This window comes from Capra hircus (genome assembly GCF_001704415.2).
Source record: "Capra hircus breed San Clemente chromosome X unlocalized genomic scaffold, ASM170441v1, whole genome shotgun sequence".
NCBI classification, from domain to species: domain Eukaryota; kingdom Metazoa; phylum Chordata; class Mammalia; order Artiodactyla; family Bovidae; genus Capra; species Capra hircus.
The window spans coordinates 33,730,951-33,803,039 of NW_017189516.1; the positions used below are offsets into that span (position 1 = coordinate 33,730,951).

The 72,089-nt window shown below is 39.5% G+C and overlaps 1 pseudogene; it reads right to left on the reverse strand.

Annotated features, from left to right (window-relative positions):
* Positions 1 to 3,976: 3,976 nt before the first annotated feature.
* On the reverse strand, positions 3,977 to 33,778 carry LOC102186757 (annotated as a pseudogene).
* Between the last annotated feature and the right edge of the window lie 38,311 nt (positions 33,779 to 72,089).

A 72,089-nucleotide genomic window follows, 5' to 3' on the forward strand; every position in this document is an offset into this window, starting at 1 on the left:
AAACACTGAATCAAATGAGCAGATGAAATATGAAGAGAGGACAAAAGAGGGAGAGGGTACTTTGGGGAACACAGATGAGTCAAATTTTGCCTGGCAATAATATTGCTAACGGTGATAATAAACAGAATGTGTCAGGGGACTGAAATGCCAGCCCAATATTGTCAGTCCCCAACAGAGTGTTATAAAATGGATTAACTAAATTAAACAAGCTTTGGGCTCAACAGCTGGCTCAGTGGTAAAGAATCCGCCTTGCCAATGCAGGAGACAGGAAACTGGTTCGATCCCTGGTCTGGAAGATCCCTTGGAGAAGGAAATGGCAACCTACTCCAGTATTCTTGCCTGGAGAATCCCATGGACACGGGAGCCTGGTGGGTTACAGTCCGTGGGGCTGCAGAAGAGTCAGGCATGACTAAGCAAGTGAGGAGCAGCAGCAGTTTTTTTTGTTTGTTTGTTTGTTTTTACTTGTTAATATTTTTAAAAATTGTAATTAAAATATATGTTTAAAGAATAAAATCAATGAGTATTAAAGTGATTATATGGAATAAGGAAATTAGAGGTGCTATTACAAGCCCATTTTTTAAGGAAGAAGGAACATAACAATAAGGGTACACTGTGTGTTGTTTTCAGGTCAATAATTTTATTTTCTAATTTCTTATTTAAAGGGCAGGAACTGCATAAAATACCAGTAGCTGAAATTTTCTGGGGCCATTTTCAAAAGTTACAGCAATAATAAAGTCATTTCTGGTACATTTTGATTGATAGATATAAGAAGAGTTATTTGGAAAAATTGCCAGGTAATTTTGAGATCCTGTTCTTTAAAGCAGAAACCTTGACCTGAAATTCTATGAATTAACTACTTTTCAGCTGCTATGCACCAAGTTACTATGTATTTAAAGCATATTGCAAAATCAGTTTCACTGAAAATCAATCCAATTTATCAATAGTTTTTCTTTATTGATTATTTTGACTGATAATGACTAGAAACAGTGTTAGTATGTGCTAGTATAAAGAAAGATAATATGCATTATTTGATACAAAAACATCAAAAAACATCAATAACTATAATCTCTGAATGAGTTCATGTACTTTCCCCTCCCTCTGGTTCCTGCTGCTGCTGCTGCTGCTGCTGCTGCTAAGTCACTTCAGTTCCTGAAGTGTATGCTATGATAATCAGTTACATGGTTATAGCTTTTTTTATCCTTGATGCCAGTCACTGACAATTTAAAAAGGCAGATCCTAAAAAATGACGAATCACTGATCTGGGACCTGGGATTTTCATTGTCTCAAGATAAATAGTATATAATAGGGCTACTAAAAATTTGTTATTTTGAGGAGTAATCTCTGATCCATCTTTCAGAAATCATTATTAGCATGTAAAGATAAATGGAGGATACAGCTTCTAACCTAATGTAAAGTTTTCTGATGGGAAACGATGAATACATTCAGAGTTACTGACATAAAACCAGTAGTAACTTATGTCTCAGCAGTATAGATGTGAAGTACATTGCTGCGTGCACTCAGATACCAAGTCAACGAATGATTTAGTGTCCCAGCTGCTGAAAATGCTGTGGAAGGAATGTCTTTGGCTATCAGTCCCTTAAGGAATTGCCTCAACTGCAGAGAACAAACGACCTCCTCTAAGGTTACACCCCTTTCCAGATTGATCTACATCAAATATGAAGTCAATATAAGGGTGTGAATTCCTGGCCATATCAGCCCTTCTCCAAATACTCTATAGGCATAGTCTAGCAGCAGAGATCCTCATGAGGTTACTCAAAGTTGTCTTGGGGACCGAGTTGCAGCCTGAGTTCTTCCTCTATCCAATCCTGCTTCCCTCCTTTCCTTACGCGTACCAAGTCTAAGGGTACTCCTTACTAACCTCCTGCACGGTTAACACCATCTCAGTATCTGTTTTCCACAGGACTCAACTCACAGCAATTGTCATCAAAAAATAAGCCATATCTTTCTCAAGAGATAGCTAATTACCCTAATACATCAAGCACAAATTGAAATGCATTTTTCTTCTATATATGAGAACAAATGTATATGATTAAAAGTTTAGACCCAGGGTTATTTTGAGAGTATAATTCACTGAAAGCTTTGAGATGAAAGAATAATCTGGCACTCTAGTTGATTCATAATTTGAGCAAATATTTGGATATGCTGAGCTATCATTTGCTGGAATGTATTTATTTTGTTATGTGTTGAGAACTGCTACCCTGATAGAGTTATAATAGTAATTGGTTTTATCCAGAAATCATAGCCTTAAAATCTCTTGTGTATTAGTTCTCTATTGCTGTGTAACAAATTACCATAATTTTACCAGCTTAACACAAAATACCTATTTTTTCCCAAAATACGTATTGTCTCACAGCTTATGTAGGTTAGGGGTACAAATATATTTTAACTGGGTCCTCTGCTCAGGATTTCACAAGACTGAAATTAAGATGCTATCTGGGATGCAATGTTATCTGGAAATGTGACTCAGGAGGAATCTATCTCCAAACTTATTCAGGCTATTGGCAAATTCACTTCTATGTGGTTGGAGGCCAGAGTCCCTATTTTCTTGCTGATCCTCAGCTGGGGACCATGCTCAGCCAATCACCCTCAGGTCTTTTCCATATGGGCATCTCTGCAGTCTGCTCCCAATATGGTATTTTCTTTTTAAAACCAGCAGAAGAATCTCATTTTGAATCTCTCTTGTTCTGAATTCCTCTCTTAAAGGAAGACCTGGATCCTCTTTTAAATGGCTCTCTGATTAAGTCATGCTCAACCGGGATAACCTCACTTTTGATTAATTTAAAGACAGTTTATTAGGAGCCTTGATTACATCTGCCAAATTGCTTCACTTTTGTTATACCAAGTAACCTAATCAAGGAGAGAAATCTCATCATATTTATAAGTCCTGCACACACACTTGGGCTTCCCTGGTGGCTCAGACAGTAAAGAAGCTGCTTAAAATGCAGGAGACCTGGGTTTGATCCCTGGGTCAGAAGGAGGAAATGGCAACCCACTCTAGTATTCTTGCCTGGAGAACTCCATGGACAGGGGACCCTGGCGGGCTGAAGTCCACGAGGTCATAAAGACTTGGACACACTGACTAACACACTCACACACACTCAAGTACAAGGGATTATAGAGAGCTTATGTTCCTAGTGGATGAGGGGGAATTTCAATTTCAGAGCCCATATTAGAATTCTGCCTACCACAAATTGGTTTTATGTTTGTAAACAGTATATCTTCTTGTTTCAACTCATGCTTTAAAGCGTTGCAAGATACTTGACATACATTTTGTCTGGTCTGTGTGTGTGAATTATCCAAAATTAGAAAAAAAAAGCTGTGTGTTTATGTTTTGGGGGTGGGGTGATTAATGTCCTTTGAATAGGAGTCACAGGTCCACCTAAAGTTTATTTACAGAGTGAACTTTGACTCACTGTTTGCTATTGATTAAGGTTCCCAGACATGATTATGTTACATATTATAGATTTTCTTTTGGTATGTGTTCAAATAATTGGTAGAAAAGATAACCCCCAAATTAGAGTTTATAGCCCTTTAAGTTAGTGACTGGAGAAGGCAATGGCACTCCATTCCAGTACTCTTGCCTGGAAAATCCTATGGACAGAGGAGCCTGGTAGGCTGCAGTCTATGGGGTCGCTAAGAGTTGGACACGACTGAGTGATTTCACTTTCACTTTTCACTTTCATGCACTGGAGAAGGAAATGGCAACCCACTCCAGTGTTCTTGCCTGGAGAATCCCAGGGACGGGGGAGCCTGTTGGGCTGCCATCTCTGGGGTCGCACAGAGTCGGACACGACTGAAGTGACTTAGCAGCAGTAGCAGCAGCAAGTTAGTGACTAATTGTGTATGTTTTTTTTAATTCTTTTTATGTTTAAGTTTTTTATTTTGCTAAAATGTACAAATAGAATACAACTACCCACATTTTATGGTTTCTAAACATATAACCACTGATGGTTTCCAAAAGATGCTGATGTTCCTCATAGTTAAGATGCCTGATCTTCTGTGAAAGCCCAGCGTACCTTCCTCTCTACCCACCGAGCCAGTCTATTTCAGAAGTCTTGCCCGATGTTTTCTTTGTTTGCCTCTCCGTGTTGCTGCTTCATTTGAAAGAGCTCATTTTCTAATTGTACAGTAGTCCTTTCAATCTCATAATTCTTACTGACCAGGGATACCCAGGTTGACTCCATTTCTGTTCATTTAGATCCAGCTGTGAGTTGCATGTTCTTTCGTTGCCAGTTTAAGTCTTGAATATGTTTCCTTAACTTCTGAAGCTCTTTCTGTGCGTGCTCAATCATATGAACTAGATTTTCATTATACACTTTCCAGGCATTGCATCCATGCTGGGACATTAGTTCCAGATTCTCAATTCGAACTGCCTGATGCTCTAACTGCGCCATAGAATTGTTTACGCACTCTTGCCATGCAGTGATGTCATTTTTCTGACCAGAGGAAGGGGCTGGAAGTTCGTATCGTTTCATACTGAGCAATTCAATTGGTTGTCGAGCAGCCAATCTTTCAAATTCATTTCTCATTATGTCTGTCTCAAAAGCAGAATAATCCGGGGCCGTCAGGTAGCTTAGATAGTTCTTCGTAGGTCGGTATCTGCGAGTTTCCTCCTCCACCAATGCGGCAGCTGCTTCGTGAACACCAGGCGCTTCATAACCTTGATCAAAATACAGCAGCACATCCACCACAACCTCCCCGGCCACCAACCAGTGCCCGCCATCCTTAGGTTCACTGGAGTTTTCTAAGTCTCTAATTGTGTATATTATATAGCAATATTATGTATCCCTTTATTATTGCTACATAGCTCCTCAATTTCTCTCTTAAATGTCTCAATTTTGTAGTGGTTTCCTCATTACTAAATTACTTAAATCTTTGACCTCATATGTTTACCTGAAGATCATCAAAATTACAAGAATTATTTATATAACCCAGCTATTCACCTGAGACTTGGATATTTTTTGGACTCTCTCTGCTAAAGTCAACCTAAGTTTGAATGTCATCAATAGTGGGCATTTCTCCATTTCCTCATGCTTCCTTTCAATTTTAAGTTGACACAGAGTCCTTCCTAGAATGAGGGATGATTTTAAAATAAGATGGATTGATGAATAAATGAATGTGGTAAACAACCATGGTGAATGTTAATTACAGAATCAGTGATAGGTGTGTATAGTCTCTGTATAATTATTTCAGTTTTTCCACTTGCTTGAAACAGTAATGTAGAAAAAAATTTAATATGGACCCAAATTCAGATTTCTTATAGTATATAGGTTTCTTTACAAAAATAACAACTATTCCTTACTAAAATTACAGTAGTAAAAGTCTTAGGACACAGTAAAAATATACAGTTTAAAAAGCAATATTTTCAAAGAATCATATATCAGTTTTACCTAATATTAGCCATAGGATTTGTATACTATTTCTTGATAAAAATTTTCATTTATCACACAGTGTAAAGATTTTTGCTTCAAAAGGAGGGGGGAGGGCAACAAAAATTAAATTCGGTGACATAAATGTGGTTACCTATCCAGCTTGTAGAATTTGTTTTATTCAGTCATATAAGTGCTCATTTTATCTGAGATTTAAAAGCAAGTCATACGGTACTGTGATTTTTATTCAAAGTTCTGTTAAGAGTAAGTTTATGGGAAAATATAACATGACTCAATACATACTCAATGAGAAGTTAAGACAGCCCAACCCATGGGTGGTTAACTGTAGCATTCATACTTTTTCCTGAAGTATTTATAGCCTTTTTAAAAATCCCTCAGAGGAGAAAGCTAAATGAAAATAGAAAATTGCTTCCTGCCACTCACTCTGTTGTAATTGTATGAGTAATTTGAAAGTTATTACTGTTGTTCAGCTCTAATCCCATTAGAGGCAAACATATTACTTAACAGTTTCAGCCAAATGTTATTTTTAATGACAACAACCATTAGAATCTATATAGATTTTTATAGCATTTGCCTTTAAGTAAGTGTATAAATCCTAAAGAAGCTATCATATTCAATGTATTATGTTAACTATTTTGATCAACCTGTGAGATATGAAGACAGTTTACTGATGGTTCTTATTTTCATATTTTGCCATCTCAAGGAATCAGTGAGGCAGAAAGCCATGGAGTAGCAAAATGTATTAGCCAAGCATGAAGAAAATCTCTCCCTTTTCCTGTATCATCACTTTTAGACTTTGATGTGGTGGTGACGTTATTACTGATGGTATCCTTGGACACAGGCAGGAGAAAGTAGTCTCAAAGCTATATACACATAAAAATAACTAAATTTTTTAAAGCTGTGTAAATGTTAAGAATAGCTATGATTCTCAAAAATTTATGTGTATCTTAGCACTACTAATATCAAGCTAAAAGCATCTTCATTTTACATTAGGTAGTCAACACTTCATATGTGAATTAATAGCTCATGAATTTTAGCCTTCATTTTTTTTTTTTTTTTTTTGGAATGGCAAAATGGCAAATAAAGGAGAAAGAATAGAGTAAATCCACTGCGGTAATGTTCAGTCACAACAGTTTAAGGAAATAAAACTTAGGAAACTAAGGATGAAATGAGGTCACTGGTTAGCTGTTGAGTTGATGGGGACCAGAATTGCATTTGATCAAAACCTAATATAGCTTAATAATGCATGGTTTAAAAAATCACATTTTACTGTTAGTTATTCTTCTCTGAATGGTTACTTAGGCACTTGATTATGAATAATAAATATGAGGGCAAGTGTAGTTCAAGTACACTTGGAAAAGTATGCTCAGTAACACTGTCAAACCAATAACCAGTAACCAAAAATTCTGAAAAAGATTGTGCAGATCCTGCTGTAGGCCCAGAACTATGCAGTCGTAAGAACTATGCAAAAAATCATTAAAGACTCTGCCTTCCTGAAAGAAATTGGAAGTGATCATTCTTAAGACACTTTGTTGATACAGCTACAGTAGAATTTGTTTGATTTTTTCAAAATAGCCCCTTAATTAAGTGAACTCTTAAACACACTGTTGTTTAGTCGCTAAGTCATGTCTGACTCTTTGTGACCCTATGGACTGTAGCCCACCAGGCTCCTCTGTCCATGGGATTTCCCAGGCAAGAATACTGGAGTGGGTTGCCATTTTCTTCTCCAGGGGATCTCCTGGACCCAGGGATTGAACCCGCATCTCCTGCATTGGCTGGCAGATTCTTTACTGCTGAGCCACCAGCATGATATGAATAATAAAGTTTCTGTTTTTCAATTACTTTGAAATTTTTTGTTTTCTGTTATTTAAATAAAGCTATAATATTTTCTATAAGGTTGAGTCTATGACTTAATAATTCACTAGAACAAATAGATGTCAGAATAAGAAGGCAAGGGGAGCTCTGAAGCAACCTTTAAAAATACACATTCATATTACTTGCATGGTATTTGTGAAGCAATAACACTAGTTGGATCTACCAGACATTCTAACACTTGATCTTAGGTTGATAAATATCCTGTATATTTTAATAAACTGTGAATTAACAGTCTTATAAACCTCAGTTAAAACCCTTGCTCTGCCACTTGCAAGCTATCTGATCAGGAAAACCTGCTCTATGTCTTTGAGCTAGCTCTTTCCCTCAGGGAAAATCACATCTATTTTTCAGGGTGAATAAATAAGGAAATATGTCTATCATAGAGCAATTCAAGTATTCATTATATGGTAGTTCTTTTCCTTACACCTGCTTCATCAGAAGTAGGTTTAAAAGACATTTAATTTTTTCCAACAGTATAGCAGTGTAGATACTCTGGAAAAAGAAAAAAAAAAAGGAAAATTGTTATCTAAGCATCTAGCAACACTTGGTTTAAAAAAAGTATAACAAATGCAGAGATGAACATTTTAAATAAAAGAGATTTAAAGAATCTCATAGGATATGTCAGAAATAAACACACAAATGAATGTTAGGAAAAAACAGTTGTAAACTGGGACAAATGCTAAGGCTATCTTGGGGGCTATTTGCTGGACCAGATTTTAACAGCCGTTTCGGTACAGAAGCAAGTCTCCACACAATGAGGAATCAAAGCTAAAGCTCTAATATAAAGCCGCCAAGGGCCTTGAAGGGCTATACCCTCAGTGAATGGGTGGACTAGGTACAATCTATATGCCAGAAAACTGCGATTAGGAAATTGAGAATTTATCACTGGCATGCAAATCCTTACACTGTGCTGTTGTTTGAATGTACAATATAACTAGTTTTGTCCTCAAACTAAGATAGTACCATAGATTTGACTCAGGTTAATGATGTTAAAAGCAAATTCTTTCTAACAGGACACACCATCAAACAAGGTCATGCAGTTTTCCCACAGCTAGAGCCCCACTAAACATCAGATCACAAACAAAAATTATAAACTCATGATAAAATAAGCCATAAGCATGGAAGTTATAAAATGTTTCAAGCGCTACAAGTAATTGAATATAGACAGAATTTAAGATATGGCATAGAAGTCACCCAGTCATCAGCTGGGGATGTGGAATTATGTTTATTTTTGTCATAAACAGGGCATGAACAAAGCTCAGAGGAGATAAACAGGATGTTCCGTTTTGCCAAAAATAAAAGGTATAATGTGTGTCAGTTATCATCAACATCACCCTGCTGGTGTTCTGTAAGATAATGAGTATTGGGATGCATTGTGAAATCTTGGCTGTGTCAAACACTAATTCTGTGGCCTTAGGAGAGCTACTCTTACTATCTGTGTCATCGTTTCCTCACTTGTATAATGAGGATATTAGCAATAGCTGAGATTAATGTTTTTATGAGAGAAGAATGAGATTATGAAAGTACGCAATTAACTATTCAAATATCCAAAAGGGATATTTAAGTGTATTCATATTGTTCAAGTATGCATTCAAACTATTTTACTCTGTGGTAAATAATGTAAGCTAAAACAAGATTGATATGACCTTGTATGTGAATTTTAGGAGACTGGAACCAATATGAAATGTTAGGGGATGGGGGATTTTCATTCTTTTTTATTTCTCATATAGACTTTTTAGAGTTGACAGCAAAATTCAATGGAAAATATAGAAACTTCCCATATATCCCCTGCCCCCTACACATGCACAACCCGCCGCCCCCCCCGTCCCGCATTAACATTCTGTATCAAGGCGGTATGTTTGTTACAATCAATGAATTAACATTGATACATCATTATCTCCCAAAGTCCACAGTTTACATTAGCATTCACTCTTGGTATTCTACATTCTATGGCTTTGGGCAAATGTTGAATGATATATATCCACCATTGAAGTATCAAACAGGATAGTTTCATTGCCCTAAAAATTCTCTGTACTCTACCTGGTCTTTCCCCCCTCTCTTTCTAACCCCTGGTAAACATTGACCTTTTTACTGTCTTCTTATTTTTGCTTATTTTCAGAATGCCATAGAAGTAGAACCAATTATTTTAGATTGGCCTGTTTTACTTAGTAATAGGCATTTAAGGTTCTTTTATATCTTTTCTAGGCTTGATAGCTGATTTCTTTTAAGTATTTAATAATCCATTCTCTTACTGTACCACAGTTTATTTATCCATTCACCTCCTGAAGGACAACTCGGTTGCTTCCAAGCTCTGGCAATTATGAATAAAGCTACTTTAAACATACATGTGCAGGTTTTTGTGTGGACATAAGTTTTCACCTCCTTTGAGTAATTATAAAGGAGCACAATTGGTGGATCGTATGGTGAGAGTAGGGGCTCACACGATAGTGGTAAAGAACCCACATGCCAATGCAGGAGACATAAGAGATGTGGGTTCAATCCCTGGGTCAGGAAGATCCCCTGGAGGAGGGCATAGCAACCCACTCCAGTATTCTTGCCTGGAGAATCCCATTGACAGAGGAGCCTGGCGGGCTTCAGTCCATAGGTTTGCATAGCGTTGGACCCAACTGAAGTGACTTACCATGCATGCACACATGATAAGAATATGTTTAGTATTGTGAGAAACTGCCGACTGTATTCCAAAGTGGCTGTGTCATTTTGCATTCCCACCAGCAGTGAATGAGAGTTCCTGATGCCCCACATCCTGGCCAGCATTTGGTGTTAGCCTTCTGAATTTTGTCCATTCTACCTGATACATAGTGATACCTCATTGTTGCTTTATTTTTCCCCAGATTTATTGAGATATAATAGTAATATAACATGTGTAGGTTATAGTTTATATGTGTATGTGGTGATTTGATATATATATATATTAAAATGATTACCACACATAATTACCTTGTTGTTGTTGTTTGATGGAGTGATAACATTTAAGATTAATTCCTTTAATAGATTTTGAGTATTGACGTATAATTCAATATTGTTTACTATACTCACCATCCTGTACATTAGATCCCTACAATGTAGTCATCTTATAACTGAAACTTTGTACCCTTTGATCAACATGTCCCTATTAACCCTAGCCTCTGACAACCACTATACTACTATTTCAATGTTTGACTTTTATAGATTCCTCATTAAAACTGAGATCATACCCTATTTGTCTGTCTCTATCTAATGTATTTTTCTTAGCATGACTCAAGGACTGCCCATGTTGTCACAAATGGTAAAATATTGTTTTATTGCTGAATAAAATTTCATTATATTATTATGTTATTATATATATGCTATATTTTCTTTCTTCATTCATATATCAATTAACACTTAGGTTATCTCCACATCTTCACTATTGTGAATAATGATGCAGTGTAAATGAGAGTGCAGGTATCTGTTCAAGATAGTGATTTTAATTCCTTTAAAATCCTATATGAACAAAACTCATTACTTCTTTACTGATTACTGTCCAACCCCAAACTTTGCTTAAATTCTTTACCATTCCCTTCTCAGGGTATCTTCCTGACCCAGGGATTAAACCCAGTCTCCTACCTTGCAGGCAGATTCTTTACCATCTGAACCACCAAGGAAGCCCACTAATGAAGCATCCAAACCTGAATTTCTTGGTCCTGTCAAAGCTGCCTGGCTTTGGTCCCTTCTTGGGTTCCATTTCTGTAAGACCTCCATGCCCACAAATTAAATTGTTTTTTTTTTTCTCCTGTTAATCTATTTTGTGTCAGTTTAATTATTAGACCTGCTAAGAGAACTCAAGTAGAGTCAGAAGGGAAATTTCCCCCTCCTTGACATTTGCATGACCCATAATAGTTTATTGGAAACTTGACATTTCAGTTCTATATTATAGCAACTCTGGGTAATGGTCTCTTGTCCCCAGCCCCGGACATTTTATTATTATTTACTTGTTTAGTAGCTGGCTGTATTCCTGAAGTCTGCAAGTCTGTTCCATAAGCTTTGATATGAAGTTTTTTATTTTGTTACTCAGGGGTTGCTGCCTTGGGTATTCCCACAGTCACCAGTAGCATGAAAATGGTTTTGGTAGGGCTGTCTTTGACTGTCTTTTTCCCTGACCACATCCAGCTGTCAAGCACCACTAATTGCTGCCTGATTGCTTTATTATTTTTCAATAATTCCCTATAAGGCCAAACTGCTTCACAAACTAGTCCAATCAAATTTTTCCCCCATTGAAAGGATAGTATTGGAGGTCAGTGTTGGAGATATTTTCTGACCAAAGGAAGGCTCTCTCCAAATGTCTCTTTCCAAATTTCTCTCCAGAAGACCAGCCAGCCTCCAGTTTAGCCTATATTTCCGGTGACTATCAATTCTGCCTTTCATTACAACATCCACCACTTTTTTTTGAGAGTGCCCATTGGCATGAATTTCTTCTAACTCTGTTTCAATTAAAGTCAGTTACTTCCTTGGAGAGAGAGTTTGGAGCTCTCTGTTCTATGACTAAGATCATGGCATCCAGAAGGGGAAAAAGTGGAAGCAGTGACAGATTTTCTTTTCTTGGACTCCAAAATCACTATAGATGGTGACTGCAGCCATGGAATTAAAAGACACTTAACTCCTTGGAAGGAAAGCTATGACAAACCTAGACAGCGTATTTAAAAGCAGAGACCTTACTTTGCCAACAAAAGTCCATATAGTCAATGCTGCGGTTTTTCCAGTAGTCATGTATTGATGTGAGTGTTGGACCATAAAGAAGGCTGAGCACCAAAGAATTGATGCTTTTGAATTATGGCGCTGGAGAAGTCTCTTGAGAGTCCTTTGGATAGCAAGGAGATTAAATCAGTCAATCCTAAAAGAAATCAACCTTGAATATTCACTGGAAGGACTGATGCTGAAATTCCAATACTTTGGCCATCTTATGTGAAGAGCCAATTCATTGTGAAAGACCCTGATGCTGGTAAAGATTGAAGGCAATAGGAGAAAGGGGTGGCAGAGGATAAGATGGTTAAATAGCACCACTAACTCAGTGGACATGAGTTTGAGCACACTCTGGGAGATAGTGGAGAACAGAGAAACCTGGCGTGCAGCAGTGAATGGGGTCACAAAGAGTCAGACGTGACTTAGTGACTGAACAACAACAGCAACGATTCTGACTTGCTTATCTACCCCAGGGGGGGAAATGTCTCCAAGCCCAGGGGGGGAAATGTCTCCAAGCCCGGGGGGGGAAATGTCTCCAAGCCCAGGTTGGGAATAGCCCCGGAGAAGGATATGGCAACCCACTCCAGTATTCTTGCCTGACAAATCCCTTGGATAGAAGAGGCTACAGTCCATGGTGTTGCAAAGATAGACATGACTTAGAATTTAATAATATAATAATAATAAATATATTTTATGTCATAATCCATTAAACACAAACACACGAATCCAGATTTTAGAGAGCAATACTTTTCATTACTGAGTGTGAATCTCAGTATTTTTCTGTTCTATTTTGCTTAATTAAAAAATGTACTAGTTGGAAATATCTAGATTGATTTTTACGCACTAATAGATCATGACTAACATTGAAAAACACTGTTCAAGTTGATTTGCAGTCTTTGTTAATTTGTCCACTCATTTATTCTTTTAATTCAGTCTATACTAATTTACAACACTAGCTCAATTTTCATTTTCAAAAATACCAATATGAATGAAATATAATTATGTATTCGGAGAAGCTTAAAATCTACTCGATAAATGTGAAAATGCTATTGAGAGGAGATACACTGTTGGAAGTTTTTAACCAGGGGACTAATGTAATCATAGTTATGTTTCAATAAGTTAAATCTAGATGTTAGATGGAGATGGGTAATGGGGAGAAACTGCAATCTGGTACATTAGTTTGGAGGCTTTTGTGTTAAGTCAGTAAACATGCTATGAGGACCCCCTGGTGGTCCAGTGATTAAGACTCCAGGCTTCTGCTTCATGGGGCATGGGTTCAATTCCTGGTTGGGGAACTAGTATCCCACATGACACATGATGGGACTGAAAGGAAAAAAGTAAACATGTTGTAAACCTGGATTTAGATATTATGGTTGACTCAGATAAGAGAAAGTTGAGGGATGGGAATCTAAGATATATGTAGCAGATAGAGCCAATAAAATGCAGTCATAGGTGGATTTTAGGATAAAGATATTTTCTTGTACAGTGGAGGGTACACAAGATGCTATTAACTAGAGGTGGGAATAGTAGGAAGGAGGAATATGTTTAGGGGGAAGTGGAGGTAAAACTTTCTTTTTTCAAGTGGTGTTAATTTCTTTGTAAATGAGAACATGTGAACTGTAAGGAAAGCATTTACTAAAAAGTCCAGTAGAAATTGTGGAAATTTAACAGAAAGTGATCTGCCATTGAGTGAAAATAAAAATTATTCACCAACCCTGATATTTATGAAATTAAAGAATTTTGACTTAATTATATAGGTGTTTGGCAGTATTGTTTTCATGTCTTTTAGTGTAGTATCTATTGTCACTTTCATTTTAGTGAAAAGTAACAATTTATTTAATAAAGCATTAATCTAAAGAGTTAAGGTAAATTAAAGTACAGTGGTTGCATTTGAAGTCATTTATGCAAAAATATTTTGCAAGAAAAGATCATGATATCAATATATTTTGAATTTAGAATAATAACAATGAACTATTTTAAAGTGAAGAAAATGACTGAGTTTAGACATTTGTCACAGTGAACTTGACACTTCTGGGTTCATTCATTATAAACAGCAAAGAAAAATAATACTCATTTGTACTTGTTTAGTGCAGCTGAAATAACATCTTTTCTTGATCACATAGATAAGAACTTGTTTCAAATTCTGCACAGTCACTTACTATGTGATAATGAAGAGTAATTTTTTCTTTAAACCTAGTTTCTTCATCTAAAAGTGAAAAGTAATACCAGCTCCCTCTTAATGTTGTGAGGATTTAATGCAGGAGTTCAATAAACGGACTAGCACTCACACCTAGCATTTTGTGGGTACAAATGAATGAGATACAGAGAAAGACCTGCATCCACACCTCAAAGTTAGTACAGATTAGTGAGCTGTGACATCTGACAACCACAGTGTTTCTGGAAGTTCTTTAATAGCTATATTATCATGGTACAGAGGGACTACTGTGTTATCTTTGATGTGAATAATACTATTGCTCAGGTCATGTCATTTTTAGTTAACAGTAATGGCTGTAATGCCCCAAATTATTCTTGGCTGGAGAATCCCATGAACAGGGGGCCTGCCTGGCTACAGTCCGTAGGGTTGCAAAGACTCAGACAAAACTAAAGTGACTTAGCATAACTACATTAGAAACTACAGCCCAGTTGAATGTTTATCCATTGGTTTATATATTCCTATAATTTAAGTAATTCTAAGCACTCCAAATAGGTCATATCATTAGGAACTGTTTTGTAATTAGCAGTTACCAAAAAATGTCATTTTTTCTTAAATGATTACATGTGATGATACTAATATGTATAGAACAAATTCTCAGATACAAATTTCTATTCAATTAATTGTGGATAATTTAAAAGTGAGAACATTATGTGTATGGATTTGTGGATGCCAAAATATTTAATAGATTAGTATCTTAACATAAACCATGTTACTGTTACTGCCTAGAACGATTCCTGATAAATTTGAATAATATACTTCTGGGGATTAATATATGACAATATTAATAATTATCTGCAAGGGCTCATTGGAAATAACAACCTATCAGTTTGGTTCAGTTCGATCACTCAGTCATGTCTGACTCTTTGTGACCCCATGGACTGCAGCATGCCAGGTTTCCCTGTCCATCACCAACTCCCAGAGCCTACTCAAACTCATGTCCATAGCATCAGTGATGCCATCCAACCATCTCATCCTCTGCATTCCCCTCTCCTCCCGCCTTCAATCTTTCCCAGCATCAGGGTCTTTTCCAGTGAGTCAGTTCTTCACATCAGGTGGCCAAAGTATTGGAGTTTCAGCTTCAGCATCAGTCCTTCCAATGAATATTCAGGACTGATTTCCTTTAGGATGGACTGGTTTTAAAGCCCTAATTGTGTACATTTTAATTAAGTTGCAACTGATTTTGTAATAAGAGCATGATAATATATTTTATATCTCTGTATTTGTCTATTTGTCTATCCAATACGATGTGCCAGTTATGGTAGTGAGTGATGCTAAGCATAAGATAGAGTTCAAAATAAATAAGGAGTATTTCATTTTCCCATATTACTAGAAGGAATGACTTACAGTGGGATAGTTAGTAGAAAGTCAGTCATGTCATTAATATAATACACTATGGGTTTACTTTATAAAAAGAAAAAAAGTAAAAAAATAAATAAATAAACATCTTATATGCTTTTTAGCTAGTTATCAGAGAGATACAAGTGCCCCACCGCTTTACATTTTAGGTTTTAAAAGTAACCCCATTACTCATAAATACTTCTCCAAGCCCTCTGAGATATCAATTGGACAGACTGTCGTGGTCCAGGTATGGATTGAAAAAGAATTTCTGAACATGAGACAGAACAAGAGAAAAATATGGTTTATTAGAGTGGGAGATGCTGTTAGAACAGCAGGCCAACTCAAGGGAGAAGCGACGTTGAATGGGAATCCTTAGTCCACTTTTATACCCAGGGTACAAGGAGTGGGATAGGGTCTTGCAGGTCATTTGCTGATTGAATGAGGCATGTGCTCCCTCTGGGGTAGAAGGGGAGGCAGGTTATACTGTTCCATTAATAGTTACAACATGGGGGAGGGAAGGATGATAAGGGTCTGGTTTTTCCATTTCTGCATTCCAAGACCCTCCTTGGTTTTATCTGCTCTTTTGTCCTTGCGTCACCACAGTCTTCCCTCTCTTTATTTTTAGGGCCAATTGTTTGGCCCCTTTTGATACCCTGCTCATGTCTAACTGTCTATCTATTTCCCTTCTCAGGCATTTGGGAACCCAGTCTCAGGGAAAAAGGGGCAGTGACCACTCTGGATTCTTCAGGCTTTACAGGGGCTTCATGGGGCTCTGGGTTTCCTTTGCCTGCTCTCTGTCAGGGTGCATTTATGGAGGAAGATGAGAGTCCATGGAATGATAAGGTGTGACTTGTTTCAGCATTGTATAGGTGTTGGTCAGGGAATATTCTTGTCATACTACCACTTGGAGATTTGTTGTATTCTAGAAGAAACAAATTTAACAAGAAATTAAAGGTACATGGCCCAAAGATTAATAGAAGTAGAAAAGCTGCTCAGGGGCTAGCCAGGAGAACCAGGAGCAGACATTGATTCGTGACATTACTGTTTCTCTAGGCATGAGAAGATGCAAGAATTTGGGCTCATAAAATCTTTACCTGAAAACATCTGACTGTCTGAAGGCTGATTCTTCTGGGTTTTCCCCCAGATCACTGCTGCTGCTAAGTCACTTCAGTCGTGTCCAACTCTGTGTGACCCCATAGACGGCAGCCCACCAGACTCCTCTGTCCCTGGGATTCTCCAGGCAAGAATACTGGAGTGGGTTGCCATTTCCTTCTTCCTTCCCAGAGCATAGAGTACCTTATTTCTGATTTCCACCCTTAACTCCTTTCAGGGGGTGTTTGAAGGTCAGCAGCTTGCAGTGCTCATGATGTAATTTTTGTATTGGCAGCTGCTGCTGCTAAGTCACTTCAGTCATGTCCAACTCTGTGTGACCCCATAGATGGCAGCCCACCAGACTCCCCTGTCCTTGGGACTCTCCAGGCAAGAACACTGGAGTGGGTTGCCATTTCCTTCTCCAATGTGTGAAAGTGAAAAGTGAAAGTGAAGTCACTCAGTCATGTCCGACTCTTAGCGACCCCATGGACTGCAGCCTCCAGGCTCCTCCATCTGTGGGAGTTTCTAGGCAAGAGTACTGGAGTAGCTTGCCATTGCCTTCTCTGCTATAGGCAGCTGGCAAGTGCCGACTTCTATTCAGCAGGGTCCCTTCATAGCCACATATTTGACCATGTTTTGGGGGCATTTCATGACCATAGTGTCCCCTGGTGCTGGGAAAGCTCATTCCCAGGTCTACCGAAGATTCCTTTGACAGGCCACTCAATGCACTAGACCAGGCCTTGCAAGTAGCAAAAGTCTCTGGACCATACCTGTCTTTCTAGCCTCTTGGTCCAGGAAAATATTTCCTTTTGTTGCTTCTTCCCATGTCTAGAGTTACATTATTACAATCAATCATTGATCTCATGTGGAACTGCATATCAGCATTGTATCACAGGCTCAGTCATACCTTTGGTAATGTAAGAAGCAATCTTCTGAAGCAAGTAACATAGAAAATAATATAGCTATAGCTAGCAATTATTAGTAAGGTCATAAGTAAGAATGAGGAGTCAAGAACTTTCATTAGGTAGAGCCCAGTATACCCTAAGTCATCTAACTTCATTTGTTAAATGACTGTAGCCTGGTGTTAATCTCCTGGTTGTACATCATGGAGTGTACATTTATCTGAAGATTGGTTACTGAGATAAGCTTAGGGTCATTTTTAATAACTTAATTAAATCTTTCAGCAATATAGTATAACAACAAGGAACTATCTCAGAAGTGTCTTAGTAAACTATAGACTTTAATTAACAAAACTAGAAACTTGGTTTAACAATTAACAAAACTTAATATTTAGTGAAACATGATTTATTCATTATGAGGGAATTAACCCTGTAACCAGGGAAGGCTTTAACTCATCAAATAAAAATGAGGTTTGTCAGGAAGCTGGGAAAAGCTAAGTGGCCGTCTTAGATTTCCCATAGCCCTGACTGTTTGATTTACAGCTATTGTTCACCCATTTTTAATTGCCTGATTTAGGAATAGACTGTTGCCATGTTTTAGGACATCAGAATAGCAAAAGTCTAACAGTGAGGGGTTATTTTTTTTGTAGAAGCAGAATGAGCTTTTGCATGTACCATAATCTTAAAAAATGTTTATTTACTTTACCAAAGTAGCAAAAGATTTATATTTTTTTTACTTTTTTTTGTTTGTTTTGTTTTTCTTAATTTTTATTTTTACTTTATTTTACTTTACAATACTGTATTGGTTTTGCCATACATTGACATGAATCCACCACGGGTGTACATGTGTTCCCAAACGTGAACCCCCCTCCCACCTCCCTCCCCATAACATCTCTCTGGGTCATCCCTGTGCACCAGCCCCAAGTATGCTGTATCCTGCATCAGTGTGGGATGATTTGGGAGAATGGCAAAAGATTTTTAAAATAAATATAAGTCACTTAAAGGCAAAGAAGTTCATAATCTGTTATTGAGAGCTTCATTCTAAGAAAACTTTGTTCTCTTAACATAGAAAGTGAAAGTGAAGTTGCTCGGTCGCGTCTGACTCTTTGCAACCCCATGAACTGGGGCCTACCAGGCTCCTCCGTCCATGGGATTTTCCAGGCAAGAGTACTGGAGTGGGTTGCCATTTCCTTCTTCAAGGGATCTTCCTGACCCAGGGATCGAACTCAGGTCTCCCGCATTGTAGGCAGATGCTTTATCATCTGAGCCAACAGGGAAGTCCCTCTTAACAGAGAGAGTAGACTAAATTCCAGTCTGTTACCAGTTTACCAGATAACAAACAAAGAAAATTTGTTTATTGCTTAATCTTAGAAAAGTCTTTTCCATAAATCTTGACGTAGTAATATTCTTGCAAAGGCATCAGAAGGAAACCATAGAAGGCATGTTTAAAATCTGATTAAACTACAGTTGACAAAGTAACCTGGTCATTGCTGTGACTTGTAACATGATAACTAAAATTATAAGTGACAACATTTTACCAGGACACATCAGATTTTCATGAATTTCACATGATTTCTAGGATATCTGTATTAGTAACATCAACCATACAATATATATAACCTGAGAAGATTAATCACTCCTCTAACTATATTTCCCATGTAACTTAACATGTCAAATGAACTCAGGTAGTTTAATAGCTCTTTGGGATGTCTCAGGGGCCCTCTGAGGCATCCCAAAGTCAGTTAGAAGTCAAGTTATTTAGGAAGTTTTGTCAATAAATATCAATAAATATCAGATAGAATCATATAGATCACTGTGAAACAATATACTAACTTAGCCACAGTAACAAAGAAGATTTCAAAGGTAAACATAAAATAGATCACTTCAGAGGTAAAGAAGCTTAAAATCCATTACCAAAGGCAGTTTGACATCTCAAAATTTGTATTTATGCACAAATCTCTTCCCTTGGGGTCCATTTTCCATAAAACCTTCTTATCACTTTCTGTACCCATTACTTTGTTCTCCCATCTTGAAACAGCCACCTGTAAGTCAGACTTACTTCCTTTTCCCTTCATAAAATGTAATTTCATTCCTCATACCTTCTTTACTGAAAACACACATCATACTTTCCTTAAGCAACCAAGAACTGACCTTTGTATTAACATTCTATAGATTGGTGAGCATAAATACCTGTGACAATTAAAAAAAAATTCTATAGAACATCTCAGGATGGCATCAAACATTATTCATTAATAGTCCAGAATGTTAGTTTCTCTGTAAGAGGAAGTTAGTGTTCAGTAATGAATGTTTCAGAATCTTATTTTATTTGGAAATGACCTAGCTATTCAATAAACTTCTGTAACTTAGTTTGGCACAACCCTAGAAATTCAGGTTACCAAAATCTAGAGAGACTATTTTAAACAGACATTTCTAACATATAATTATTCTTAATAGAGTTTACCTAAAAGCTCATATCTCATTTACAATTTTTTGAAGTTTCTTCACTCGAGGTACTTTCCTTGCTGACAAACTTGTAACAGATATAACAATATAACAGTGTTTAACTTATAATAAACCTCGGCACAATGAAAATATTATGCTTAATGTTAATGACTCTTAGACATGTCTATATTAGATTAGCAAACAAACATTAATACTAGATATTTAATATTGACTATTTCCCCAGTCCATGTGAATCTTAAATTCATTTAGGTTAATTTCTCTTATATTTAGAATTGTCTGATTTGTAAGCACTTACTTTTCTTTAGGCCAATTAAATTAGAACTCATTTTTAACTTCAGCAATATTATTTAAAAAAAGACACATACATACTGAGACATACATAAGGAAATTCTGAGTCCTTTCCCTGCTTTTGGCAAAAGCTAGTGTGCCACTCAGAAGCCATTTTTTGGGGGTCCTCCATTTGTATTGGGGCCAGGCCTTTGGCAGGGTCAAAATTTTCCAGTTTCTGAGAATATAGCCAAGGGATGAGTCTGAGAGAGGCTCCTGTGATGTACCAGAACCCACTCTTAGCCTACCTGCCATAGAATGGGGGTACTAAGAGTCACCGGCTGACGGAAAGGCGTCCCTTTTGTCCCTGTGATCTGTCTGTGTGACTAATGGCACAAATATGGTCTACTGTCCCAACAGTCACATCCGACAGTGAGAGGTGATCCCTGAGAACTGTGTGGCTGAGGCACATGTAACCCAGGCAAAGAAAGACAGAGCTAAGGCACCATGTGACCCAGGCAGAGAAAGACAGAGTTCCTGGGAGCAACCAGGTGTCTTACCGTTTGGCAATTCCCTGAAACGTGGAAGGCACTCTTGGGATGCCTCAGAGGCTACACCTGTAAGTCAGTCTGTACTGAAAGGGAAAGAAGTGAAAGTGACAGGGAAGAAGGCTGAGTAATCTGCCTTACAATCCTATTGGGGAGGTGGTGGCCAGGGGACAATGGTCTCTGTTTTGCTTTAACCGCTATGTGCCTGACACAGTGCATGGAAGTTGTCTTACTGGGGGTGGATGCTTTTGTGGCCTAATTCATTCCGTGTCCCCCTTATCCTCACATGGGAGTCTTCATGTGGCAGGCGCCCTAATGGCTTTTAAGTGCCTGACCCATGCCCACACAATGTTGGTTGGACGAGTCCTCAGTTGGAAAGAAGACAAAGGAGAGACCCTCAGCCATTCAAGTGGCAGCTACTGGGGCTCAGTGAACAGTGGAGCCTTTGGAACACACCAGAGGGTAACCCTCGCCAGAGTTCCTCAGTTGCTTCCACTGCACTTGTCTCTTCACAGAGGGTCCCTATGAAAAAGGTGAAGCGAGGGGGTGGGGGAAGAGACCCCAAGTTCCCTGTACAGGCTACCAAAAATCTCATGGTCCAGGTGTGGGTTGGAAAAGAATTTCCAGACATGAGACAGAATGATATGGAAATAAAGTTTATTAGAGTGGGAGGCGTTGTTAGAACAGTGGGCCAGCTCAAGGGAGAACTGACATTGAATGAGGGTCATTAGTCCACTTTTATACCCAGGGTACGAGGAGTGGGATAGGGTCTTGCAGGTCATTTGCTGATTGGATGAGGCATGTGCTCCCTCTGGGGTAGGAGGGGAGACAGGTTATACTGTTCCATTAATAGTTACAACATGGGGGAGGGAAGGATGATAAGTGAAGTCACTCAGTCATGTCCGACTCTTGGCGACACCATGGACTGTAGCCTACCAGGCTCCTCTGTCCACGGGATTTTCCAGGCAAGAGTACTGGAGTGGATTGCCATTTCCTTCTCCAGGGGATCTTCCCGACCCAGGGTTCGAACTCAGGTATCCCACATTGTAGACAGACACTTTACTGTCTGGATAATACCATACCGAAAGATGATAAGGGTCTGGTTTTTCCATTCCTGCATTCCAAGACCCTCCTTGGTTTTATCTGCTCTTTCATCCTTGGGTCACCATACAAACAATGGCAGGAAGTGATGGGCAGGCAACCTGTTGCCAGAGAGGAGTGGGCAGAATGGTACTCCTTCTCTAGGTGTTCCCGATGTAGTGCCCTTGGAACACTATCATTGTATAATTTCCATTGGCATTAGCCCTGGTCTTGGAGCAAAAGGCCTATGGGAGAGGAAAAGAGATATGAGATACATAAATAAATTCTGTGATCTAAAAGTGTGGTAAATACATATACTTGACCTTTATTGTGCTCTATTTCAGTCTCCTTATGAACGAGGCTTTGGGACAGAAGGTAAAGATATATCACTTGGGATTTTCCGACACATAAATGGCAGCAGGCAAGGCTTCAGCCAGCCTTCAGGTCCTCTAGGCAATCCAATTCTCTGAGGCCTAGCCAGTCATACTGTGAATCACACACACACACACAGGAACAATGCCAGCTACTACCTACTTTTGTTAACACCTCCAAATTATAGTTCTTATACTGATATTTAACATTCTTTAATCACATTATAAATAATCACTCCCAGTCATGTATTTTCAAGAAGAAAATGTTTTCCTCTACGATGTTTGTCACAGATAGTTGGGGGTCTGAGAATAAACAGAGTAGAGAGATTAACAGGAGAAAAGACAAGGTTCATAAAGTTTATTTACACGTGCACAAGGGGATTTCTCAGTAATGAGTAATTTTGATGAACAACCAGAGGTAAAGGTACATATGCCACTTTAACAAATGTTTGGGGTAGGGCTGTTGGACTTTTTGATGCTAATGCACAGCTCAATTCCCATTTCCCAGTGATAAAAGATAGTCTTGCCCTGTTCAGGAAACTGCCTGGGAGTGGGCGGAGAGGTATGGCAATAGCAGCTGTATTTTGGGGAGACTCTGCTAAAGTTTAAATGATGCTCCTTTAAGGAGTGATGGTTATTAAGATTTTCAGTTTAAAGTAATTTCCATAGCACTTCAGTTCAGTTCAGTCACTCAATCGTGTCCAACTCTTTGCGGACCCCATGAATCGCAGCACGCCAGGCCTCCCTGTCCATCACTAGCTCCCGGAGTTCACTCAGACTCACGTCCATCGAGTCGGTGATGCCATCCAGCCATCTCATGCTCTGTCATCCCCTCTTCTTCCTGCCCCCAATCCCTCCCAACATCAGAGTATTTTCCAGTGAGTCAACTCTTCGCATGAGGTGGCCAAAGTACTGGAGTTTCAGCTTTAGCATCATTCCTTCCAAAGAAATCCCAGGGCTGATCTCCTTCAGAATAGACTGGTTGGATCTCCTTGCAGTCCAAGGGATTCTCAAGAGTCTTCTCCAACACCACAGTTCAAAAACATCAATTCTTTGGCGCTCAGCTTTCTTCACAGTCCAACTCTCACATCCATACATGACCACAGGAAAAACCATAGCTTTGACTAGATGGACCTTAGTCAGCAAAGTAATGTCTCTGCTTTTGAATATGCTATCTAGGTTGGTCATAACTTTTCTTCCAAGGAGCGTCTTTTAATTTCATGGCTGCAGTCACCATCTGCAGTGATTTTGGAGCCCCCAAAAATAAAGTCTGACACTGTTTCCACTGTTTCCGTATCTATTTCCCATGAAGTGATGGGACCGGATGCCATGATCTTCATTTTCTGAATGTTGAGCTTTAAGCCAACTTTTTCACTCTCCTCTTTCACTTTCATCAAGAGGCTTTTTAGGTCCTCTTCACTTTCTGCCCTAAGGGTGGTGTCATCAGCATATCTGAGGTTATTGATATTTCTCCCAGCAATCTTGATTCCAGCTTAGTGGACTATTAATCCCCCATATTTCCTGCATCTGAAACTTCTCTAAATGTTTCACAAACTGCCAGATGAAATGCTGTGGAGAAAAGACTTGAGTTAGAAGTCTGGAAGCAAGAGATCTGTAAAGGGCAAGATGCATAAAATTGAATGAATTTGGTCAAAAGATACAAACTTCTGTTCCCGAGTCCAAGCTCACTCTACTCGCCACATGATAAGCCAATGAATCTAAGAGACAAGATGTTGAGGCAAGGAAGAGACTTTAATTGGGGAGCCTGCAGACTGAGAAGATGGCAGGCTAGTGCCTCAAAATCACCATCTTATTGTGGTCAGGATGCCAGGTTCTTTTATATATCAGAAGAAAGAAGCAATGAGAAGCTAAAGTCAAAAGGCAGACTAGAGAGGGAGAGGCAGTGGGGAATTAAAGTGAAAGGGTCTTCAGTCTTGCAAAACATCTCCAAGAGAATGGCAAGCCTTTGGAAGGGGTATGTTTATCTCTCCTGTTCACAAGTGGGTGGGAACAAATTATTGCTCCCTGAGCTGAACAAAGGCACTTTAGTTTCCAGTCACACAGAGGGCAAGGTCCTCCAGGCAAGCCATTGAGTATGATTGTAATAATAAAGGCGACCAAAAGCAAGTCAAAGAAACAGTTTCCAACATGGAGTCAGAATTGGCTTTCTCCCTACAACACTTCTAGCTATAAGATAAATAAATACTAGGGATGAACAACATGATACATATAATGGACACTGCTGAATGTTATGTGTGAAAGTTGTTCAGTGAAAGTGAAAGTGTGAAAGTGTTAGTCGCTCAGTCATGTCTAACTCTTTACAACCCCATGAACGGTAGCCCACCAGGCTCTTCTGTCCATGGAATTTTCCAGGTAAGAATACTGGAGTGGGTTGCCATTTCCTTCTTCAGGGAATCTTCTCAATCTAGGGATCAAACCCAGTCTCCTGCATTGCAGGCAGACTCTTTACTGTCTGAGCCACCCAGGGAAACCCTTACAGTGATGAAAAAAACTTATCTTTTTTTAGCTTTATTATATATCTATATGAGATCATGAATGTTCACTAAACTTATTGTGATAATCATTTCATGATATATGTGTGTCAAGTCATTATGCTGTACACCTTGAATGTATACAGTGCTGTATGTCAATGACAATCTCAAGAAAATTGGAAGAAAAAATAAGGATTATAATATATACAATAATATTAATTAGATAATGATTTAATTTTTAAAGGTGTGTTCTTATTTGTTTTGTGAAGAAGCATGGTATTGTTGTTAATAGGCTTTATAGTCAGACAAAGTTTGAACCCTACTTTCATGATTCTTACTTTGAGTATGCCTAATAATGCAAATGAATCTCAAGGGTATTATGTTTAGTTGTAAAAAGCCAATATCAAAAGTTTACATAGTGTATGATTCCATTTATATTACCTTCTCAAAAATACAATAACATAGAGATGAAGAACAGATTAATGGTTTCCATTGATACACAGGGAGTTATTGGGTTGAATTGGGCTATAAAGAGATAGCACACGGGAATTACTCTGTGGTGATGAAACATCGATAGTTCAGTTACTGATCCAAACTTGGGTCTGTTCATCCTCTTGCAGTAAAGCTAATCTACTGACACAGGGTTGTGGTGAAGGAAAGTGCAGTGTTTATTGTAAGGCCCGTACAAGGAATCCAGGAGAGCTAATGCTCAAAAAGCCTTAACTCCCCATTGAGTTTTAAGGAGGCCTTTTTAAAGGCAAGGTGAAAGAGGGAAGTCACTAGTATGCAGTCAACTCATGCACAGTTCTATGATTGGTTGATGGTAAGACAACAGGGTGGTTTCACAGGGGTTAACATCAATCCTCAGACTCCAATAAGTCTGGGGGCTAGATCCTCATGGTCATCAAGTAGTTAACTTCTTCCATTTGGTGGGAGTTTTAGCATCTGTCAAACAACTCAGGAAATGTACATCAGATTATGTAGGTACTCCAGAGAGGAGCTAAAGCAGAGGACATGAAGGGGTGGAGTCTGTCCAGGGATGGCCCCATACAGTTCTGCTCTGTTAGTTCTGTGTGTTCGTTGAGGTTGTCATTAAACTAATCTATATGTGGGTTCATACTGCCTGGAAACACACAGATATACTCATACACAAATGTGTGTAAAAAATGATGTACATGGAAAGTCTGTGGTCCAGTTAATGATATTTTACCAATGTAAATTTCCTTGATTTGGTATTACACTACAGTTATATAACATGTCATCCATTTGGAACAACAGTAGGGTAAGAGCTCACAGGATTGTACTATTTTTGCAATTTGCTTTGAGTCTCTTATGGGCTTCCCTGGTGGCTCAGTGGTAAAGAATCTGCCTGCCAATGCAGGAGACGCAAGAGACGCAGGTTTGATCCCTGGGTTGAGAAAATTCCTTAGAGAAGGAAATGACAACTCAGTCCAGTATTCTTGCTTAGGAAATCTGATGGACAGAGGAGCCTGCTGGGCTATAGTCCATGAGGTCACCAAGAGTCAGACACAACTTAGCAACTACACAAAAGATGAATCTATTGTACTTATTTTAAGTAAAGGTTTAAAAATGTGAGAACTATAAAACTATTGAAAGTTTTAATACTAAATGGATATTTTATGTGTTAATATTAAGTAATTATTGTTAATTTTTAGATATGATAGTGGTTATCATGGTTTTGAGTTTTGACTTTTAGAGATTAATAGGAAATATTTGCAGATGATCGGATGTCTGGGATGTTCTTCAAAATAATATAGAAGATAGGGAAGGGAGTGGGTATCTCAAGTAGGATTGGCCATGAGTGAATATGTATTCATACTGGATGATAAGTGTATGGAGATTAATTATTCTATTTCTGCACATATTTGTAGTTTTCCATAGAAAATAGAATCAACAAAATAGTGATTCCTTAAACATGGGGCTTCCAGGTGGCACTAGTGATAAAAATCCCACCTGCCCATGCAGGAGATATAAGAGACCTGGGTTCAATCCCTGGGTCAGGAAGATCCCCTGGAGAAGTACATGGCAACTCACTCCAGTATTCTTGCCTGGAAATCCTATGGACAGAGGAGCCTGGAAGGCTACAGTCCATAAGGGCCACAAAGACTTGGACACAACTGAAGCAACTTAGCCTGCATGAAAACATGTTTCAGTCTCAATTTTCCCCACATAAGCTTTTATCAAATTGCTTCACTTTAGACTAACTGCAGATATCATGTTTTCAGTCAATACCATATGCCAACTTATTGTCTCAAAGGCAACCTTCAGTTCTGCTGCCAGTGATTTAATTGTCATATCAGTACAGGGAAGCCAGGAACATACTTTGCTAATAAGGCCTCCTAAGTAGCTAATTTTAGAAATGTCCACTGTATATTAGATAAAATAAACATTATCTTAGCTTGCAAATGTATCTTTAAAGAGATTATTTAAGCCCATTAGAAGGCAGGTATATCCTCTTAACCAGCAAGTACAACATGATCATTTAAAATCAAATATCAGTACAGGCAGAGGACTATTTGCAACAAGGCTCCGTACATTTTATATTTTTATTACCTGAGTTGTAAGAACTCTCAAAAAGATGAAAAACAGAAGTTTTTTCTCAAGCTATATTCAACATCTTTCTTTATTTATAACAGTAATAATATATTTTTCTGGCCTTGGCACTGCCTAAATTACTGTCTTAACAGTTTTGTAATCACTTTGGCACTAAGAGTTGTATCTTGAAACATTTCTTTTGTGCCTATGCTACTGAAAATAGACACAGGCAATAGGTATCTTTTCAAAAAGATAACTTTCATCTTTTCATAAAGTTCTTAGTAGAATATATTTAGGAAATTTTATAGAGAAATTTTGCCAACCTGTGGAATCTACAAAACTGTATTTTCCTTTGCTATTAATAAACTGATAGTTTAGCAAACTTTTATCTTCATAGTTCATTTTATATTTATTATTTCAATTTGTTGGGGGAATGTGTAATTTCCTTGATTCTGTCTCGCTGCAGCAAAGATTTGAAACAACACACCAGTGTAACAGCTCAGTTACTAGTCAGAGTTTTGTTTGACAAGCAAAGAATAGTACACCCTTGAGGCATGAGGGCAGGCTGACCCCAACCTCAATTCCTCTTGTCTTCCTCCTTTTATACATTTGTCTCCCCACTCCCCGAGTCTGCCCTGTATCCCCCGAGGTTCTCACTCCTGTCCTCGGATTTTCTTTGTTTCTGTTTTCAAGGACTTTTCCCTTTCTTTGTCTTTTAGCCACCCCCATTTTGGACTCCTTTTTCCTATTCTAACTACCTGGCATTCCCCACTCAAGAGATGGGAGGCCCAATTCTTTGGGAATAGGAGTGTCGAGATCTCTCTGGCTACTTCCTGCTGAACTGGACAGCAAGGGGCGTTGGGCCTCCCCCTCTTGCTAGTCTCAAGCCCATAGTCCTTATAGTGCTGTCCATCTTAGGGTGAGTAGTATTTTCCATGGTTGGCTGTAGTTTTGTATATCCTTGTTGAACTGGCACTGCATGTTGTAACTTGTTGACCTGGGCAGAGACAAAACAGGTTAGACAATTGATAATACATGGAGCAATCATAAGCAGCATCAATATGGTGATAACAAGGATTAGTAGGGGCATTAGTTAACTCCAAATTCCCCCTTGCCAGGAATAGGATCCCCCAAAGAGAGATTGTAGGCACCCCGAGAACTCTCCAGCTCATTCTTTGAGATCCTATAAGATCTGAATGTTTTTAATACTTTCTTTAACTTAGCTGGAGGTATTTACCTAGAAACAACACGTCTCATTCAAGATAACTCAAGTCCCTCCTTGTTCAGGGATCAGGAGATCTGTCTCCCTGAGAAATCTTATTCCCAGAAACTTAATTTTGGGGGTGTTCATTAGAATGGCACTCATTTGTAGTCCTGAATAAGTATCTGAGATCTCCCAGGGGCTCACAGGTGTATTGAGTGTCCTCTTCTGTCTTCTTCCATGGCTTGACTCGTGAGTAGTGAATCCAGGAGTCATGTCCTGGTACCTTGACTGCTGTGGGGGTAGAAACTATTACGGGGTAGGGGCCCTTCCATGTGGGCTGGAGTTGAATCTTTGGAGACCCATCTTTCAGTTATTAGGACTTGAGTCCATGGAGCATATAATGGTGGCTCTTTAGAATCTTTTGGGTCCTGGTTGACCCCCCACAAGCATATATCTTGTTGGAATTGCCCGATGGTCATGTTATAAGATTGGAGGGTCTGAACCTCTGTATCTAGGAAGAGGTCATTGATATAAACAAAAGATCTCCCATATATCATCTCATAAGGACTAAGACCAACCTGTTCCTTAGGGGCAATATGGGTGCAGAGGAGAGCTATTGGTAAAGACCCAGGAGGTCTCCCAGGTTATCTTTTTTATTGCTGATTTTAAGAGTTGGTTGGCTCTTTCTACTATTCCTGAAGACTGAGGCCTCCAGGCCACAATGAAGATAAGTAATGCCCAATGCTTTAGAGACCCCTTGGGTGACTTTAGAAGTAAATGATGTCCTATTGTCACTTTGTAATGACCTGGGCAGACCAAATCTTGGAATAATTTCATGGAGCAGTTTTTTTACGACCTCCTCAGCCTTCTCAGTCCGGGTGGGAAAGCCTTTAATCCATCCTGTGAATGTATATATCATGACTAATAGGAACTTATATCCTTGAGAAACTGGCATCTGGGTGAAGTCCATCTGCCAGTTCTCTCCTGGGTAGGTCCCATGCTTTTGGACAGGCTGGGCTAGCTGGATTCTTCGAGCTCCTTGGGGGTTGTTTAATTGGCACGTGGGACAAGAGGAGACCACTTGCCTTATAGTCGTTTGGAGGCCTGTTCCTCTGAAGGACCTCTCTAGTAATCTTTGGAGGGCCTTTTCCCCTAAATGAGTGGTGGCATGTAAGGAGTTAACCAACTTCCATTGGAGGTTCCCAGGCAGAAAAAGGAGTCACTCATTTTGAAACCACCCCATATGATCTTCTTGAAAGCCCTCACTCTTAGCTTTAAGAGTCTCACTTTCAGTATATGAAGGAGTTTCTGGCAAATTAGTCTTTGGAACTAGGGTAGCAACCCCTATTAGGTCATTGTTCTGTAAAGCTGCTCTCTTAGATGCCTAATCAGCTGCTTGGTTCCTTCATGCCACTTACGTGCTTCCTTTTTGGTGTCCTTTACAATGGGAGACTGAAACCTCAGTGGGCAAATGGACTGCCTCTAAGAACCTAAGGATTTGATCACCGTATTTGATTGGGGACCTTTGGGTGGTCAAGTGGCCTCTTTCTTTCCAAATAGCAGCATGTGCATGTAGCATCAGAAAGGCATACTTGGAGTCAGTGTCAATGACTACTCTCTTTTCTTTTCCCAGCTCTAAAGATCAAGTCAGGGCTATGAGCTCAGCTTATTGGGCTGAAGTACCTGGTGGCAAAGGTTTAGCCTCTATGGTCTCAATATTGGAGACTACTGCATATCCAGTTCCTCTTTTTCTATCCAAGATAAAGCTGCTTCCATCAGTGTACCAGATTTCCTCAGGATTGGTCAGAGGATATTATGACAATCCCTCTTGGGTTTTGTCCAGTATTCCAAGGTTTCTAGGCAAGAGTGAAAGGGGAGAGAGGCCTTGGGGGTAGGCAGGAGGGTAGCTGGGTTAAGAACCTCACAAGAGGATATAGTCAAGCCTGATTTTCCATCAGCACTACTTGATATCTGAGGATCTTTTGATCAGACATCCATAAGTGGCCCCTCCTATTCAGGAGTTGTTTCACCTGGTGTCTGGTAAAAAGTTTGCCCCCAAAAGAGAGTTTTAAAGCAACTTCTATCAGGACTACAATAGCTGCATGATTTCAAAGGCAGGGAAAGATCTCTTCCCAATAAGGGAGTAGGACAGTCAAGGACCACCAGGCACTGGTAGGAAAATATTTGTCCCTCCCAGCAACAAAGAAATACTCAGGTGAATCTTTTGGTAATTGTTTTTCCTGTAGTACCCCAAATGGTACAGGTTTAGAAGGAGAAGGCTCAGGGGTAGGAAGTCATAACAGAGTAGATAGCCCCTCTGTCAACCAAGACATTTTTGGACCTACCTGCCACATCCAGTTGCACCCTTGGCTCCAGCCCCAGGATGGTTATCTGTGACAGGCAGGCTGGCTGGAGTGGGTCACTTAAGTCCTGTTGAACCATCATGAGGAAAGGCTTGGCACTTGACCTTGAGGCTCTTGGGTTCCGAGGGCAGAGTGCCACCCAGTGTTCCAATTGATGGCATTTGTAGCAAGCCGTTTTAGGAGACTTGTCACGGTTTGGACACTCTTTGGCCCAATGTCCCGTCTGTCTACAGATTAGGCATTTGCTTGTCATTCAAGGACTCGGGGTTTGCCATAGGGTTTCCCTGGAGGACGGTCAGCATCTGAGCATGCCTTGTCTCCTTTTCTCCCTTTCCTGGGCCTTGGTCTCCCTCTCCTATTCTCTGTTGTAAAAGGTATTGGTGGCTGTCTAGACCATCTCATCTAAAGAGGCAGGGTCCTGCTGCTGTAGCTGTTGTAACTTTATCCTAATGTCTGATGCACATTGGGACAGGAATTTGTCCTTTAAAATCACCTGTCCCTCATAAGAGTCTAAGTCCAAATTGGTAAACTTTTGGAGGGCCTCTTTTAGACTTTCCAGAAAGGCAGTGGGGTTCTCACTGGGCTCCTGAGTTACTGTTGAGACTGGGCACAGTCCCACAACTAATAGGCTTCCTTCTATTTCCATGGGTGGACTTCCTTAGAGGTGAGACTCTTTGAAGCTTATTCTATCCAGTACTATTGCAACCTGGGAGCCAGGCGTCCCTGGGTCAGGGTACAGATCCCCAGGCAGGCTGAAGCATGACAGCCTCCTGGAGATCAAATCCCTGGGCAGGTCAAGGCAGGTTGGCCTCCCAAAAATTGGATCTCTGGGCAGGTTGAGGGATGTTGACCTCCTGGGACCCCTGGACTGGCAGATCCCTGAGCAGGTTGAGGTGTGACAACCTCCTGAGGAGCAGATCCCTAGGAAGGTTGACCTCCTGGGACCCTGGACTGGAGTTGGGTGTCCCCAAGGTCTCCAGCATGACCAGTGCTGAGCAGGATTAAGGGGCTGTAATCTAAACTCATTGTTGGTTTGTCCACTGCAGATGGGAATATATACCATGATGTAAAGCAACCCAAGCCTGTGCCCTGAGACTGGGAACCTGGTGAAACAGGCATAAGCCTTATCCTCTTATTGTTCTGAGGGAGTGTAAGTCACTGGTTTCCTCCCCTAGTCTTCCATAAAAGCAGTTTAAGGTGTTTCCAATGGTAAACATTTCATTGTCATTGACCCACTTTAGGTAATAACAGAAGTAATGACGAAGGAGTGGGTTATCTGGCCCTGTTAGGGACATTAAGAGTATTTTAATAATAAGCAGGGTGGAGCAATGCTGCCTACAAGGGGACGGGGTCCTGGTTGTAGGAGTTAGTCAGTGGCTTAAGGACAAATTGATAAGAGGCAACAGACCAGATGTTCCATAAAAGTGGAGTGGAAATTTGATCCAGGGGTATGTTTGTAACTTTAGGAGAAGGGTGGTAAAGTTTGGGACCCAAACAGCCTGCAGGGCTAACTCCCAAAGTGGCAACCATTATCCCAGGAAGCCTAATTGCCCTTGAAGGGATGCCATCAACAGATGGACTTCTATCAGGTATTGTGTGCCTATCACTGGCCCTAGGGCATTCAATGAGAGATGCTGTTGATGCACATATTGTAGGAAACATGGAAGATGAAGGCTTGAATATCCAGACAGATTGGATATTATATAGCATTTCTCTCCCAAAGGCCAGCTATTTTCTGGTTATCCCTCCAGAAGATTGTAGAGGCAACATTGTGGGCTCAGGAAAAGAGCATGAGACAGGAGGGAAGGGGGCAGGGCACAACTTTTGAAAGAATGACATAGCCCAAGGGCATAACATAAACCAATTAAAATCAAATGGGTCCAGGATGACAGACAAGTCAAATTCAACGAAACCTTGATCCTTAGTCTGCAAGCTAAATGACACACTCAGAGGCACCATGACAGTTCCAAGGCACTATGAAAAGACCAAGGAGTGGGTGGTTCCCTAATTGTTGGAATGATCCTCCCACTCATTAGCATATGAAATCACAAAGCCCAGGAAAACTAACCACACCACATTCCATGGCCACCACACTCACCCCCTGTGATGGCCCACACCCTGTGGACTGTGCTTCTCTCTGAAACTGAACAAATCTACCTGTTACCTATCGCTGTGTCTCCCACTGAATTTTTTGCAATGAGACATCAAGAGCTTGAGCTTCATTAGGTCCTGAAGCCAGGCAACATGGGTTTTAGCCAGTCTCAAGTCCTGGGAGAGAGAAGCTGAAGGATGGGAGGAAAAAGCAGTGAGAAAAATGTGCTAAGGAATCCCCTTCATAACCTGCTGGAAAATCTGCTAAATACCTGACCTATGCTCACAGTTTTCATTGGCCTGATCCTTGGCACAAAGAAGATTAAGGACAGAATAACCCCCATCCACTTGGGCAACAGCTACTAGAGCACAGAAGATAGTGGAGCCTTCAGGACAGACTGAGGAGTTGCCTTTCCAGAGTTCCTCAATTGCACCCACTGCCACTCACCTGTTCACCGGGGGTATTTGAGGAAACAAGAAATGAGAGATTTAAAGGAATTAAGATCTTGTTAGCCATATGGCCTTCCAGCCATAGGAGCGAGGACCTCCTACCTTAACCGGAGGTCTTCTGGAATCTGAGAATGAGCTGTGTGAACTTTCCACTGAGTTGTTTTTGTTGTCCCAGTTTCCAGCATGGTGGAGCTTTTGTCACTTCCCCTGTGCTGGGTTTTTTCATGGTCAGCTTCCACCATGGGAGCTTTCACCGAGCTGGGCTTCTGCTGTGCTTGGCTTCTGCCTTGTGGGGGCAGAGCCGAGATTGTTTCAGCCAGGTTAAATCCTAGAAACGGCACCATATATGTTGGGGAATTGAGTAATTCCCTTGATTCTGTCTTGCTGCAGCAAAAATTTGAAGTGACAGATGGACCAGTGTTGCAGCTCCATGTTACAGCTCTGTTTTAATTTGGCAAGCAAAGGAAAATACATCCTCAAGGCATGAGGGCAGGCTGACCCAAAAGACTAGAAGAGAACAGAAGCCTCCAGCTCAATTTTGACTCCTCTTTTTATATGTTTTTTCTCCTCCCCCTGAGCCTGCCCTATGTAAATTAGGCTAGCCAGGAGGGCTGTTTGTTTTACCTGAGGTTCTCACTCTTGTCCTAGGACGTTCCTTTGTTCTATTTTCACGGGGCTTTTCCCTTCTTTTTCTTTTAGCCACCACCGTTCTGGACTCCTTTTTCCTATTGTAACTACCTAACAGATTCAAAACAATTTAATCTTATATTTAATTTTTCTCAACTGTTCAGGCTCAGTTTTTTTGTTTATAATACTCTGTGCTTTAAAAAAAGATTCAAAAATATCTATCTCAAATCACCTATACATAATAAAGTTCTTGAAAACTCATTATAGCAAGATAATGTCTTAATATTAAAACTTTTCACCTAGTTTGTTTAATGCTTTTGGTGACATCAAACATCCTTGGCTATTGCCTATATAGAAGGCCCCTGTATTAATAATTTTGCTTTATATTTCCTATTTTACATTCAAGGTTTAAAACCCACATTGATGAGAGTCCCTTCAGTGTCAAATGGAAGAAGTTCTCCAACCTGAGACTACCAAAACTCCAGATTGCTGCCAGGTAGGAAGTTTGTGGTGAATTGCTCAACATGACTAGAAAAAAAGTGTAAATATTGACCTATTAAATTTGATCATTACCCTCTTCTGTTTGTGAGACCTTGATGACTGAAGACTGTATCCTGTTGCAATAGCACAGCCATGCAGCTATTAGCCTGATGCTTCTGACCGATGCCAAAAATTTGGCATCCGTAGATGCTGGTTTGAATCTCAGAGATGGAGTTTAAGGTGAAGTTGAAAAGAATAGCTATATTGCCTTGCCAGGCAAAGAGGGGACACGTGCCTTCAAAACTGTGTGTCCTGAGCCAGGGGGATTTGGTGAGTTTTATAGCAGTGGTTCCAGGGTGGGGTTGTGGATAAAGGATCAGAGTGTGTAAGGTTTACATTTCTTTAATCTAACCTCAAGTGGTCTCCTGATGAGCTTCTGAGGTGCTCAGTGTTATCAAACTGTGACCTTCTTTCTGGAATGAAGAATGCTTCATCAAGTAGTTAATATCTTCCATTTGTTGGGGGTTTTGGTTCTACAGAAGAGCTCAAAGATATTGTTATGTCTATACCTTGAGATGGAACCAGGATCCTTCCCCAAGGCTGCACTATTGTTTCTCCCTTGTGTTACTCCTCTCACATACACTCACTTCCCTGATTAATAACTGTTTGAACCTGCCCTTTGGAACTCAGGGAAGGTCATGGAGACTTGACGCTTATTCTCTGTAAAGAAGAAATGGGAGACACAGAAACAATTCCATGCCCAGTAGCTCCACAGGATCCTGTTCAGTTTCATATGGAATACTCACAGAATAATAATCAGAAGGAATTTTATAAATTACTGAAAAGTTTTATTCCCAAAGTAATAAAATGGAATCCTAAAGATTTTTTTCCCATATTTATAGTGTACAAAGGAAAAACTAGCCATAAAAAAAGGGAAGAGCTCAATGTCCTAAATGAAAATTCAGTCATTTGTAAATTTGTATATCAAATGACTGACCAGAACAGCTGTCATAGCATTGCCAAACACAAGTTCCTGTGCCCAGCACACAGTGAGGCCAAACAATTGGAAACATTCACATTTGGAGTAGAGAAAGGTTTATGGCAGGGTCAAGCAAGGAGAATGGGTGGGTTATGCTCAAAAACCCCCAGCTCCCCAATGGTTCTGAGGGATAAGCTTCCATGGTCAAAATTTGGGATGGGGGCTACAGGGTGTGTGACTTTCTTCTGATTCACTGGTGGTGAGATAACAGGGTGGTGCTCCAGGAATCTTGAAGTCAGCTTGAAGTTACATCCTCCATCAGGGTAGAGGGCTTAGTTTCTGTTCAGTTCAGTTGCTCAGTCATGTCCAACTCTTTGTGACCCCATGAATCACAACTCGCCAGGCCTCCCTGTCCATCACCAACTCGCAGAGTTCATTCAAACTCACGTCCATTGAGATGGCCATCCAGCCATCTCATCCTCTGTCATCCCCTTCTCCTCCTGCCCCCAATCCTTCCCAGCAACAGGGTCTTTTCCAATGAGTCAACTCTTCGCATGAGGTGGCCAAAGTTTTGGAGTTTCAGCTTCAGCATGAGTCCTTCCAATGAACACCCAGGACTGATCTCCTTTAGGATGGACTGATTGGATGTCCTTGCAGTACAAGGGTTGTAGAAGAACTCAAAAATATAATGTTATGTATCAGTATATTCCTTAAGGAAGAACCAAGATCCTGCTTTAATGGCTACACTATAATTTCTCAACTGCTTCTCTTTGTTTCTGCATTCCTTCCCTTCTCTAATTAGCAAATGCTTGAATTTGCCCTTTGGTACTCAGGGAAGGTCTTGAAGGCTAACTGAAGTATCTTTCCTACAAACAAGAAACCTGGGATATGGAAAGGGTTTATATCTAGGAAGTCCCCTAAGGGTTCTTCTTGGTTTCCATAAGATTCTTGTTTATACTACTGTGATATTTAACTTCCTTTCCATTTGCTGACTGAGATGGAAGCATTTTACAAGTTCCTTGAGTATTTTGGGGCCTGAAGATGGGTTTCAGTGATCTGAAATGAACTGAGTGACATTTAAGACTCAAGTAACCATCTTCATGCCAAGGTTCATTCTTTTGGGGATGAAGACTGTGAAAGAAGTTGAGGAACTTCTTGGTGGACTAAAACAAAGGAGGAGTATACTATGTGGGAGGTTGTACACCAAGGAATTTAAATTTCAAAGTGATGGATAGAAAGTCAATTACAGTTTTCTAAAATGGGCACAACAGTAAAACAGAAAAAGAGATGGGAAATTTATGTTGGGATTATTTTATCTACTGAGCAAGTGTATGTTGAGCATTGTGGCAGAGGTTTAAAGAGTGGACTGGATATCTATGGACTAGATTGGGACCCTAGTTCTATCAAGATGTGTGACTTCAGATCATTTACTTAATCTGTACCTCAGTTTTCTCATCTGTTACATAAATTTAATAACCCATGTAAAGTCATCACATCTGTGCTTAACATGTGAAAAGTATTAAGTATTAACCAGTATTACTATGGTCATTATTTTTGTTGTTGCTATTTTAACATTTCATTACCAATGCTAGGCAATGATGCATGATCTAATAAATGAGAGATGAATAAGACAGATTGCCATTCTCAAGAAGGTCAATCTAGTGCAGTATTTTAAATCAGTGAAATAGGTACTAAAAATCAGAGACATCACTTTGCCAACAAAAGTCCATATAGTCAAAGCTATGGTTTTTCCAGTAGTCATGTAGAATCCCCATGAACAAAGGAGCCTGGCAGGCTACAGTCCATGAGGTCACAAAAAGTCAAACACAACTGAGCAGCGAAGCACACACACATAGATGTGAGAGTTGAACCATAAAGAAGGCTGAACACTGAAGAATTGATGCTTTCGAACTGTGGTGCTAGAGAAGCCTCTTGAGAGTCCTTCGGACAGCAAGGAGATCAAACCAGTCAATCCCAAACGAAATCAACCCTGAATATTCATTGGAAGGGCTGGTGCTGAATTCAATTCAATCCAATTCTTTGGCTACCTGATGTGAAGAGCTGACTCATTGGAAAAGACGCTGATGGGATTGAGGTCAATAAGAGAAGGGGGCAACAAAGTGTGAGATGGCTGAATGGCATCCCTGACTCAGTGGATATGAGTTTGAGCAAACTCAGGGAGACAGTAAAAGACAGGGAAGCCTGGCATGTTGCAGTTTATGGGGTTGCAAACAGTCAGACACAACTTGGCAACTGAACAACAACTACAAAAGGCAAATGACCATAAAAATATCTTATATACCTTTCTAAAATATAGTTCAGTTCAGTCGCTCAGTCATGTCCAACTCTTTGTGACCACACGAATCGCAGCACACCAGGCCTCCCTATCCATCACCAACTCCCAGAGTTCACTCAGACTCATGTCCATCAAGTCAGTGATGCCATCCAGCCATCTCATCCTCTGTCATCCCCTTCTCCTCCTGCCCCTAATCCCTCCCAGCATCAGGGTATTTTCCAATGAGTCAACTCTTCGCATGAGGTGGCCAAAGTTTTGGAGTTTCAGCTTCAGCATCAGTCCTTCCAATGAAGACTCAGGACTGATCTCCTTTAGGATGGACTGGTTGGATCTCCTTGCAGTCCAAGGGACTCTCAAGAGTCTTCTCCAACAACACAGTTCAAAAGCATCAATTCTTCGGTGCTCAGCTGTCTTCACAGTCCAACTCTCACATCCATACATGAGCACTAGAAAAACCATAGCTTTGACTAGACGGACCTTTGTTGGCAAAGTAATGTCTCTGCTTTTGAATATGCTATCTAGGTTGGTCATAACTTTCCTTCCAAGGAATAAGTGTCTTTTAATTTCATGGCTGCAATCACCATCTGAAGTGATTTTGGAGCCCCCAAAAATAAAGTCTGACATTGCTTCCACTGTTTCTCCATCTATCTCCCATGAAGTGATGGGACCAGATGCCATGATCTTAGTTTTCTGAATGTTTAGCTTTAGGCCAGCTTTTTCACTCTCCACTTTCACTTTCATCAAGAGGCTCTTTAGTTCTTCTTCACTTTCTGCTGTAAGGGTGATGTCATCTGCATATCTGAGGTTATTGATATTTCTTCCGGCAATCTTGATTCCAGCTTGTGCTTCTTCCAGTCCAGCGTTTCTCATGATGCATAGAAGTTAAATAAGCAGGGTCACAATATGCATCCTTGACGTATTCCTTTTCCTATTTGGAATCAGTCTGTTGTTCCATGTCCAGTTCTCACTGTTGCTTCCTGACCTGCATATAGTTTTCTCAAGAGGCAGGTCAGGTGGTCTGGTATTCCCATCTCTTTCAGAATTTTCCACAGTTTATTGTGATCCACACAGTCAAAGGCTTTGGCATAGTCAATAAAGCAGAAATAGATGTTTTTTTCTGGAACTCTCTTGCTTTTTTGATGATCCAGCGGATGTTGGCAACTTGATCTCTGGTTCCTCTGCCTCTTGTAAAACCAGCTTGAACATCTGGAAGTTCACGGTTCATGTATTGCTGAAGCCTGGCTTGGAGAGTTTTGAGCAGTACTTTACTAGAGTATGACATGAGTGTGATTGTGGGGTAGTTTGAGCATTATTAAGAGATAAATATAAGGTATATAAAATATGAGTTGTTGCTATTAAAGTTGTAATAGAGAACCAATCAGAAGGTGCTATAATGTTTATTATGTGTTTTCTAGTTATCCATTAAGAACTGAGTTTGTGGCTTGGGTAACCCAATCATTTCTAGTATTCTGCTAGGATGTTTTCATAATCAGAGTGTAAGAAGTTTCCTGTCTCTGAACTGATTTCATTATCTGTGATTTCCAAACTTTTTACAGTCCAACAGAAAAATATGCAAAATATCCAAGAAGCTTAAGTAAATAAAATGTTAGCTACACAAAATTGGGAACTAAAAATTTCCATAGATCTAGTACATAAGTATTAGTGACATAAAAATTACAGATATCAGAACTATAATCAGATACCCATGGACTCTATAGCACATCACTATAATAGGCTCATGAATAATATGGCTTTTTTAAAATTAATAGTTTAAAAAATAACATGTTAATTTACATAAGGAAAAATAATTTTCCCTATACTTGTCTAGGTTCTTGGCTGACACACCATGTAATAAAAGATTAAAAAGAGAAAAACAGAAGTTTAATAACATGTATACCCCATATATACATGGGAGAGCCTCAAGCAAACTGATTAACTCTGAAATGGCTGAAGATACCAGCTTAAATACCATTTTTAGCTCCACATAAGAAAATTGGGGGAAGGAGTGGAAAGCCAGTTGTAGGAGGTCACCAGGAAAATCACAATAAACAAGGCTAATGTTGTTATGCAGATTTAAGGCCATGCCTTCTCCTTGGTAAGAGTTTCTAGAGTTTTAGAGTCACCCATTTCTCCCCGGTACAGAGAGGGAGACATGCTCACAAATGGACATTTCCTGGATAAATGTAAATATCACTTAGAAAATTGCAAGTTGTGCTTAGTTTTAGACCTTTTCCTGTATCTGCTGTGTGTGTGTGTGTTTTTAATAACCAAATTACGAGTAATATATTCTCTTCCCCTTCATTAATAAGGAAACTTTGTGTTATTTATAGCAGAAGTTTAAAATTTGGGATGATTCTAAACAGCAACTCTTTTTAGAAAAATGTGACTCATTCTTCTGTATTTCTTACAGAAGTTGAGGCACAGAAACCAAGTCTGGGATCTTGAGGAAAAAGTGTTTATGGTGTTAAAAAATGAAATTCAACTGAGTAAATTTGAAGATCTGACTTGCTTTATTCAATAATACATGAATCAGGAAACATTACATCTACCAAGTAGAAAAGTGCTCCAAGGAGCTCTATAAAATGAAGGTTTTTAGAAGGAGAATGGGAATGAGACAAAAGTAAAAATGAAAGAACTATTTCAAGCAAGGTTGTCTTCCTTTGGGGGAAGCATGAGAGTCTCTCATGCAGATTACCTTTCTAGCATTGATCAGGAAATTCCAGACTGATTGGCTTAAAATTCCTCTGTATAATAACTAAAACTACAATTACATGAAGTATTAAATTGTGATTTGCTGACATAGGGCTTAGCAGCACAAGTGACTCCATTGGAGGCTTGTGTCTTTTTTTTTTTTAAACAACGGACATCAGTGAGCTATGCAGCTAATTCTTGTTCTTCCTTGATACATTCTGAGATGTATATATATATATATTTTAAACAAAATCCAAACAGAACATTAAGGGTATGCCTGGAACTGAGGAAAAAACCATCATTGATGAATGGCTATATGCATGAATAATAAAAGTAATAGCCATCATTTATTAAACTTCTGTCACATCAGATTTCAATCAAGTCTCTTAAATGAACTTGGAGGAAAGCTTTAACTAGAAATAGGGGTGATTTAGACTGATTTCCAAGAGGGAGTAGGGCAGACAGAAACTTGTGGTTGAGAATTGTATTTCCTAGGGAAATAGAAGAAACTGCAGTTACTTCTCTCTTGATATAAGTGAGAGACTGGTAGATTGGTACACTTAGTCTCAGGCCAGATGTGATGGTTGTCTGCCCTTGAAATGCAGTAATATCTGCTGCTTGTGAAAGCAGTCATCACCACGTGGGGAGAAGTCACTAGCAGTGGTAGCACAGTGTTCCATGACTCTCTCCATTATCCAACTGAGGTTAGGCTACTTACTGCTAGAAAGCCAATGCTTAAGAGACAAGTGTTACATGGAAAGGAAAGTTTGCTTTATTTGTTTGCTTTATTTGCTCTATTCAGCAACCTGGGGCAATGTTAGACTTGTGTCCAAAACCCAACTCCAAAGTTTCTGTTCCACCATGGAAGTTTTCTAAAGGGAGAAGGGGGAAATTAATTGCACTTGATCATTGAGGGACATTGTTCAGTCGCTCAGTTGTGTCCTACTCTTTGCGACCCCATGGACTGCAGCACATCAGGTTTCCGTGTCCTTCACCATCTCCCGAAGTTTGCTCAAACTCAAGTCCATTGAGTTGGTGATGCCATCCAACCATCTCATCCTCTGTCGTCCTCTTCTCTTGCCTTCAGTCCTTCCCAGCATCAGAGTCTTTTCCAGTGAGTTGGGTTTTCACATCAGGTGGCCAGAGTTTTGGAGATTCAGCTTCAGCATCTGTCCTCCCAGTGAATATTCAGGACTGATTTTCTTTATAGGATTAACTGGCTTGAACTCTTTGCAGTCCAAGGGACTCTCAAGAGTCTTCTCCTGAATCACAGTTCAAAAGCCTCAGTTCTTCAGCACTCAGGCTTCTTTATGGTCCAACTCTCATATCCATGCATAGCTGCTGGGAGAACCATACCTTTGACTATACGGACCTTTGTTGGCAAAGTAATGTTTCTGCTTTTAAATATGTTGTCTATGTTTGTCATAGCTTTTCTTTCAAGGAGCACACATCTTTTTATTTCATGGCTACAATCACTGTCCGCAAAAGAGTCCAAGAAAATAAAATCTGTCACTGTTTCCATTGTTTCCTCATCTATTTGCCATGAAGTGATGGGACCAGATGCCATGATCTTAGTTTTTTGAATGTTGAGTTTTAAGCCAGCTTTTTCACTCTCCTGTTTTACTTTCATCAAGAGGCTCTTTAGTTCCTCTTCACTTCCTGCCATAAGGGTGGTGTCATCTGCATGTCTGAGGTTATTGATATTTCTCCTGGGAATCTTGATTTCAGCTTGAGCTTCCTCCAGCCCAGCATTTCACATGATGTAATCTACATATAAGTTAAATAAGCAGGGTGAAAATATACAGCCTTGACATACTCCTTTCCCAAATTTGGAACCAGTCTGCTGTTCCCTGTCCATTTCTAACTGTTGCTTTTTGACCTGCGTACAGGTTTCTCAGGAGACAGGTGATATGGTCTGGTATTCCTATTGCTTTAAGAATTTTTCACAGTTTGTTGTATTCCACATAGTGAAAGGCTTTAGGGTAGTCTGCTTAGTTGGTGGTGAGGTAACAGGGTGGTGCTCCAGGGATCTTGTGCTCAGCCTGAAATTCCCATGCTCTGCCTGGCTAAAGGCCTTGTGCTCAAGCTTAGCCACTTCAGTCGCGTCGACTCTGCAACCCCATGGACTGTAGCCTGCCAGGCTCCTCTGTCCATGGGATTCTCCAGGCAAGAAAACTGGAGTGGGTTGCCATTTCCTCCTCCAGGGGATCTTTCCCACCTAGGGATCAAACCAGCTTCTCCTGTCTCTCCTGCACTGCAGGTGAATTCTTTGCCACTGAGCCACTGGGGAAACCCCAGTTCCCCAGAGGCCTTAGGTCCTGCAGAAGAACTCAAATATATTGTTATGTAAATTTCTTGATGAGGAACCAGGACCCCTGCTTTAATCTCTGCACTATTGTTTCTTGATTACTCCTCTCTTCTTTCTGCATCCCCTTCCTTCCTTGATTAGCAACTGTTTGAGCTTTGGGACTCAGGGAAGCTCAGGGAGGCTGAATGAATCCTATTTCCAACAAACAAGAAACAGGGGACATGGAAAGGATTTGTCCCTGGGAGGGCTCCTCAGGGTCCTGCTTGATTTCTTCTCCTCTGTGATTAGGCATGTATGCAAGCTTCTCCAGGCTCCACTGGAATCCTGGGCCCTGGCAAATGAGAAGCAAGCCTGAGTGGCATTGGCCTTGAGGAAGGCAAAAGTAAGAGAGGAAAAAGGACTCTTCAGAATGCTCATGGGGCCTCAAGTAGAACCCTGTGAATCCCACCAAGGCAGCACAGTAAGGGGAAGAGGATAGCAAAAATGCAACACCTCAAACCCCCCCTACCTTTTACAGCCTGAGAGAAGAAACAGGAGAAGCCCAGATTCAGAAAAATAGATGTGCTATAAATGCATAGCCAGCCTGTAATCTTAATTCAGATTTTGCACAGATCCCTATCACACAGACAGCTACAGTATCTTAGCTGTTATTATACTTTTGCTATTATGTTCAGACCTAATTGCTTCATGATAGAATGATCTAGATTTCCTTTGTGAGACAAATCTTTTTTAAATACTTGCTTTTAAACTGACTTCCCATTTTCAAAACGCTTGTTCCCTAGTACTGACAGAGAGGGTTTGTGTAGGCTCAAGGATTCATGAGCAGCACTGACATTGTACTAGCAAAGTGTCTTGAATAGAGACAGGCATTTGAATTGCACAAACTGGGGGAGAAGTAACAAGTCACTGAGCCTGTCCTATCCTTGAGCATCCCTAGCAAAACAGTGTTCTGTCTTGTTTGTTCCATATGCAATAATAAATCAGTGTTTTGTTTTGAAAGTACCTCAGAAATTAAAGATGTCAGCTATTGGCGATGATAAAAATTGAAGCAATTAGTCTAATTTGACTTTTAGAAGAAAAACAAACATGCTGGTCGCATTAGATAATGTAGTGTGGAAACAATAGCTTCAGTTTCTCATACATGATGTCAATGGGCCTCCTACAGGTTATATGAGGAAAAGGAAAAGGTGTGGGGCTTCTAAAATGTCTTTAGTGGATACTCTGGCCTATGCAAAATATGCTCATCCAATTAAAAAGAAAGTATTAAAGACAATTGCAGAGTCATTTTAATTGAAGTTCCGGAAATGTATAGCTTTTCAAGAAAAATACCATTCCAGAGACACTCAGCAGGTATTCCTCTATCATCATTACTTCCACTTCATTACAATCAACTAAGTTCATCTTTAACCTCACTAGAGTTTTAATATACTGTAAGATTGGGTATGAACGTGGCAAAATTCATTTCACTAGATTTACACAAAATGTGTCCTGTATTCATAGAATCATTGAGAGTTTTCAGAGATTAATTTTTGTTTTCCTTACATGTTACCATCCTTTATGGGGGAAATGATATGCTAGAGTTATGGTCACAATATTGGAATTGCAAGAACTTAAGACATCCCCATCTAGAGGAAACTGAGGGTCAGAGAGGCCAAGTAACTCAACCATATTTTCACTGCAGTTGGTGGATCAGATGCTTCCTGGCTGGCTTCCTGCAGATGACTCAGATGGCTGCTTCTAGGGTTGGAGGCAAACCCCGTGCTTCTGTGTGTGTGTGTGTGTGTGTGTGTGTGTGTGTGTGTGTGTGTGTGTGCACCTGTGTGCTCATGTATGGCACACATGGATGGTGTGGGAAGTACAAAGAGAAGGAGGAAAGCTTATCATTCTCAAATTTGTGGACTCTGCCCAAATGTGGTGTCTGCAGAGCAGACTCCACAGATCCTACATTTGGGCAGACACCACATTCAGACTGAAATTGAAGAAAGTAGGGAAAACCGTGGTGGCTCAATGGTAAAGAATCTGCCTGCAGTACAGGAGACCTGGGTTCGATCCCTGGGTCAGGAATATCCCCTAGAGAAGGAAATGGCAACCCACTCCAGTGTTCTTGCCTTGAGAACCCCATGGACACAAGAGACTTGTGGGCTATAGTCCATGGGGCCGCACAGAGTTGGCCACAACCGAGCGACTAAGCAGCAGCAACAGGGAAAACCACTAGGCCACTCAGGTATGACCTAAATCAAATCCCTTATGATTATACAGTGGAGGTGATGAATAGATTCAAGGGATTAGATCTAGTAGACAAAGTGTCTGAAGAACTGTGGACAGAGGTTCATAATATTGTACAAAAGGTGGTGACCAAAACCATTGCCAAGAAAGAGAAATGCAAGAATGCAAAGTGGTTGTCTGAGGAGGCCTTACTAATAGCTGTGAAAAGAGGAGACGGAGACGTGAAAGGCAAAGGAGAAAGGGAAAGATATATCCAATCAAATGCAGAATTCCAGGGAATAACAAAGAGAGATAAGAAAACCTTCTTAAGTGAACAATGCAAAGAGATAGAGGAAAATAATCGAATGAGAAAGATTAGAGATTTCAAGGAAATTGGAGATACCAAGGGAACATTTCATGCAAAGATGGGCACAGTAAAGGACAGAAATGGCAAGGATCTAATAGAAGCAGAAAAGATTAAGAAGAGATGGCAAGAATACAGAAGAAGTATACAAAAAAGATCTTAACAACCCAGATAACCACTATGGTGTGATCACTCACCTAGAGCCAGACGTCCTGGCATCCGAAGTCAAGTGGGCCTTAGGAAGCATCACTATGAACAAAGCTAGTGGAGGTGATGGAATTCCAACTGAACTACTTCAAATCCTAAAAGAATGCTGTTAAATTACTGCACTCAATATGCCACCAAATTTGAAAAACTCAGCAGCGGCTACAGGACTAGAAAAGGTTAGTTTGCTTCCAATCTCAAAGAAGGGCAATGCCACAGAATGTTCAAACTATCACACAACTGTACTCAATTCACACACTAGCACGGTAACACTCAAAATCCTTCAAGCTAGGCTTCAGCAGTATGTGAACTGAGAACTTCCAGATGTACAAGCTGGATTTAGAAAAAGAAGAGGAAACAAATATCAAATTGCTAACATATGATGGATCTTAGAAAAGCAAGAGAATTCCAGGAAAACATCTGCTTTATTGACTATGCTAAAGCCTTTGACTGTGTAGATCACAACAAACAGTGGAAAATTCCTAAAGTGATGGGACCATCTTACCTGCCTCCTGAGAAACCTGTATGCAGGTCAAAAGCAACAGTTAGAACCAGACATGGAACCACGGACTGATTCAAAATTTGGAAAGAAGTATGTCAAGGCTGTATATTGTCACCCTGTTTATTTAATGTATATACAGAGTATATCATGCGAAATGCTGGGCTGGATGAATCACAAGATAGAATCAAGATTGCTGGGAAAAATATCAACAAGCTCAGATATGCAGATGATTCCACTCTAATGGCAGAAAGCAAAGAGGAACTAAAGAGCCTCTTGATGAAGGTGAGAGAGGAGAGTGAGAAAGCTAGCTTAAAACTCAACGTTAAAAAAATTAAGATCATGGCATCTCGCCCCATCACTTCATGGCAAATAGATGGGGAAAAAGGGGAAACGATGCCAGATTTTATTTTCTTGGGCTCCATAATCACTGCAGACAGTGACTGCAGCCATGAAATTAAAAGACTCTTGATTCTTGGAAGAAAAGTTGTGACAAATCTATGTGGTGTATTAAAATAAAGGCATCACTTTGCTGACAAAGGTTCATATAATAAAAGTTATATTTTTTCCAGTAGTTGTGTATGAATGTGAGAGCTGGACTGTTAATAAAAATTGATGCTTTTAAATTGTGGTGCTGGAGAAGGCTCTTGAGAGTCCCTTGGATAGCAGGGAGATCAAACTGGTCAATCCTAAAGGAAATCAACTCTGAATATTCATTGGAAGGACTGATGCTGAAGCTGAAACTCCAATACTTTAGCCACCTAATGTGAAGAGCTTACTTGTTGGAAAAGACCCTGATGGTGGGAAAAATTGAGGGCAGGAGAAGTAGTGTGCGACAGGGGATGAGATGGTTGGATGGCATCAGTGACTCAATGGACATGAGTTTGAGCAAGCTCCAGGAGATGGTGAAGGACAGGGAAGCCTGGCGTGCTCTAGTCATGGAGTCACAAAAAGTCCATACAACTTAGTGACTGAGTAACAACAACTGAAGATACCGAGTCTCTACGTTTGTTACATATCTAATGGGGAACACAAAGAAGTGTTAACACAAAGAAGTGTTAACAAATAGCTCGTGTATTCAAGTAGCTTGAGAATTTACTTGGGGAAATGAGCCATATAGACAAATACCTATAAAAACAGAACCAATTAAAATTTGGAAAGATAGCATATAAGTGAAAAGTGAAGTCACTCAGTCATGTCTGACTCTTTGCGACCCCGTGGACTGCAGCCCACCAGGCTCCTCTGTCCATGGGATTCTCCAAGCAAGAATTGGAGTGGGTTGCCATGCCCTCCTCCAGGGGATCTTCCCGACCCATGAATCGAACCCAGGTCTCTCGCATTGCAGGGAGATGCAGGGAGACTCTTCAACCTCTGAGCCACCAGGAAGTCCATATATCAACTATCAACAACTAAATACATGCTGCAGAAATTTAGGGGTTTAGGAACTTCCAGGAGAAAGAAATCTATGAGGTGAACTGGTCAAATAAATAGTAGAAACTTATACTTTAAAAGAATCATTCTGGCTACTCTAAGAATAGACTGAACAGAAAAAATATCACTGAAGAAACTTCGCAGTAATCCAGGCTGAAGATGTTGGTGGTAAGACCAAGATGGCAGTAGTGGTAGTAGTGAAATACTTAAAGTTTGCTTCTGCTTTGTAGATTATGTTGACAAATTTGCTAACAAATCAGGTGGGAAGCATCAAATTTAGCTTAAAGTTTCTTGGCCTGAAATAATACAACAATAAAATACTGTTTACTGAGATGGAAGGACTTTATTTAATAAAGTCACTTTGGGGAAAAAACTCAAGAATCTGTTTTTGGACATGTTATTGATTAAGATAAATATTAGCATAGAAATAGTGATGTTAAGTAGGTAACTGGTTATATGAGCCTGAAGTTCAGGGAAGAGGCCTAGACTGGAAGCAAGAGTTTTGAATTCTTCAGAATAAAGTCATTAGACAAGTGAAATCACCTAGAGATAGAGTGTGGATAAAACAAAACTCTGAGGTGAAGCCCTGGGGCTTTCCAGTGTTTAAACATTAGGGAAAGGACGAGGGATAACTAATGAAATCCAAGAAAGAGTGGCAGTAGCAGAGGAGGAAATCCTAGAAAGAGTGATGCTCTGAGGGTGATGTGAGCACCGTGGTTCAAGAAAGAAGGGGTGATGGACTACAGCAGATGATGGACACAAGTTAAGTGAGGTGAGGACTAAGGATTAATCTTGCATTGAAAGTGTAGAGAAAGTGTAAAGCGTGGAGAGAATGTAACAGCCCAAGAGGCAGTGGTGCTGGGATGCCCCATTCCAGGGGATATTGAAGTCATGGAGAACCATGGCAGGGGTGGTACAGGAAAGTGACTTTGAACTAGTTGCTAAGAGGGAGTTATTACAGTGTCTTTAAAATGATAGTATCAAGGAATAGGAGGAAGATTCTGTTGTCATGAGCTTCAAAGTTGGCATATGTAGGTGAGGAGGACAGTGAACAATGGAGAGTGAGGAGGTACCTGCCCTACACCAGGACCAATCTATGGCGTCATAGGGATGGGAAGTTTTAGTACTTCTCCTGTAAGGCTTTAAATATCTGTAATACCCTACTAAACATGTCCCTGTGAATTTTTAAGTACCCCTTAAGTTGGGTATTTGGAGAAGGCAACAGCAACCCACTCCAGTACTCTTGCCTGGAAAATCTCATGGATGGAGGAGCCTGGTGGGCTGCAGTCCATGGGGTTGTGAAGAGTCGGACACGACTGAACGACTTCACTTTCACTTTTCACTTTCATGCATTGGAGAAGGAAATGGCAACCCACTCCAGTGTTCTTGCCTGGAGAATTCCAGGGATGGCAGAGCCTGGTGGGCTGCTGTCTATGGGGTCTCACAGAGTCGGACACGACTGAAGTGACTTAGCAGCAGCAGCAGCAAGTTGGGTATTGCAGTCCTTGGTTGAAAAACCAGCGGACCTAGTTCCAAAGCTCATTTTCTCTTTTTTTGTTGGCACTAACTTGGCTTAGTGACCTTTTCAAAGTTGTAAAGTTCTGTGCACATCTATGCCAAGATTATTTTTACACAGCCCCAGCAGTCCTTTTTAATTGGGGTTGGCATGGTGTCCAGGAGATTCTCCTTCTTCACCTAGTGTTTTGAAAAATTTCTATTTTATTGATTGATATTTTTAGCCATGGACTCCTTTGTTCAAACAAGCTACCTAAAAGCACAAATGAACAAAACACCTGAAATAGAGCTTTTATTTTAAATTACTGAGGGTTTGTGTGTGTTTGGTGGGAGGGGGCATGGTTGAGGGAGTTAATAGGGTAGAAGTTTTAAAAAATAACAACCCTAATACAAAAGGATTACACTCTGATTGAATTGCAGACACAGTATGTGATGATAGATATTTACAGAAATTATCTGTTCCTCCTTGTAATGTTCCTTACATTATAGTGCTCAGTAGGATAACCTATTCAGCCAACATCTGCTGAAGCTAATGCTGGAGATACCTCTAATGGAATAAGGATACTTAATAGCTTTCTCAGTGATTTTGGTATTGGAAAGATAACTGGCAGATTTCCTGTAGTCTACTACAGATCAAAATGGCCTGAATCTGAAATTGCACAGAACACTAAGCTTAGAGTAGGGATGTGAATAGGAGTATCTCTGTTGAAATGTAACTGGAGGGAGGTGACAAAGACTGTTTTTGACCAAACTTTAGACAGATTCCTCTGTGCCCTTTTCTCAGCTGGGATTTGATGTTGGGCTTCCACATCAATCCTTACTGAATCCAATCCTAGCAGCAATGCTGCTAAGTTAGTTTAAAGAGACTCCTCTACCCTTCATCACCTTGACCTGCCTTCAGCAAGAATCCTGTTAAGTCAACTTTGAAAAATCTCCCTACCCTTGATGTCTCCTCATAGTAATTCTTCACCCACTGACCCTGCCACTTTGTTCTTTGTCTACAAATTCCCATTTGTATTTGTAATTGAACTCATTTCTATACTGAATTCATCTTTTTTCTCTATTGCAATAGTTTTTGAAAAAAGTTGGCAACTTGTAACTAGTATCAAGCTCTGGTTCTCTTTAACCATTTCTTGTGTGGTAACTTAAATCTGGATTGGAGTCACCATCAGACCCTCAGACATGACAACGATACTGCAGCATGCACCGAGGCCTTTTGTCTCCAATTTGCCTGTTTATTTGGGTATCCAGTGGTGAATCTGATTCCAGATTCCAGAACTCTGGATAAATATCTATTCAAGCATGGTGAGAACAGATTTTGATAAGAACCAACTTAGGGACTTTGCTGGTGGTCCAGTTGCTAAGACTCTGTGCTCCCAATGCAGGGGGACCGGGTTTGATCCCTGGTCAGGGAACTAAATCCCACATGCTGCAAATAAAGATCCTGCATGCTGCAACTAAGACCTGGTGCAGCCAAATAAACTTCTTAAAAAGAATAAAATATACTCTAGAACTGGTATTAGAGTCTCAGGCAAACAGAAACTAGTCCCAGGCCTCTCTCTTCAGAAGTATAAAGCTATCATTAGTCAAGAACATAGAGTATTCTTAACTGGTTAAACTCCCTCCCCTTCTCAAGCTTCTTGCAGGCTACATGCTTAACCACTCCACTCTAATACTATCCACTTCCTTTCTCCCTGGGAAAGTTGACTAAACCCTTGAGCTGCAGTGGCTCCTCTGGGGTTTCTGGGATATCCCCAAATTAATCCACCTAAAAGGAGCCCCAGAGTAAAGGACACAAAAATCTCGGACCCGAAGTGTTCTCCTTTCTTCTCTTGGTACGAAGAAGCTGAAAAATGGCTAAATAATTCAAGCCTCTCTCAAAGTCTGAGGCTCTTAAGCAATTTCTACAGAAAACATTTTTCCAATCCAACAAGCTGCCTAATTACCCTCCTGACACCCAAATATTTCCCTCCTAGTCTTCTTCTGTTTTCCCCCAGGATATCCTCCATCAGTCACACCCTAGCCTCTCAACTTCCTAAAACCACAAAGTTCACAATGCCCTCATCTCTCGCAGATGAAACCTAGGGACCTTGGTTTTTCTTTGAATTACATGCCATCGTCAAAGGCTTTTCTGACCTCTGAAAGGAAAGGGAAGCTTTACTGAACAATTTAGAATTGTTCTAGGAGCCTGTTTTCCTGGATTCCCCTGTATATCAACATAAACACCTATTGATTGGGCCTGGAGATACCTTCCTTTGGTTTAAAAAGCCAAATGACCACCTTTGAAAACCATCAGCAGTCTCAGACTACACGATTTCCATTGGAAAGAGAGAAGTAAAAGAAAAAATGATTAGGGGGCATTCCCCAACAGAGATGGAAAACTGTGGCTGTCACCATAGACTGGCCACAACGTGGAAAGGCATTCAGAGCTAGAAATGACTTCCCAAATAGCCTCTGAGCACAAGCTTCAGAAATGGTGTCAGATCAGAGCTCTATGACACGTTACAGGAAAGTATTAACTGGCAAAATGCAAACACATCTGAGGTCCAGATTGTAGCCTAGCATTATGAAAAATAGTGTTTCTGAAAATGGAAAATATACAATCCAACCTTATGGCCTAGCAATTAAAGCAGTCAGAAAAACCTGACAAATTTAATCTATGTCAAGCTCCAAAGTCACAGGTTCTCTTTGATCAAGATACTTGCCAAAATTTTGAGGAAAAAAGGTAGGTCTGGGATTGTCTAGACCTCAAGAGAAAGGGGAAGCCGGGGTCTTTTTCTCATCAGAGCATGATTGCCTCCCCTCAGAGGAAGTAAGTGCCCACTGCTCTCAACTGCCACTAAACTCACTAGAGAAAATAACCCTTCAAGTTGAAGGGCACCCCTCCAAGTTTCTCAATGATATAGGAGCAACACATTCCACTTTTAACAGCACTTCATTTCCTGTCCCCCTTCCTTGGAGTTCAAAACTTGAACAGTGATGGTTCTAATAATGTACCTCATAATTTCTTCTAGCTCAGTAGCTTAATATTTCTGTAGGACCCTTTAAAGCTCGAAACAACATCCCTCTCATTTCTTCCACCCAAATAAATCTGTTAGGGATCTTCTCATTAGTTACAGTATCGGATTTTATTGTGCTTCTAAAAGACTCCTTCCTACAGATCCTCAGCTTCTCCCCTTGATCCCTGTGTCCCCTAAGGGTTTTGTCCAACTTGCCTGAGTTTCTTTTCCCCCTTCAGCCTAGCACTTATTTGACTAAAGATTTAAATAAACTGTTATGTAGCATTGCTTTTTATTTATGGGCTAAAGTTTCAGCAGTATCAGACACATACAGGATGCTGAACCCCTCAAACTGGAAATAGATTCTTTCACACACCTCCCTAGGATTCCTCGATATCATCCAAAACCAGGACTTGAGAGACTTTACCTAGCATTCCAGACTTTGTTAGACAGGAAATTTTATCTTCATTTTTGGTCCATACAGTACTCCCATTTTGGCCATTAAGGAAACTAATGGGAAGGGATGTTAATTAGTTCAAGGTCTGACATCTGTCAGTAAAATGGTCAAATTTAGATTTTCCTCGTTTCCTGATCCTAACACTATCCTCTTTGCTATACCTTCCAGCACCCAGTATTTCACAGTCATTCATATGTTCAGCTTTTTTGACAATTCCCTTTCACAGGAAACTCGAACCTTTCCTTGCTTTCACTGAGAAAACCAGCAATATGCCTGAACTGTTATGCCTCAGGAATTTAATGAGGCCTCTACCTACTCTTGCATACCCTAAATGCCAGTTTGAAAGACTTAACGAAAAATCCCAGGAGACTCCACAGTAATCCAGTACATAAATGACTTCCTTGTATGCTCTAACAGTTATGACAGGTCCCTTTAGCAAGAATGGACCACAAGATGCCTCGTGACAAAATTCAGTTATGCTTGTATGTCTGATATCTTGGTCAAGACACCTCAGCCACAGGAAAGACTGTCTCTACAAACCAAGAGTCTACCATCCAACATTTTTTTTTCTCCCTGAAACAAAAGGACAACTGAGATTTTAGGGATCTTATGGGATATTGTAAGGTGTAGGTAGATGCCTAATTTTCCTACAATTGCTTCATCTCTCTATGCTGTGACTAGGGAGTCATCCCCAGACCCAATAATCTCGAGATGCTTGTGAGAACCTTATGGAATCTCTGCTTTCGCCTCCTGCCCTTGGACTTCCCAGCTGCTCACTGCCTTTTCCTTTGTTTGTTCATGAATGAGTGAGTCATGCTCTTGTAGTATTATCCCAGAGGCCTAATGGATACCAGAGACCCAAGAGGTATTATAGCTTGGCCTTAGACCCAGTAACTGAGACAACCCTCTGCCTGTGAGCTGTGGCCACAACTGCCAAAATTGTCCATGCTACCTCTGATTTAATATTAGGCCTTGTGCTTGACATAAGTGTTCCTCATGTTGCAGAGACCCAGTTTCTTAATGAATACACATGGTACTATTCCACATCTTGACCTACTACTCTTCCTTTCTCACATCACCACACATTCCTGTCAGAAACTTAACCTTGCCACTTTGTTTGCTTTATGCACTGACAGAATCTCCCATGATTGCTTCAGTAATGCCAAATAACTATCCTTTTTTAGGTTAGGTTTGTCAGAAAACTCCTTTCCCCAAGTTGATCTCATTATTTATATCCATGATACCTCCCTCCAGAAAGAGTATGGGACCTTCCAACTTGATGAACGCACATCTCTTGAATATGAAGCCACGCTAACGGTTAAATCAGCTCAGATGGCTGAATTAATTGATATCACTCAGACCTGCATAAAAGCAGAGAGAAAGAAGGTTAACATTTACACTGACAGCTGCTATGCCTTTAGGGTAGTACATGGTGTTGGCATGTTATAGAAATAGAAAGGATTCATGACAGCAGCTGGTATCCCAGTCCAAAATAGACTCGAAATAATAGAATGCTTAGAAGCATTGTTATTGTCCCAGCATATTGCTATAGTTAAAACTGAAGGGCATAGTATAAAAAAATCTCAAACACAGCCCAGCAAGACAAATTGACCAATAAATATGCTAACCTAGCAGCCTTCCCATACCACCTAAGATGTTCAAGTGGTTTCCAAGTCTTGGGACTATAACTCTGACTCTGCATTCTGTTTCAAGGCCTTGCCTGGTAGAATTCTTCACTTTTCCTTGAGGGAAACAAATTCTTTAGAATGACTCCCAAGGAAATAATCACCGATGTCTGCATGACCCATGTAACAGCTTCAGACTCAAAAAGGGCTGGATGGGAAAAGCGGGATGTTCAGTCTACTCAAATAGGCTATAGTAGCACCACGATGGCCACTTGATGGCTCTTAAGTCTGTTTCCCAAGTCATTATGTATAGTTTACATGATATGACCTCTCATGGAAAGGACAAAATGCTGATTATATTAGACACACAATAATTTGGACCCTTTAGCTTTTATTTGAACCAAGTAGTTTCCTCTTGCTTCATAAGACAAAAACATAATCTTGGAAAGACTGTGTGTCTTTTGTAGAGCAAGGAAGGGAAGTAGATCATCTCCTACCAAACCTTCCTTCATTTACAGAAGAACAAGGCTACCCAAGCATACTCACCCTAATCTGCATGTTTTCTGAATGGTTAGAGGTTGCCTCTGCCACAATGCCTCAGCAGCATCGGTAGCCAAAGTTTTTGTAGAATGGTTCTTCCCCTCTACTCTATTTAGTAACAGATCACATTTCATTGTCAGAGTTATATAGGAAATTGAAAAGGCAGCACACATTAGTCAAAGTCTCCACCACTGTTACCATTCTCAGTAATCAGGCATCACAGAAAGAGCCAACAGTACTTGAAGACCAAGCTAGCTAAATTATTAGAAGAAATTGAACTCACTGTAGCCATGAGAGAGTCCTGTTGCTCTTATGACTCTCAGAATTTCACCCCTATTTATGTATAAACTATCTCCTTTTAAAGTTAATCTTGGGAAGCCCCGTGAGGATGCCTTATTCATCTTGGCTTGCAGAGGATTCTAACCTGACACCATCAGATACCTTTAGATACTCTCAAGGGTTAAAAAAATATCCTCAGTCCTATATCAGCAAATGAAGACTGCCTTCCCTTTATTGTGGATTGTTGCATCTGTGTTCATCAGTGATACTGCCCTGTAGTTTTCTTTTTTTGTCTGGTTTTGGTATCAGGATGATGGTGGCCTTGTAGAATGAGTTTGGGAGTGTATCTTCCTCTGCAGTTTTTTGGAATAGTTTGAGAAGGATAGGTATTAACTCTTCTCTAAATGTTTGATAGAATTTGCCTGTGAAGCCATCTGCTCCTAGACTTTTGCTTCTTAGAAGTCTTTAAATCTCAATTTCAATATCAGTGCTTGTGGTTTGTCTGTTCATGTTGTCTGTTTTTTCCTGGTTCAGTCTTGGAAGGTTATTCCTTTCTAAGAATTTGTCCATTTCTTCTAGGTTGCCCATTTTATTGGCATATCATTGCTTATAATAGTCTCTTATGATCTGTTGCATTTCTGTGGTGTCACTTGTAATGAAGTGAAAGTCACTCAGTCTTGTCTGACTCTTTGTGACCCCATGGTCTAAACAGTCCATGGAATTCTCCAGACCAGAATATTGGAGTGGGTTGCCATTTCCTTCTCCAGGGGATCTTCCCGACCCAGGAATCGAACCAGGGTCTCCTGCATTGCAGGTGGATTCTTTACCAACTGAGCTATCAGGTAAGCCCAGTTATACGGTGTCACTTATAATGTCTCATTTTTCATTTCTAACATTATTGATTTAAGTCCTCTCACTTTTTTTTTTGAGTTTGACTAAAGGTTTATCAATTTTGTTTATCTTCTCAAAGATGCCTTCCCTTTAGAATTTCCTGATTATCCTTTACATGACTTACAAATAGGTGATCCAGTATTCTTAAAATGCCACCATTGGAAAACCAACCTTGATCCCAGATGGAAGGGAGTTTATACCAGTTTACTCTACTAAAACTCCTGTCAAGTTGTAGATTGTTCAATCTTGCATTCATGTTTCACAATTAAAGGAAAACAACAGCTGTTCAAATGAGAGAAGTAGTCTAACCAGAAACACCAAACTGAGTCTATACCAGGAGTTCTAGAAGTAGACAACAAGGAGAAGCAGACAATAGCGAGAAGCAATCATTCAAATAAGTAGAGTGACATCACAAGGTAGTCAACTACTGTCTAAGGTAACAGAACAGAACTCATTTGGATTCCTCTTCCTTGTGTGTTAGTCACTCAGTCATGTCTGACTCTTTTGTGACCTCATGGACTGTAGCCCACCCAGCTCCTCTGTTCATGGGATTTCCTAAGCAAGGATACTGGAGTGGGTTGCCATTTCCTCCTCCAGGGGATCTTCCCAACCCAGGGATTGAACCCAGGTCTCCTGCATTACAGGCAGGATGTTTACCACCTGAGCCACCAGGGAAGCCCTGCTTATCCCCTGCTTTTTTTTTTTTTCCTTCTTATTTGCCTAAAGGTTCTCCTGCTCTTCCCTACACCCACTCCAGTGTTCTTGCCTGAAGAATCCCAGGGACGGGGGAGCCTGGTGGGCTGCCCTCTATGGAGTCGCACAGAGTCGGACACGACTGAAGTGACTTAGCAGCAGCAGCAGCTCTTCCCTACTTTTATTTATCAAGACATGTTTCTACCCACAGTAACTTTCTACCTTCAATATGACCTCTCTTCACCTTAAACTTCATCTTTCATTTCATTTTCCTGCCTCTAAATTGAAGATATTCTGCTCTTCCACCTACTCCCTCCAGTTTTCCTACCTCTCAGTAAGATTTTTTTTCATCCACAGGACCTTTGGAAACCCTGGGTCAAGTTTCACTCAAGTAAGCATACTCCATTGTTGCATGCCTCTATATCCTTAACACTTTTCCATTGAAAGGTGAGCTGTGTTCCCTTTCTTAATTGTAAACAGTAGAACATGACTGAAGTGATGCTGCCTAACTTCATTATCTAGGTCAGACAGTGCCCTGTGTCTTCCAACTAGTTCTCCTGGAATACATACTCTATGGGAAACCAGTCATCATGTAGGAAATACATCTACCTGGGGGATGGATACATATTAGAGAGACTATGTAGGCATTTCTGTTGATAGTCCCAGCTGAGCTTGCCCACCAACAACCAGCATAAACTGCTGTTCATGAGAGTTAGCCAGTCAAACCTTAATATAACTATGGACATGACCAACAAGGGATTCAACTGTATGAGAGAATCTCAGTAATTAAAATGCACAAAAATGCCCCCCACCTCAAGTCTACATATTGAATAATGAAAAAAATCCCATGTGCTACTGAATATTTTTTAAAATCAACCAGTATCAGTATACTGGTTGGGACTTCCCTGTTGGCTGAGATGTTAAAAGCATGTGCCTACAATGCGGGAGACCCGGGTCGATCCCTGGGTCAGGAAGATCCCCTGGAGAAGGAAATGGCAACCCGCTTCAGTATTCTTGCCTGGAAAATCCCATGGACAGAGGCGCTTGGTAGGCTACAGTTGCAAAGAGTCGGACACAACTGAACGACTTCACTTCGAGTATCAGTATGTATAAGGCTTGTATTATAACATTCTCAGAGCCAAAGTTATACAAAATGAAAGTCTTTGTAAAATATTCTGCTGGCACTTTTGGATTACTTAGTAATTCTAAGTAATTCATTCAATATGAAAAGATCATCAGAGTTCAGGGCAGAAAAATCAATTTTATTTCATATTTTGAATTCCTTTGACATGTATGATTTGATATCATAGAATTCCTGATAAATGCATTCTTTCCCAAGCCAAAATGTTTATTGAAAATTAATGAAATCAGTCTATTTCATTATTCCTTTAGAGTATTTTTTAAATTAGCACTTATATAAATACCTCAGAATAAAAGATAAAAGTTGCTTCTAATTTAAAACAAACACTTAACAGTATATTAAGGATATTAATTAAAAATGAACTCAGCCATTAAGTATGAAACAGAATTATTACTTTGTTTTTGTTTTTTTCCATACAATATTTTGGCAAATACGCTTCTTTTATTCCCTTAAAAAAATACCAGGATGTAAGGAAGCAAACCTTATTACATCAGAAACTGAATCTTGTGTCATATATTTTCCAGTGGTACCCATAACCAAGCTACCACAAGGACATTAAAAAAATAATCAATATATTCAATGAGAATATGAAATTAAACCAAATGCCAAGCTGAAAAAATTAATTTGTAATTACCTTAGTGTTCTCTTAAAGACTTAGGGAATGTAGAAATATAATCTGAAAGTCAACTTGGAATTAAATTGAGAAGAAATGAATAAATGTAGGAGAATAAAGAAAGTAGAAGTTGATCTTCTAATTTATTATTCTGAGCAAGAAGTGGATTCAAAATTATCACTTCAGTCATAAAAAATAATATGTTCAGCATATCTGTAAAATACTAACATTTGTATTATTCTTACTACAGTAGAGTCTATCAAGGGCTTCCCTGGTGTCTCAGTGGTAAAGAATCTGCCTACCAATGCTAGAGATGTGGGTCTGATCCCTGGGACAGGAAGATCTTCTGGAGATGGAAATGGCTACCCACTTCAGTATTCTTGCCTGGGAAATCCAACGGACAATGGAGCCTGGCAGGCTACAGTCCATGGGGTCGCAAAAGAGTTGGATATGATTTAGCGACTAAAACAGCAAGAGTCTATTTTGCCCCTCCCAAATTGAAAGCAAGTCTTATTGCTGAATTTGTATATTCAGTAGGACGTGATATGCCCCTGTTCTTCCTCACCCCATTTCTGAACCTAAATATGGGTCTGTGTTCTTTGTCTCCAATTAACTAACTCCAGGCAGAGTTCCCATTCACATTTAAAGACAGATTAGACTTAATGAATTTTTTTTCAAATTAAGAATAATCACAATCATGAGCATTCTTGCAGAAAACTCAGACATTTCATTTCAAATCTTTATTGAAAGCTTGCCTTTGTGTTATTGAGAATTTTGAGACTTTAGTGTTGACTGTAATCTCTTAAAACTGATTATTGAATTACTTAATTTGTCACAAGCAATCATAAGTGAGGCAGTAGAGGATGAAACTTGTGTTATTTTAATAGAAATTATCTTGTTGCTCTGTTTTCATCAATTTACCTTCAGGATACTGTTACAGGATGCTTAATTAACACAGATACAATATGATAGCTCAATTTCCCTGAACTCTATGGACTGTTTTCTACAACCAAGAAAGAATAAAGAAAATTTTGCTCATTAAAGGCCCATAAAAACTATGAAATCAGTTTATTATATTTTAGGTGGAATACATCTGACATGTGTTTAGTTCATTTTCACCCACGCTAGAAACTTGTGATGTAGAACATCTAAAATGCACTCCTAGAAGCAAAGGCTGTGAGCAAACCCCCAGTGTTATGTAGGCCAGATGAACATATAGAACTGAATGAAGGAAAATCGATTTCCTACCCAAGAGGCAGCTTTCTCAGAGTAAACAAGTAGGATAGTACAATCTACTGCCTGCCAAATAAGTAGAAATTCATTTTTGCACTCTTGATTGCAAAGGGAATATTTTCAACCTGAACAAACTGGGAAAGTTATGCAGAACATTTCATCAATTAGTGGAGAAGCCGAGCTCTCATTCATACCTATACCTGTGTTTCTTTGGAGCTGATTAATCCATTAAAAAATCCTGTTTATGATGGACGATATACTTTGAAAAAATTCTCTCTTTCTCCCTCTCTCTCTCTATAGATAGATAGATATCTCTCTATATATATATGTAGATGCGATAGCTTTATTCATTAAATAAGGATAAAGGTTGCCACAATATAAAGCTAACTTATGACTGCTCTTTTAAAAATACTTCTTAAAGTTTTACAAAATCCCTGATTACAAAAAGGCATTAATTATATATGTCAGTATTCCCCAGAAACCCAAGAAATAAACCAAGGCTCTGTTTTTACCGACGAGTACCTCAAGGCAAATTTCTATTCAGTAATCACTGAGGGTATCACCAACTTATTTGTTACTTATCGTGGAAACTGAAGTGCCTGGGGATTTTCATTCTTTCATGGTGTACTTATTAAGCATCTTTTACATGCTTCACACTGTGTTTGTTGGTGATACAGTGGTGGTTGAACAGCGTGACACAGGTTCCTGCCCTCATTGAACACAGGGGCATGGTAATAGACACTGCATATCTAAGGACAACAACATGTATCATTACTGAAGAGAATGGTGGTGTGGTCTTATCAAAACTTGCTCTCCAGTATGCTTCCATGAATAAACATTTAGCTTGAGACCTGAGGGATGAGTAGAAATCAGTAGGTACAGGGACACTGGTGTTCTGCCCAGATCACTGTTCATGAATGAAGGACTTACTCCCTAGCTGGTGAGACATGTAGCACCAAGCTGACATGCCAGTCCAGGAAGTATCCTCATCTGAGTAGAGCTACTTTGTCTGAAGACAGCCCTCCTTCCCTCAGGGGGCTGCCTACTAGTGTCTAGCCGAGGCAGAGATTTAAAAAAAAAATGAGGCCTTCTTACTCCAAACTGGGATAAATTAGAAGAGTTAAGAGCTTGAAACAGTCTTGACTGAGTTTGCATCACAGTACAATTTCTCCCTCTACCCAATCCTGCATTTTTTTCCTTTCTTCAATGTGTATTGATTCCTGAGAGCACTCTTTACACCATCAAGTTCTGACTGGACTCTCCAGCAACTTGCTGCCCTCAAAATTTCCTTAACTTCTTTCTCTTAGCCGCACTGGCCTTTGGTAGTCCCATGTCCACATCCTGCTTTCTCCCCACCCAAGGACCTTTCTTTACCCATGTGGTTTCTACTGTCTGAAGTCTTCCTCTCCTCCCCTTCCTTCACCTTCTCTGTAGCTTTCACATCTCTCTTCCCAGTAGACTTTCCCTGACCTCCATAGAGGAACCAAATTTCCATATTATGTGTATTCATTTACATCTTGTCTTAGTTATCACACTTAAAATTTCATTTTTTGTATGATATGTAGCTAATACATTGATTGACTACATTAGCATATGGTAAATGTGAAGAACCAACCCATTGGAAAAGACCCTGATGCTGGGGAAGATTGAATGCAGGAGGAGAAGGGGACAACAGAGGATGAGATGATTGGATGGCATCAACAATGCACTGGACATGAGTTTGAGTAGGCTCCAGGAGTTGGTGATGGACAGGGAAGCCTGGTGTGCTACAGTCCATGGGGTCACAAAGAGTCAGACATGACTGAGCGACTGAACTGAACTGAACTGAAAATAATTAATGACTAAAAGCAGGTGCAGTTCAGTTCATTTGCTCAGTCGTGTCCAACTCTTTGCGACCCCATGAATCGCAGCTCGCCAGGCCTCCCTGTCCATCACAATCTCCTGGAGTTCACTCAAACTCACGTCCATCAAGTCAGTGATGCCATCTAGCCATCTCATCCTCTATCGTACCCTTTACCTCCTGCAACCAATCCCTCCCAGCATCAGAGTCTTTTCCAATGAGTCAACTCTTCACATGAGTTGGACAAAGTACTAGAGTTTCAGCTTTAGCATCATTCCTTCCAAAGAAATCCCAGAGCTGATCTCCTTTAGAATGGACAGGTTGGACGTCCTTGCAGTCCAAGGGACTCTCAAGAGTCTTCTCCAACACCACAGTTCAAAAGCATCAGTTCTTCAGTGCTCAGCTTTCTTCACAGTCCAACTTTCACATCCATACATGACCACTGGAAAAAACATAGCCTTGACTAGACAGACCTTTGTTGGCAAAGTAATGTCTCTGCTTTTGAATATGCTATCTAGGTTGATCGCACTTTTCTTCCAAGGACTAAGCGTCTTTTAATTTCATGGCTACAGTCACCATCTGCAGTGATTTTAGAGCCCCCCAAAGTAAAGTCTGCCACTGTTTCCACTGTTTCCCCATCTATTTCCCATGAAGTGATGGGACCAGATGCCATGACCTTCGTTTTCTGAATGTTGAGCTTTAAGCCAACTTTTTCACTCTCCTCTTTCACTTTTATCAAGAGGCTTTTTAGTTCCTCTTCACTTTCTGCCATAAGGGTGGTGTCATCTGCATATCTGAGGTTATTGATATTTCTCCTGGCAATCTTGATTCCAGCTTGTGTTTCTTCCAGTCCAGCGTTTCTCATGATGTACTCTGCATAGAAGTTCAATAAGCAGGGTGACAATATACAGCCTTGACGTACTCCTTTTCCTATCTGGAAGCAGTCTGTTGTTCCATGTCCAGTTCTAACTGTTGCTTCCTGACCTGCATATGGGTTTCTCAAGAGGCAGGTCAGCTGGTCTGGTATTCCCATCTCTTTCAGAATTTTCCACAGTTTATTGTGGTCCACACAGTCAAAGGCTTTGGCATAGTCAATAAAGCAGAAATAGATGTTTTTCTGGAACTCTCTTGCTTTTTCCATGATCCACCAGATGTTGGCAATTTGATTTCTGGTTCCCCTGCCTTTTCTAAAACCAGCTTGATCATCTGGAAGTTCACGGTTCATGGATTGCTGAAGCCTGGCTTGGAGAATTTTGAGCATTACTTTACTAGCGTGTGAGATGAGTGCAACTGTGTGGTAGTTTGAGCATTCTTTGGCATAGCCTTTCTTTGGGATTGGAATGAAAACTGACCTTTTCCAGTCCTGTGGCCACTGCTGAGTTTTCCAAATTTGCTAGCATATTGAGTGCAGCACTTTCACACCATCATCTTTCAGGGTTTGAAACAGCTCAACTGGAATTCCATCACCTCCACCAGCTTTTTTCATAGTGATGATTTCTAAAGCCCACTTGACTTCACATTCCAGGATGTCTGGCTCTAGGTGAGTGATCGCACCATCCTGATTATCTGGGTTGTGAAGATCTTTTTTGTGCAGTTCTTCTGTGTATTCTTGCCACCTCTTAATATCTTCTGCTTCTGTCAGGTCCATACCATTTCTGTCCTTTATCAAGCCCATCTTTGCATGAAATGTTCCCTTGGTATCTCTAATTTTCTTGAAGAGATATCTAGTCCTTTCCATTCTGTTGTTTTCCTCTATTTCTTTGCTTTGATCTCTGAGGAAGTCTTTCTTATCTCTTCTTGCTATTCTTTGGAACTCTGCATTCAGATGCTTGTATCTTTCCTTTTCTCCTTTGCTTTTCACTTCTCTTCTTTTCACAGCTATTTGTAAGGCCTCCCCAGACAGCCATTTTGCTTTTTTGCATTTCTTTTCCATGGGGATGGTTGATCCCTGTCTCCTGTACAATGTCACGAACCTCAGTCCATAGTTCACCAGGCACTCTATCTATCAGATCTAGTTAAATCTGTTTCTCACTTCCACAGTATAATCATAAGGGATTTGATTTAGGTCATTCCTGAATGGTCTAGTGGTTTTCCCTACTTTCTTCAATTTAACTCTGAATTTGGCAATAAGGATCTCATGATCTGAGCCACAGTCAGCTCCTGGTCTTGTTTTTGCTGACTGTATAGAGCTTCTCTATCTTTGGCTGCAAAGAATATAATCAATCTGATTTCGGTGTTGACCATGTGGTGATGTCCATGTGTAGAGTCTTCTCTTGTGTTGTTGGAAGAGGGTGTTTGCTATGACCAGTATGTTCTCTTGGAAAAACTCTATTAGTCTTTGCCCTGCTTCATTCCGTACTCCAAGGCCAGCTTTGCCTATTACTCCAGGTGTTTCTTGACTTCCTACATTTGTATTTCAGTCCCCTATAATGAAAAGGACATCTTTTTTTGGTGTTAGTTCTAAAAGGTCTTGTAGGTCTTCAGAAAACCGTTCAACTTCAGCTTCTTCAGCATTGCTGGTTGGGGCATAGACTTGGATTACTGTGATTATTGAATGGTTTGCCTTGGAAATGAACAGAGATCATTCTGTCGTTTTGGGGATTGCATCCAGGTACTGCATTTTGGACTCTTTTGTTGACCGTGATGACTACTCCATTTCTTCTGAGGGATTCTTGCCCGCAGTAGTAGATATAATGGTCATCTGAGTTAAATTCACCCATTCCAGTCCATTTTAGTTCGCTGATTCCTAGAATGTCAATGTTCACTCTTGCCATCTCCTGTTTGACCACTTCCAATTTGCCTTGATTCATGGACCTAACATTCCAGGTTCCTATGCAATATTGCTCTTTACAGCATCGGACCTTGCTTCTATCACCAGTAACATCCACAACTGGGTATTGTTTTTCTCTGGCTCCATCCCTTCATTCTTCTGGAGTTATTTCTCCACTGATCTCCAGTAGCATATTGGGCACCTACTGACCTGGGGAGTTCCTCTTTCAGTATCCTATCATTTTGCCTTTTCATACTGTTCATGGGGTTCTCAAAGCAAGAATACTGAAGTGGTTTGCCATTCCCTTTTCCAGTGGACCACATTCTGTCAGACCTTTCCACCATGACCTGCCCATCTTGGGTTGCCCCATGGGCATGACTTAGTTTCATTGAGTTAGACAAGGCTGTGGTCCTAGTTTGATTAGATTGAGTAGTTTTCTGTAATTATGGTTTCAGTGTATCTGCCCTCTGATGCCCTCTTGCAACACCTACCGTCTCACGGGTTTCTCTTACCTTGGACGTGGGGTATCTGTTCACGGCTGCTCCAGCAAAGCACAGCTGCTGCTCCTTATCTTGGATGAGGGTTATCTCCTCACCGCTGCCCCTCCTGACCTTGAACGTGGAGTAGCTAGGCCCTCCTGGGCCTGCACAGCCACTGCTCCTTGGACTAAAAGCAAACTGACCCATTATTGGATAAGTGGTAACGTTTCTTGGATTTGAATGTCCAGTTCACATGGGACAATTTTCAGAAATTTTTTCTTCTGCAGAACCTGGGTGAGCTGATTTTGGATCTCCCTTATTCTGCCTTTGACATCTCTTAGAAGTTCTCAGTGACTTTCTTACAATGCACATTTCAGAATGATTCCATTATTGATATGTCTCTGAGCAGCAGTGTTGAAGCTACATGCTTCAAAATATCTAGATTTTTCTTCCTTATTGTTATGGCTATTTTTCCAAATACTTGTGATTTCTGCATAATTAAGTTAATTCCTTATAGGTTAGAACTTACTGCAGAGGACAGTAATCATTTTGCATTTAAACCTGTCAGTGAGACAGTTAACTTAAGCAATATGGGTAATAGTTGTTACTGCTCTATCTTACTTCCTACCATTTTTTTTTATCAGCATAAGGGAGTTACCTCACATTGGTTATGTCCTGCCATGTGACCTATAATGTAATTACTTTTCTTATTTCTTAACCCAAACAAGTTGAGACAGATTACCATACACAAAAAAGTTATGCATTATATATATTCATGTATTTGCCTGTTCTAAATATTGCCCATTAGTTTTGAGAAAAATTTTATGATTTGAGGTTCTGTTTGCCACATGAGGTATAAATTGATCCAAAGTATTTTTTTAATTAACATAGTTGCTACTATAACCTAAAATAATATTTATATCCTGTTCTTTGTTAAAGACAGAGATTAATCAGTTTGAAAAGTTCTCAAGTAGATGAATGATTTTTTTTTTAACCTGAGAGATGACAGTCTTCCACCACGGTCTCTTTTTTGTTTTTTTCCTCAGGTATCACAGTGATTTAGACTTGATTATACATTTTGGGAGAATTTTAATTATCAAATGTTCTACCAGCAAATTTCATCCCACCAGTGAAATTGCCTCATTTTTGTTGTTCTCTAAAAACACACATTTTGAAAGTTGATCACATGTGCATTTTGCAACAAAGATTTTTGAGATGCAGAGAAATCTTACCCACTTATAGTCTTCTAACAGATTCAAATAGCCATTTTGAATTTGCAACTTTATAAAGTAGCTTGTTAAACACTTTAGTGTATTTAGACACTGAATCTCTAAAGCAGAAAGAATTGAAATATATGAAAAAAGTTATAACAAGATGACTATATGGGCCCCTAGAGTCTATGATTACTTCACTTTTTGGGCCTGGTGTGAAGGCAGCTGACGTGGACCATATTCTTCATTCATTTATTCAGTCAGGGCTTCCCAGGTGATGCAGTGGTAAAGAATCCACCTGCTAATGCAGGAGCCACGGGGGATGTAAGTTCAATTCCTGGGTTGGGAAGATCCCCTGGAGGAGGAAATGGCAACCCACTCCAGTATTGTTGACTGGAAAATTCCATGGACAGAAGAGCCTGGTGGGCTACAGTCCGTGAGGTTGCAAAGAGTTGGGCATGACTGAATGACTGAGCACACACACATTTGTTCAATAAAGAACTACTATGCCAACTCCTGTTTGAGTTCTCTGTGTCCATATGAGCTTTGCTACAGCAAGTATTGCCTGTTATCATATTTATTTCTTCTCATTGACAAGAATATGAGTTCCTAGAGCACAAGACCTAACACTTAGTAGAGTAAATGACTCATATTAGGATTTGGGGAATAATGATTAGTCAATTCACAAATGAAATTATGAAGTTAAAATGAAAAGACCATTCTTGAGGATGAACCTAATCAGGTATTTAAAAATCAGAAAAGGAAGGAAACATACATCTATCTTATAAAAATAGAATTTAAGTAGATGAAAGGGAAGTATGAAGGGCATTTGAGGCATCCAAAGAAATGGAGGCAGCTGAAAGGTAGTGATGTGTGAGAGAGCTCTGGAAATAGTGACCCTTTGCACAGACTGAATCAGAGTAGCCTGGGTGCTATGGACAGCATTTGTAAGTGGAACACTACTCTTCATAAATAACAGGGAAACTTGGAATGATTTTGGCAAGGGAAGTGGCATAACAATGTACCTATAAGGGAGTTTTATGATACTCTGTAAAGTGGATTAGAAGTGAAAGAGACTAATTGTATTAGCTTAAATATGAACAGAAAAGCATCCTAGCTAAAATGATATTTTTGTGATTGAATTTTTTTTTTAATTGGAGTAACAAATGGTTTAAGCATTGGATATAATGGAAAAAAATATTTCTTGTGACCTGTTTCAGCTGTTCTTTGTTAATATTTTGAAGTGAGCAATGTGTTTCTAGATTTTGTTTTGAGAATCACAATGATTATTGATAAAAAACAACTGAAAATGAAGATAATAGATATATTTGGATTTAAAAAATAAATAATTTGCCATATTTTTAGTTAATTGGAAGTAGATGGTTTAACGATACCGTAACATTCAAAATGGGCGTGTGCTATCAAAGATGAGAATTCCAATTATGATATCAATAGGTTTTCAAATATTTCACTGCTTATTATTTTAACCTAAGTCCCTAGAATGCATTCATACATATCTAGTGCCTTTGTAAAGCTCATTTCTGTGGTAGATAGACCATCCTTAGCCACCACAAAGCACAGACAGGCAAGTGATACCAAAACTGTTCTTCTAGCAGTTGTAAAATGAAGAAAATCAATAAATTAGGTCTTGCTCTCCCAAATTCATACATCTCCCACCTTGTCTGGCACTAGTGTGGGAAGTATTCACTATGACATGGGGACATGAATCTCTTTATTTCTCCACCCACTTAAGTTTAGCAGTCTGTGTTAAGTGGATACAGTTAAACTTCATTAGGGAAGAATCTGCCTTATTCAAAAAAATACCATTTCTCTAGCATGTGTTGAAGAAAGCTAAAATAATTAATACCAGTTCCTAGTCAGCATTTCAAACATAAAATTACAAGGAGCATTTATAGTCAATCAAAGTGTACTTAAAATATACTGTACAAGCACATGTGAGACAGGCTGAAATGTTGTTGTCATGTAGCGTATGATATTACAAGTACAATAAGGACAGTTATGATGAAATAGTAAAATAAGATAGAAAATAGAATTAATGTGTCATCTAATCATCTCCACTTAGTTAAAGCATTCAAAGGTAGAACTTTTAAGCCTTACTGAAAAAAAATATCCACATATACTAAAAAACAAAATGCATTGAGTTGCCCATTGAAAACCAATAGAAGAAATTTCCTAAGGAATCAATATCTAGTTATTTATTTTTGCCTCCAACTTTCTTTGGTCTTTACTTTGCAGACATTGTATTTTAACAAATATACTAAATGTACAAAGTTTGAGCATAGAAGCCATGCTGCTCTGGCTTAAGCAGCAAAAAAAAAAAAAAAAAAGACATAATAGGATTTTCCATCTTAAATATTGTTTCACCATTGAGCATAAATTGCATTAGCAAAACTGAGCCACATACGTTTTCTTGATATATTACATTCTCTGACTTGTTAGCCTAGAGCCAGTAATAGATTACTTAAAGAAGCTGAGCCTTTGAGTGTCAATGACAGCATCCGCTTCAAGTTCGGTGATGGCCAACCTTATGGGAAACTTCCAGATCCTACCATGCACTTTTATTATCAGTGGAACTTGAGACACAAAATGAGAGATGCGTGAAATATGCTTGTTAGGAAAACAAAACCATAGCATGTAAAATCAGTATCCACAGTGAAAATGTAAACCTTGAGCTTTTGGTAAAGCCATCATGGGTTTTAATTCTTTAAAAAATGCAGGTGGCTGTAAACTTGAATTCAGAAATAATTTTTATGCTACAGTTTAAATTACTATGTTCCAGTCAGGGTAATAATTTTGCAGGGCATCTTATCTAGGCTCCACTTGTTGACTGAGAACTGGTAGCTTCTATCTAATGGGTACCATAGATGTCACCAGCAGAAACTACTTTATAAAAAATACAAGGAAAAAAAATGGAAAATAAACACAAGTCTTAGGATAATAGGCAGGGTAACTTGAGGATTTCTTTGTTTAAAATGGCTAATTGTGAGATAATTATTTTCATCTCTTCACATAGAAAATACATGTTTTCTGTGAATACTTACAAAGTCTCATGATATTACATAAAAAAGATTTCTGTTTTTTTAACTAAATTACAGTGACTAATGACCACAGACACATACTGGCATAACACCTTTTTGTTAATATCACTTCAGTGTGTTAAGGGAACTGAGAGTGGAGCCCACTATACAGGAGGGCAAAACATTGTTTAATTAAATTTGACAGTTATGGAAAAGGATGAAGAAGAATTTCTTTGTTGACAGTCACCAGCTATTGAGCTGGTGGCTTTCTGCAACATCTTTTTAGGGACAACGTTCTTTTCCTAAATTCACTTTCCTTTGTGGACTTTCATACACATACTACCAAGACACAAATCCCCAAATATGAATAGTAATCTGTAATATCAAAGCCTAACCAGCATGAGGGGAAGCTGCAAACCACCTATTTGGCCTCAGATGCAAACAGTTCTTTCCTTACTGATCTATCTGTCTTGGAAAATTACCCCAGGAACTCTCACCATTGTGGCAGATTGGATTTTGTGTCAAGTAAATGCTTCAAGTGCTGGCTTAGACTAGCCAGGTATTTAAGGTTTGCCAAGCTTTCCCATCACATATTTTAAGCCACACTTAAAAGAGAATCCCTTTTACAGTGATGTTTTGTTATCAACCTTATAACTTCTCTGTGTCTTCTGTTGGTAAACTGCCAGTCATTATTAAGGTTGGGAGGAACTAGAATTGGAGATTAGACAAAGATGGATTGTATAGTTCTGTAACCTACTGGATGCATCCTTAGAAAAGTTACACCATTCCTTGAAGTCTTGGTTTACTCATATTTGTGTTAGAGATATATATGAGATTAAGTGGCATATGTAACACACAGTGTTTAGCATATCATGAGTTCTCTACATATGTTAGCTTTCTTTTCTTTCTTGTATCTATTCTAATGATAGAAAAACAAAATATATCAAATTATAACTAAATGTGAAAGTTCATTTCTGAAATATGTGAATGAGTACTATCTCTGTATCTATGATCAAATTACAAATTTAACCTCAATTCCAGATTATTGACATCCCTGCTATAATTTGAATGGCTTCGGCAAATAGATGTTTTTCTTAGCTACCCTTTACTTTCTTTATTTTTCTTTTACTTTTAAAAAATGAGGTAGATCTTGCATCCATTGAAATAAGTTTCTTTATGACCCTTCCCAGGCCATCTGTGCCTCCATCCATAGGCACATTTCAATTATAAGTTAGGTTTGCCTGTTTTACAGCTTCATATGAATGGAACTGTATTCTTCTCCATTTTTTTCACACGACATGAAATGTTTGAGATTCATCGATGTTGATCCACATATCCCTAAGCTTTGTTTTGGCGAATGGTATTTAATTGCATAAATATATCAGAGCTGTTTATCCACTTCCCTCTATTTTTACACTTACTTCTCTAAGCATCCACAATGTCTAAAATATTTCTATTTGATTCTTTACAGAAAAAGTTTTCTGATTCCTGTTCTTGAATGATTATCAGACTAATTAATGCTATATGAGCTCTGCATCTAATCAAAATGTTTTCATTGACTTAAGTTATAGTATTAGGTCTTCAGTTTTTGTTTAAAATCAATATAAAATGACCAAAGGTCATGGAAATAATATTCCTCTATCTTTTATTTTAAAACATAATTTTAGATCATGGACAGTTAGTATGTAGTACTTGACAGTACTTGGGCTTCTCTGATGGCTCAGATGGTAAAGAATCTGCCTGCAATGCAGGAGACCTAGGCTTGAACCTTGGGTCAGGAAGATTGTCTGGAGAAGCAAATGGCAACCCACTCCAGTATTCTTGCCTGGAGGTTCCATGAACAGAGGAGCCTGGTGGGCTACAGTCCATGGGCTCTCAAAGAGTCAGACACAACTGAGTGACTAATGCTTTCACTTTAATTTTCACAATGTATCTTAAAATATTCAAACTAAAAGGCTACCTATAATTTGTCAAAGAGATACATTGTTCTGACACAATGGTGCATTTCCCTTTACCAAACCATGAAAATATGTAACACATAGTATTTTCTACCTTGCCATTCAAGACAAGTTGAATTTAATGCTTTATGCTCAGGTTTTATTGTAATCATTTATTCTGATTTTTTCAAAAATTTGCACTATTGCTTTTATATTCACTGATGTTATTTATGTATGCATCATCCAGTGAAGGAAATCGAATACATTTGCAACAAGGAATAACAGAGTCAATTAATATGTTAATATATGCATACAGTAGATTTCTTAAAATACATCAAACTATCACACAACCCTCATAGAAAGTTATAAATCTCATGCACACAGATTGTCCTAACTTGGTTTCCAAACACTTACCAAGAAACCATAAATATATAAAAATTTGTCTAAGTATAAATATGGGCATTGGCTCTGCCCATATTTACCAATATTATCTCCTCCTCTTTTGCTGCTATTTTTCATATCACTGAATTAACACAATAAAAAAGTGAACAAATACTAAGGTTAAACACAGAATACTATGAAAATCAAAGATAAAATGGGGGCAGTGTTGATATTTATAACTTAAGTTCTGTGTATGTGTGTGTGTGTGTGTGTGTGTATGTTTGAATTATCTATTTTCTGAAAGTATGAGTCACAGAGTGTTAGAACAGAATGACATGTTACAAATTCTGCAGTTAATCCCCTTATTCTTTCAGAGGAAAAAGATAAAGCCTGGCAGATGTTCCCTGGCACACCAAAGTCAGTGGGAACACCAGGGGCAGAATTAGAGCTGGTTTGTGCTGTAATAGGTTTATTATCATGTCTTGTTGCCTTACCCTTTCTTTTCTTTCCTTTCTTTCTTATTGAGGTATAGTTGATTTAGAATGTTTCAGAAGTACTGCAAAGTGATGTTATACATATATATAAAACATTCTTTTCCATTGTAAATTATTACAAGATATTGAGTATAGTTCTCTGTGCTATACTTTAGGTCCTTGTTGGTTATCTCTTTTGCATGTATACACACACACACACACACACACACACACATACATATAGTAATGCATATTTATATTTGTTAATCCCAAATTCCAGATTTGTCCCTCCCCTGCCTTTGTCCCCTTTGGTAACTGTAAGTTGGTTTTCTATACTTGTGAGTCTGTTTCTGTTTTGTTGTTGATGTTGTCCAGTCGCTAAATCATGTCTGACTCTTTGCAACCCCATGAACTGCAGCATGCCAGGCTTCTGTGTCCTTCGCTATCTCCTGGAGT